The sequence below is a fragment of the Ursus maritimus genome, unplaced genomic scaffold (genome assembly GCF_017311325.1).
Source record: "Ursus maritimus isolate PB19 unplaced genomic scaffold, ASM1731132v1 scaffold_4, whole genome shotgun sequence".
Lineage (NCBI taxonomy): Eukaryota > Metazoa > Chordata > Mammalia > Carnivora > Ursidae > Ursus > Ursus maritimus.
The window spans coordinates 89,448,273-89,516,060 of NW_024426552.1; the positions used below are offsets into that span (position 1 = coordinate 89,448,273).

Genomic DNA, 67,788 nt, shown 5'->3' on the forward strand with positions numbered 1-67,788 from the left:
TCCATACCAAAAAAAAAAAAAAAAAAAAAAAAAAAAAAAAAGAAAGAAAGAAAGAAAGAAAGAAAGAAAGAAAGAAAGAAAGAAAGAAAGGAAAAGTTTTTTTAATTCCAGGTAGATTAAAAGCATATTTAGGTTAAGACCTAAATAAATGGAATTTTACACCATGTTTATGACTTGGGATAGGAAAGGATTTCCTAAACAAGATAGAAAAAGCACAAACCATAAAGGAATAGATTAATTAGTGCAACTATATTAAAGTTAAAAATATCTGCTTATCAAGACACATCATTAAGAGAATGCAAAGAAAATCCACAAAAATACCAGAAGATATTGGCAATGCATGTAAACGACAAAGGACATGCATCCAGGATACGTGGAGATTTTCCATGAATTCATAAGAATAAAACAATCCAAGAGAAAAAGAAGGTTATAAAAAATGTGAGCAGTTCCTGGACAGAAGGTGGAACCCTCAACGAACAATAACATATCAAGAGATACTCAATCTCACCGTTGGAAAATACAAATTAAAGCCACATGACTCCCATGATACCCCGACCAGACAACCCCAAACTCCTACAATACTAAAGTGTTACTGAGTGTGCAGTGCAGTAAGCGTTCTGTTCCTGCAGGTGGGATTACAAATTGGTCTAGCCCTGGGAAGCTTTCCCTAGTCAAGTGACATGACCTTAACCCACAAGCCACGTAAGTGGGCATACGCTTCAGGGGCCATGTATGAATGTGCTCATGGCCGCACTAACTATCCAAAAAATGAGAAACTACCCAAAAGTCTTCTTAGTGGCTAACAGGTAGAATATTTATACAATTAAATACTTAAAAGCAATGAAAACCTCAATAAATTACAGCTTCATACATTAACATGAACAAAATGTAAAAAATAAAAAGATTGAGTGAAAGCAGCAAGTCACAAAAGAATATTTACTGTATGATTCCTTGTACATAGAATTCAGGTGGTAAAACTATTTTTTAAAGGGGAAGAAACTAAGACAAAAGTCCAGAGAGCTGGGGCGCCTGGGTGGCACAGCGGTTAAGCGTCTGCCTTCGGCTCAGGGCGTGATCCCGGCGTTATGGGATCGAGCCCCACATCAGGCTCCTCCGCTATGAGCCTGCTTCTTCCTCTCCCACTCCCCCTGCTTGGGTTCCCTCTCTCGCTGGCTGTCTCTCTCTCTGTCGAATAAATAAATAAAATCTTAAAAAAAAAAAAGTCAAAAGAGCTGTTTTCTCTGGGAACAAAGGGAGCACACAGGGAACATCCAATTTTCAATTCCTGTTAAACAAGAGTTTGTTTAATACCTTCCTGGACAAGGTAACGGATCTTGTTCTAGATCAAGGTCTTATATCAGGTAAGATTCTATGTGTGACTTCAGTTGTAGTTTTATGACCCTATGATTATGGTTTATATTATATATATAATATATATATGTATGTTTTATAGTGTGTATATATATATGTTTTATAGTATCTTCTACATGAATGATATTTTTTAAAGTTTATTTATTTATTTCTTAAGCAATCTCTACACCCAGTGTGGGGCTTGAACTCACAACCCCAAGACCAAGAGTCACATGCTCTTCTAACTGAGCCAGCCAGGCGCCCCTTGTATGATATATTTCACATCACAGAAATAATTTTAAAAGGAAAAAAAAAGGCAATCAAATCAACACAGAAGAAAGGGTACTAGACGTGGGGCCTGGAGCTACTACTGTAAATTCAAATGTTAAAAAAAAAACGTTTCTGTAAACTTTTAGTCACTCAACTGTTCAGTAGTGGAAAGAGTATTTGGAGCAAGGGGAAGTAGAGTAGAGGATAATCTTTGTAAATTCTTTGGATAACATCATTGACTGTTTTTGAAGTCTGGAACCGCCCAAGCCCGTTCCATTGCTAGGCATCAAGCACTCTCTGAGCCCCAGACTCTTCACAGCATTGTTTTGCGCTGTCACAACAAATCTAGAAAGATTGTGCTATTATATCTGTTTTACAGACAAGTACTCTGAGGTTCAGAGAAGTTAAATGGCTTGCCCAAATTAATCTAGTCAAAAAGGAGACAGTACACAAGAGCTTCTTAAACTTTATTGTGCAGATGAGTCCTCTGAGATCTTATTAAAATGCAGATTCTGACTCCGGAGGCCTGGGGACCTGAGCATCTGCATTTATAACTGGCCCCCAGACCCACTCTGAATAGCATGGGCTCTGGAGCCACACTGCCTGGAACTCCACGGCCACCACCTTGTAGTTTTCTGTCAGGGGACAGCTACATTCCTTTTTCCCATCGGTAACATGGGAGTGCTAAGACTTCGTCCGTCAGGCTCGTTGTGATGTCTGAAGTGATAATACTTGTGCAGGGTTTCAAACAGTGCCTGGCACTTGGAAAGCATTTGAAAATATTAGTTATTTGTAGTCAGTAACATATAACTATGCTTCTAATGAATATTTGTTACTAAAGGAGCTAATAAATTATACCAGAGAGCCCTCAGCACAAACATTAGCAAAAATTGCCAAGACAATCCCAGCAAGAAACTCTGCCATTCCGACTCCTTATATTCTCCTCGTATGTCTTGTCCAATCTTGTTATTTCATGTAACTTTATAGAAAACTACTTAATACCCAGAAGACTTACTCATGTTGAGAATAATCTACATCTGTCTACAAACGAGCTGTGTTACGTGGGAGGAGGCAGATTTTCTGGGAAAACAGCTAAGGCTGGGAATCCATCCAGTTGTTTAAAACTGCTGATCAAAGCCAGACTGAAAAACACTTTTAATAGAAACCATTTTGAAGTTAAAATGTTACATTAAATGGAATCATTGACTAAAGGTATTTGGGGGAGAAATGCAATGGACAAACAATATTAGTACCAAACTCCTCTCCTCCCCAGCATCCTGATGCGACTAATCACCAAGGTTAAAGCTGTGGTGTGGTCTTTGTTCATTTCTTTCCTTTATCTTCTTCCTTTTTTCATTTAGTCAGCCTGTAAGATTATAATCAGTACATTTAGAAAGGATCTTAACACCACCAATAACCCTTGTTGGCCAGCGGAGAAACAAGGTAGTTTACTTGGTTGTAAACACACTTTCCAAAGAAGACAAATATGTGTTCCCATCACTTGTTTAACAGGAATTGAAAACTAAGAAACCTACTGGGAAGTAACAGATTGGTTACTCTAACCTCCTACCCCCCCACAAAAGGATGCGATCCAATTCAGTCAAGGGACAAGCAAAACTGCTTAGCCCGAGTCTCCACAGCTGCCGCGGTCAGAATCATTAACCTTAGTCACTATCAGACAGAGCGACCCCGTTAGTTACATAAGGAAGGTGCAAACAGATGGTGCACCTTTATCTCCTGGCCAATTACACAGCCCTACTTTCCTCTGTGCTCCATCGAAGTGACCTAAAAGCTTTTGAGGCACCAATCTAGATACAACCACCCTTCAAAAATTATTTTGTTCTCACAGTTCTGCGTGGGAGGAAAACATCCTGAAGCCAAAGGGCATTGTTTTGTAGACCGGCAGAGACTTAGCTGCCCTCTGGAATAGAAGAGAAAAGCAAATCTGCCTATTGGACATTTGAAGCTGGATTTCCTCTTTCAGACAATTAATTTGGTCCATTGTCTGAAAAGGAGGCTGAACTCATTTTGGGTGGGATTCTGTTCACAATGGATTCTGTAATTAAGTTTCCATAGTTTTGTGAGTTTGAAAGTCAAACCAAACTTGTGATTTGGCTACTTGTTTGGTTAAAATATTATTTTTTTAGCTAAAATTCTACCCGTGACTCTACCCCGAAGACAAGAGAGAACTGTGGCAGGGCGGTTCCCCACGCGAAGCCCAGAGTGTTCTTTCCTGAAGACAGAGGAAAGGCTGTAAACCCACAGAAACAGGAGGAGCAGACGCGAATTTGACAAATTTTACAAACATTGACGAAGCACCAGTTTAATACTGAGGCAAATGTAAAGGGCGTCTGCTCTCAGCATCTCACACCCTGTCTGGCAGGCACTCCAGGCTTGGCTCCGCTCTTCTCAGGGCAGTCCAGGACAGGGGCAGTGACTAACTTACTGAGAAGCCAGACTAGCCTCCAGGCCTCCTTTCTCCCCACACTGACATGCTATATCACCAGATTAAAACAAACTTCTTGGCCAGACATCTATACCCAGACTCGCCTAGAACACTGCCTGGTTGTATCCAGGACCTGGTGTGGGCTGAATTGCCCCTCGGGATGTTATGGAAAGTCCTCACGTTCTCCAGCACCACTCCCATTTCCTAGCTGAAACATTTCAGGCCTGCCCTCCAGTAGTGGGGTCCGGGCAATGAGGCACGGCCCTCTCCACTCCTCCCCTGAGCATACACTCGTGCCCCCTCCCTTCCCGTACTGCCCTGCATGGGGCTTCTGCCAGCCCCCTACTCCCTCTCTCATTCTCTCCATCCCTTCCTTCCCAAACACTTTATGGTGCACCAGGAGCTCACAGCACTAAAAATCGAGGACTAGATAGTATGGGCCTCTGCCTATTCAGGGGCAGTCCTGTGGGAAAGCCCAACATGTAATAAAATTTAAATGAAATAAAAAAACCACAGGTTCCTTGAAAACAAAGGGACAAGGTGCAAAAGGGGTAGAAAGCAGGATGGGATATTTTCTATAGGGGTGGTAAAAATAATAGAAAAGTATTTCCCTATGAGGTTACACTTGAATTGTTTTCTCCCCCCTCCCATCAAGCAGACTTCCTGGTCCTTGTTTATCAGTGGCTCAGGGTTAAATCCGCTGAGCCAAGCAGTCTTCTGCAATACACTGCTAATGGCAGGCGGCCTGGAGGAAGTGGCTCTGACCTCACTCCCATCCTCTGCCTGCTGCGACAGCCATGCAGCTGTTAGCAGCCCAACTTTACAGAAGAGACACTCTGATCAGAGAAGTTAATTGGCCTGCCCAAGAGCACACGGCTCGTACGCTCTCCTTCTGAGAGGCATGACCAAACACTCAAACAGCCGCACGGGCCACTTGATCTTTTCCTGCTCCTGGAGTCTAGGGCTCTTCTGCTCTAACACAGAAGACCAACTCTTAAAGGGCTGCAGCCAGTGGGGAGGGGGCATGGCCAGTAGCCTTCCGACAGGCGTGACCTCATGGGGTCTAGCACTGGGGCCTGCCCACTGCTGGGGTGGGCAGGGTCAAGCACCGAGCGCCCTCCTCAGAAGGCTTCTGCTTGTATATCTTTAATGGTATATTACTGTTTGTTTAACAAGCTTGTTTAACAAGCTTCATGTTTCTTTGAAATCAGTACCAAGGTGCCACTTCTGGAAGCTGTCCTCAGGAAGTCATAGCGCTTCCTGCTCCTTAACGCCCCTCCTTCCTGAGCTCGTGTTAACTTTGCTCTTCGCACAGGAGGTTGAAGTCCTCCCCTGCCAGCACAGCTAAAAAGGGCTCCCTGAGAACTGACACCCAAACCCGCTATTTGCAGTAGCCCCAAGACCTTGCCCCCATCTCCATCACACCCCACCGGAGCCATCACAAAACAGCAACTCTTACTGGGAACGGGTCTGATATGCACCTGCAGCTACCAGGTGCGGGCTCCAGCTGTCTCCCTTTCTGCGGTTCTCATCGAAGACCACACAAGCCACTTTACAGAAAGTCTGAAGCCACCCCCGTGCCACAGCTTAATCACCTTTGAGAAGGCCTTTCCTCCTGCCTAAAATACCAGCTGATGGTACTTTCAGGTATTTTTTTTAAAGATTTTATATATTGATTTTATTTTAGAGAGAGAGTGCACAAGTGGGGGGAGGGGCAGAGGGAGAGGGAGACAGAATCTCAATCAGACTCTGCACTGAGCACAGAGCCCAACATGGGGCTCGATCCCAGGACCCTGAGATCACAACCTGAGCCAAAACCAAGAGTCAGACACAACCAACTAAGCCACCCAGGTGCCCCACTTCAGGTTATTTTCAGCTATCATTTCCATTTAAATACTACTCCCCTCATTCATCCACCCACCTACATACCCAAGATTCATTGGTAGGCTAACTGCACTTCTCAGTTTGCCAGCCTGGTGCTGGTTTATGCCTTTTATCCTGGCAGAGGTATTAATGGCATCCTCTTTACTACCAAAAGCAATCCAGTGTGGGGAATAAGTTATGCGGTCACCCTGTGCTGATACACGCTGCAGGCCAGCCCTGCGGTCACCCTGTGTGCTGATATGTGCTGCGGGCAGCCCTGCGGTACCCCTGTGCTGATATACGCTGCAGGCCAGCCCTGCGGTCACCCTGTGTGCTGATATATGCTGCGGGCCAGCCCTGCGGTCACCCTGTGTGCTGATATGTGCTGTGGGCAGCCCTGCGGTCACCCTGTGTGCTGATACACGCTGCAGGCCAGCCCTGCAGTCACCCTGTGTGCTGATACATGCTGCGGGCCAGCCCTGCAGTCACCCTGTGCTGATGCGTGCTGCAGGCCAGCCCTGCGGTCACCCTGTGTGCTGATACACGCTACAGGCCAGCCCTGCAGTCACTCTGTGTGCTGATGCACGCTGCAGGTCAGCCCTGAGGTCACCCTGTGCTGATACATGCTGCAGGCTAGCCCTGAGGTCACCCTGTGTGCTGATGGGTGTGCGGACCAGCCCTGCAGTCACCCTGTGCTGATACATGCTGCGGGCCAGCCCTGCAGTCACCCTGTGTGCTGATACGTGCTGCGGGCCAGCCCTGAGGTCACCCTGTGCTGATATGTGCTGCGGACCAGCCCTGCGGTCACCCTGTGCTGATGCGTGCTGCAGGCCAGCCCTGCGGTCACCCTGTGTGCTGATACATGCTGCAGGCCAGCCCTGCGGTCACCCTGTGTGCTGATACATGCTGCGGGCCAGCCCTGCAGTCACCCTGTGTGCTGATACATGCTGCAGGCCAGCCCTGCGGTCACCCTGTGTGCTGATACACGCTGCGGGCCAGCCCTGCTGTCACCCTGTGTGCTGATACATGCTGCAGGCCAGCCCTGCGGTCACCCTGTGCTGATGCGTGCTGCGGACCAGCCCTGCAGTCACCCTGTGTGCTGATACACGCTGCGGGCCAGCCCTGCGGTCACCCTGTGCTGATGCGTGCTGCGGGCCAGCCCTGCGGTCACCCTGTGCTGATACACGCTGCGGGCCAGCCCTGCGGTCACCCTGTGCTGATACACGCTGCGGGCCAGCGCTGTGATGGATCCTAAGGATGCAATGATGCATTAAGTAAGCTTCCTCCCATAGGAGCTCACAAACTCAGAACCTTATCTCTACATTGTACAAGGACCTCTGAGCAGGTATTAGCTTTGATGGTTCACTCCAACCTTTCTTTCCCTTCTTGGTGCCCTCAGCCCTAGTTAATCGGTGTGGCAGTGGCCTTCTCTCACCCCCTTGGCTGCCAAGCCGTTTTCCTTCAGGGTCCCACAAGAACCCCTGTGCCCCTTCAGAGCCCCTTGATACATGTTACCTTTCAGTGGCTCATGGGGACATTTCTGTGTAGATTTTCCAGGTCCTGTAGACCTGTGTGCCCCTCTCTTACCCATATGGATGTCCGTAGGTGCTCCATGAACATCCCCTACGAGCCCTTTCATGTGCCTCTTCAGTGTCTGATGGACGAGCGCTTTCCCTCTGTCTCCTGTGGCTGTTACTTCGTACCCGTCCATTTTAGGGTTGCACGTGGACCTCTGTACCCCTTCGATAATGCAGGCTCCGCCTGTAGTCCTCCACGGGAAGGCTGCAGGCCCGGAACTTACAGAGTAGCAAGGAGCCCTTGCCTGCAAATGCGCACGGAGCAAATCTCCTGAATGGTTGAAAAAGCTCCTCTTACTTAAAGAGACTCTACCTCAGAGCCACTCGGTAAATTTGTGTAAAAAGCAGATTCCTAGGCTTCATTCTAGACCTACTGAATCTGAATGACTAGGACTGAATCCAGGAGTCTTAACTTTATGGTGCCATGGTCTGAATGTTTTCTCTCTCCCGAATTCGTATGTTGAAGCCTAAGGCTCAATGTGACGGTATTAGGAGGTGGGCCTCTGGGAAGTGATTAGGTCATGAAGGCGGAGCCCTCATGAATGGGAATAGTGCCCTTATAAAAGAGGTTCAAGAGAGCTCTCCCCAAGGGGGAGCAATGCAGAGAGCCCCCTGTTAGGGCAATGGGTCACTGGGGTGGGGCCACCCCTACAGACCCAAACAGGCAGAGCCACCAACGCTGCAGCAGGAGCTGCAGGCACACGACACAGCACGGAGCCTCTGCAGGGATAGCACCACCCAGTGCCGAGCGGACAGGGCCACCCAGAGCCTTGGAGACCCAACCTCTAACCCCCAACACATCCAGCAGATACAGGATTTAATTAATGTTTGAAAAGGATGGTTTGGATGTGCCGCTCTGGTTGAGAACCAGTGGTTTGGCCCTCCTTTCTTTTATTCTGTCTCCTTTCTGTGAAATATACTTTTTCTTCCTAACCAAATTCTGGTTTTGTTCACGTATCTGTATGTACCCTCCATGCTCCACGCAGTTCCTGGCCTCAGAGGAAGCAAACTCCACTCTTGGCTGCAGGAGCAATTTTTCATTGTTAATTAATGCTCGTTGTTCAAGAACAGCCTCAAGATCTTTAGGAAAAAATGGGGGACCCAATTCTAGCCAATGAACCATTAGGAGAACTTGCCAGATATGTCTGGAAAAATTCTTCCTCATTCTTAAGAGTAAGTCAGTATTGGACTTCTAACTTAATAGCAGTGTGGCTTGCATTGAAACTACTTTTCTGCTGGTAACTGTTATAAGTTTTGAACAAAATATAAGAAAACAATAACGATTGTTTCAAGGCACTGGAAAGCAATCAAAAGCAGGCAAGAACTGAAAGGGACACAGTCTTGAAAAAAGGGAAGCACACTGGGTAAGATATCACATTTCACCGGCACTTCCTTTGAGAGAATTTCCTCATCTGCACAATGAGCAGTGAACAGAGCTAAGGCAGAAAACCGCAATCTCACAGACTCAGAGGATAGTTTTTAGGGTATTAGATTCGAAATTGAAGAGAAAATTTCAGAAAGGAGGGGGCCGCAGAGAAGTGAGTCCCAAAATCTGAATACAACCCTCCCTCAAATGCTTGGCTGATGCCTGAACTATGGACGTATGTGCCAAGACTCCAGGAAGCGCAGCCAGAAAACAACTCTGGAAACCTGAAAGAGATGGGCAAGAATTTTAGCAATTACTTGGTATTACAAAACCTGAGTTTGGAGTTCAAATTGTGCTAAATTGAAAGGTTTAGTAAATACCTTGGTCTTTCCACTGAAATCCCAAGGGCCAGGTCTTGAGAGTAAGAACGAAAATCCAGGACTAACAGTTACGCCCTAGAATTAACAGAAAACATAAGGACCTGCTGTAAAAAGCCTAAAGCTAGCCTCTGTAGGATCAAGGTGTTCCATCTGTGATCTAACTCTCTGCTGGGAAACTCAACACACCCTAGAGGGAGATCAGAAGATTAAAGAACCCACAGTTTCTACAACGTATCATTGACAATGCCTGGTATATAATCAAAAATTACTAGAAGTGTGAAGAAACAGGAACATGTGATCATATTAAATTTTTTTTTTTTAAGTTGATGAAGAGCTCTGGATCACCTAGATGTTCAAGTTAGTAGACAAGATCTTTAAAACTATTAAAACTGTATTTTTAAAAATCAATAGAAAACATTGATACAATCAGTGAAGGTATAGGAAATTTCGAGAGAGACATGAAATTCTGAAAAAGAATCAGATGTAAATCCTAGAAGTTGAAGAAAAATGTTGAAATCAGGGGCACCTGGGTGGCTCGGTTGGTTAAGCATCTGCCTTCAGCTCAAGTCATGACCCCAGGGTCCTGGGATTGAGCCCCACATTGGGCTCTCTGCTCAGCAGGAACCTGCTTTTCCCTCTGCCTTTGCCTGTCGTTCTGCCTGCTTGTTCTCTCTCTCTCTCTCTGTCAAATAAATAAATAAATCTTTTAAAAATTGTTGAAATCAAACATTTATCAAATGGGAAATATAGAAAGATATGGCAGAAGAAACTTGATAAAGTTTGATGACAAAGTTGATGACAAGTCAATAAAAAAATTATGCAAACTGAACCACAGAGGGAAGGAAAATTGAAGAAGGAGGAGGGGAGAAAAGAACCTCAATGGTTGAGGGACAGTATCAAGTGATTTAAAGTCGTTATACTTAAAGTCCCAGAATAAGAAGAGACACAATGGAGGAGAAAATATATTTAAAGATTGGGGGCACTTGGGTGGCTCAGTCAGTTGAGTGTCTGACTCTTGGTTTTGGCTGAGGTCATGATCTCAGGGTCATGAGACTGAGTCCCATGTCAGGCCCTGTGCTCAGCTGGGAGTCTATTGGAGATTCTGTTTCTCCTTTTCCCTCTCCCTCTGCCCCTCCCCACCCCCCGAGAGGGTGTGCACACTTGCACTTGCTCGCTCTCTCTCTCCAAAATAAATAAATAAATAAAATCTTTAAAAAAATGAAGATAGATTGGTTGAAATTTTACTTTGCTTTAAAATAACATTCCAGAGATCTAAGAAACTAAAAAAAACTCCCAAAAGAATAGATGCAAAGAAAAACTATACCAAGGCACATCATAATAAAACTTCTGAAAATGGAAGAGAACATTTTTTGGGGAATGATGATAAGTATGACTGCCAACTTCTTACCAGAAATAATAGAGGTCTCAGAATAATGAAAAGATGCAGTTCAAGTGATGAAAGTAAAGACAATGTCCAATTTAGAATTCCATATACTGCAAAGCTATCCTTCAAAAGTGAACACAAAATTAAGAAACTTTTGGAAAAACTAAAGTCTAGAGAACTCGTCACCAGCAGAATCCCACTACAAGAATTGCTAAAGAGGGGCGCCTGGGTGGCTCAGTCGTTAAGCCTTTGGCTCAGGTCATGATCCCAGGGTCCTGCTCAGTGGGAAACCTGCTCCCTCCACTTGTGTGCTTGTGTTTGCTTCCCCTGCTTGTGTTCCCTCCCTCCCTGCTCAGCTGGAAGTCTGCTTCTCACTTTCCCCACTCCCCCTGCTTGTGTTCCCTCTCTTGCTGTCTCTCTCTCTCTGTCAAATAAATAAATAAAATCTTTAAAAGAAAAAAACGAATTACTAAAGGAAATTCTTCAGGCTGTAAGGAAAGGCACCTGATGGAATTCAGATCCATAGGAAATAATGTAGAGGGCCAGAAATAGTAAATATGTGGGTAAATGCAAGCAATATTCTCCCTTTTTTTTCTTAGATTTTTATAAAGACAGTAGGCTTATTAAAACCAAATAATAATAATGTATTATGGGGTATATAACAAGTAGAAGTAAAACATATGTCAACAATGGTACCAAAAAACAGGAAAAAGGAAAAATAGTATACTGCTACAAATTCTTATGTTATTTATGACATAATATAATTTTAATTCAGTAATTCATAAAGAATATATAACATTTAATAAGAGATTCAGAATACAAGAAAAATACTAACAGAAATCAAATGAAAAAAGAGGTAAAGCTGCAATTATAACTGAGATTTTAATGCACTTCTCGCAGCGATTAATTGAAGTAGTTATGGAAACCTTGAGCTACACCAATAGTTTTAGTTGTTTTAGCTGATATTATAGAACTCCTCACTGATTACTGACTTCTTCACAAAAGCACATGGAATTTCCAAGACAGATTATGTTGATTCATAAAACAAATCTTAATTCATTTCAAAGGATTAAAATCATATGAAGTACATTCTCTGCCCACAATAGAATGAAATTAGAAAGCCAGTAGCAATGACATGTTTAGAAAATTCCACAAATATTTAGAAAGTCACTGCATCCTCTAGATGGGGCTCAATGAAGAAATTGCAGAGAAAATCAGGGGACATTACCAAATTTGAAAAACCCATGATTCTCCCTCTTTGCAGGGAAAAACCCAGATCCTCCCTAGTGGGTGTCTTCCTTTGTTCTACACAGAACACTCACAACACTTCACTTCTGACACTTCTGGTCACCCAGTGTGGGGGGAACCATCCCAAGCAATTCTCCATGACATCGGCTGAACGCCCTGCAATTCAAGTCAATTCTAAGGCTATCTACCCGGGGATAGCATCAGATCCCATGGTTAAAGATTGCTCCCACCCCACTTTAGGTGCCAATCACAAGGGGCGCCTGGGTGGCGCAGTCGTTAAGCATCTGCCTTCGGCTCAGGGGGTGACCTCAGCGTTATGGGATCAAGCCCTGCATCAGGCTTCTCTGCTGGGAGCCTGCTTCTTCCTCTCCCACTCCCCCTGCTTGTGTTCTCTCTCTCTCTGGCTGTCTCTCTCTGTCAAAATAAATAAATAAAATCTTAAAAAAAAAAAAAGATGCCAATCACAAGTAGTAGGTTCCCAGGTTACCCACAACTTCTGTGGATTTAGCTACAAATCAGAGGTTCCTAAGACCCCCTCCTCAGTTTTGATTAATTTGCTAGAACAGCTCACGGAACTCTGGGAAACAATTACTTACATTTGCCAGTTTATTAAGGGATGTGATAAAGGATACAAGTGAACAGCTAGATGAAGATACACATAGGGTCAAGTCTGGGAGGGTCCCGAGCTTAGGAGTTCCTGTCCCCATGGAGCTGGAACACCAGTGTGAATGTGTTCAACGGCTTGGAGCGTCACTGAACCCTGTTTTATTGGGATCAAAATAGAACATAGACATCAAATATTAATTCCATGTCCAGCCCCCTCCCTTTTCTAGAGGATGGGGGGTGGGGTTGAAATTCCTAAGCTTCTGATCATGGTTTGGTCTTTTGGTGGCCAGCCCTGTTGCATGAGCCGTCCAGGAGCCTACCTCGAGTTACCGCAATAGAACAAAAAGTACTCCTAGTGCTTTTATCATTTAGAAAATTACAAGAGTTGGAGCATCTGGGTGGCTCAGTGGGTTAAGCGTCTGCCTTTGGCTCAGGTCATGATCCCAGGGTCCCGGGATCCAGCTGGGTGTGGTTGGGCTCCCTGCACAGCGGGGGGCCTGCTTCTCTCTCTCCCTCTGCCCCTCCCCCTGTTTGTGCACTCTCTCTCTCTCCTCCTCCCTCTCTCTCTCAAATAAATGAATAAAATCTTTGAAAAAAGAAAGAAAGAAAGAGAAAGAAAGAAAGAAAGAAAGAAAGGAAAAGAAAGAAGAAAGAAAGAAAGAAAGAAAGAAAGAAAGAAAGAAAGAAAGAAAGAAAGAAAGAAAAAAGAAAATTGTAAGAGTTTTAGGAGCTCTGTTCCAGGAACCAAGGGCAGAGACATACATGTCACATACATGTGCTAGAATCAAGCACAAGGGAAGCCTGCCCTGTCTAGACATACTGATATGTGAGCTGATCAGTTCCCTGATTGTTAGGAATGGCCATTTATCTTTCACTTTGGCTGGCCAGCATGCAACTTCTCCTATATGTTGAGTTCCCCACTTTATGGACAACCCACTTCTCACCACAGAAGCTAAAAATGTCAGACACTCACCTCATCCTTCCTTGAGGTTAAGGTGTAGTATGAGTAAGCCTCCACCAAACAGATGCATAAACCCACACTCCAATCGGAATCTAATGGTAATTCATGAAGTTTCATGAAGCAGAAGCAGAGGCTGAACATTTCTGTGCAGTTTCCAGAAACAGTAGTGTCACTGGTTCCGTAGAATCTGACGATTGTGTAGTCGGCACGTGTGGTGGCAGTGGTTACGCTGCTACCAGAATGTGTGAATAGATTTTGATGTTCCTGAATTTGAAAGCTCCAAGTCTAAGTTTCCAGGAACCTCCACCACAATTTTAACTACCCAAAATCCTTTTAATAAATTGCTTTTTCTTATCCAATTTGTCTGAATTTGCTTCAGTTTCTTGACACTGAAGACCCAATTGAAATTTTCTTGAAGCTCTCATAAGTAGTGTTCTTTGTTAATTACAGCGACAAGTACCCTAAATCATCCCAGTCCTGGGCTCTATCACTTATCTATTACCACATAATGCTCTGCAGCCATGATGCGGTGGATTAAAACAACAATTATTTAGTCTTGTCCACTTGTCTGTGGGTTGCCTGTAGGCTGAGTTTAGCTGACTTTGGCTCCAAATTGTGGACAGGGTCTAGCCCTGCACCATGCATCTCTCATTCTCCTTGGACCTCCCAGGGCTTGTCTTCTTATGGAAATGACAGTAATCAAGAGGACAAGACCCATTGTGCAATTATAATTCAAGCTCTCGCATGTTAGGTATACTAGTATTCCAATGGCCAAGTCCCACAGCTAAGCCCAACATCTGTGATGTAGGAAATATATCCTCTAGTGACATGAACTGCACAGCACGTGGCCAAAAGCATTTATAGAGCAAGGAATAAAGAATTGGAACAATAATGAAATCTCCTACATCAACCTACAGCCCATTCCTATCCCTGCCAAAACCAAAGTGTTAGGTGACACCTGGCGATGGTGTCGCAGTTTCTCTTTTATGGGTGTTGAAGACTTGTCAGAAAAGGTCCTGGACACACTGCCCTCAGAGGAAGAAATGAACCTCTATCATCTTTGTATGATCCGGTGATGATAGAATCATAAATGATGGGGTTACTGAAGATCTTAAAGACCCCTTAGTAAATCCCATTGCTTGATTGACAAGGAAAGTAAAACACCAGAATGTGAATGACTTGGTCATGGTGTACAGCTAGAAAATGGCGAAAGGATGACTGGAGCGCATGCTGAATGTGATGCGTGTAATGTTCTGGAAAAACATCGATGTGCTTTTCTCCGTTGCCTGAGCATGTTAATGCTCCCTACTTCTCTGGCCTGACCCAAGTGTGTGTGTGTGTGTGTGTGTGTGTGTGTGTGTGTGTGTGTACATGAGGTAATGGTGAAGAGGGCTGGGGGGGGGATAAGTGTGGGGGAGGGTGAAGATAAGGAGGGAGAGTATAATTGGTTTCAGACGGGTTGCAAAGAGAACAAAAGAATTTATATTCAGATTCTGACATTCAAAATAGATTATATAGCAAGACCATAGCTATGAGAGAGTACTTCCACTTTCCTTTATCTGTTCCAACCTCACTCCTTTCTGGCCCCTCACAATAGCATAAGAAAAATCAAGTAAAGGGGTGTCTGCCTGGCTAAGTCCATTAAGTGTCTGCCTTCAGCTCCGGTAGTGATCTCAGGGTCCTGGGATGGAGCCCTGCATCGGGCTCCCTGCTCAATGGGGGGCCTGCTTCTCCTTCTCCCTCTCCCTCTGCCTTTCCCCCTGCTTGTGCTCTCTCTCTCTCTCTCTCACTTGCTCTGTCAAATAGATAGATCGATGATAGAAAGAAGGGAAGGAAGGAAGAGGAAAGAAAGAAAGAAAGAAAGAAAGAAAGAAAGAAAGAAAGAAAGAAAGAAAGAAGAAAGAAAGAAAGAAAGAAAGAGATCAAGTATGAAAATTTCGAGTCACATAAATTCTCTTACAGTTTAGAGAACAGCCCTTCTGCCTATGGCAGGCTGGGAGGTCTATGGGACAATGGGGATATGTTAGGATGAATTAAAGAAAATCCAACCCCCCTTTAGTTTGAGGGGATTGTAGAAAGGAGAGCAAGAAAGAGAGCAAGTGGGGCAGAGGTGAGGATCAAAGAGGGGTGCCCGGACTCCAAGGGCAGAAGAAGGTCGTGCATTGCATCCCCTTGCTTTCCTTCACACAGCCTTATTCAAGCTCTGCTTGGGCTGGGGGATGGGGGGGGCGGGGGGGGCGGGGGGCGGGCAGGGGAGAACAGCTGCAGACTCAATTAACCTGAGCTGGGACCCAGAAGGCCAGGCTTTCAACAGGCTTCCTGGTGATTTTAATATGTATTGGGTTGAAAACCACTGAGGTTAAAGTGAGACGGGAATGAACGGGCAGATTCCCCCACTCTGCTTCTCAGTAGGAAGCGCTCATGCAAATAAAGAGGTTAATTATGGACAAAATAAAGAAGTTAATATTTCTCAGGACTTTTGGGGAGTGGGTTCATTTGTCGCACATAACACATGAATGACAATACTCTATAAATTGTAGAGACCTCTTCTCTGGAAATTTGCATTGTTGTAACCAAGTTGCAGCACCGAGTAGAAAAGTAATTCTCTGGTTAGCACTCCAGGAACCTGGGGAGTGAGAATAGATCCAGGTTTTAGCTAAAATGCCCCCAGTACAGCTGAATGGTCTTCCTCGAATCAAATTAAGTCATTTCTTTTCCTGAAGTCAAAGTGAGATGAACCAAACAAAAGTACTTTGTTAAGTAGTTGATCGCTAGTTGCAAATTCCGGAGGGCTTTGCTCCTGGAGTTGGAGGTGGCGGGTGGAAGGGTCGTGGTTAAGGCCAAGGCCCTGAAGTCAGAATGAGTGAGGTTAGAATCCTGGATCTGCCCCTACTAACTGTGTAACTTTGGAAAATTTGCATAACTCCTCGCAGCTTGTGTTCTCATGAGCAAAATGGGCACGATTACACGGTCTCCGCCATAGGTTGGTGTGAGGGAAGACAATCCGAAGTACATGCTCATGCTTCTGCGGGGCTATTATGAGTCCCTTTATCTAAGAATTCTGTTGAAATTTTTTTTAAGATTTTATTTATTTATTTGAGAGAGAGAGTGAGAGAGAGTGCACAAGTGGGGGAGAGGGAGAAGCAGGCTGCCGCCTAGCAGAGGGCCCGATGCAGACTCGATCCCAGCACCCTGGGATCATGACCTCAGCCAAAGGCAGACGCTTCACCAACTGAGCCACCCAGGTGCCCCTCTGTGGAAATTCTTAAGAGAGACCTAGGTCCTCTGGTAGACGTACTGACTAGGAAAGCCCAGAGGTAGACTTGAAACAGTCACACGGGATGTCCGTGTGCACACAGAAGGGTTATTCGAGAGCAGTCGTTCTCAGATTTTAGCATGTGTCAGCATCACTGGAGGGACTTGCTGGGCCTAGCCCCAGCCAATTCCGGGGGCCCGGGGGGGGGAGGGCCTGAGGATGGGCACTTCTAACAAGCTCCCAGGGATTGCTGATCCTGATGGTGACCACGCTTCGAGAACTGCCCCAGGTTGGTGGCCAGCCAGCTAGGCGGTCAACACAAATCTGGCCCACGTCTTGTTTCGGTGAACTCAGTTTTATTAGAGTACAGCCACACTGTGTGTAGTGTCTACGGCTGCTTTCGCACTACAGTGGCAAAGTCGAGTCATTGTAACTGAGATCTCGAAGATTATCTACTATCTAGTCTTTTCCAGAAAATATTTACCGACCCTTGTTCCAGAGTAAAAGAGGTCAGGTACTTCGGGCTGACATCTTCGCCTTGGAACACAACCCTCATTAGGTTATATTATGCGGGGCTTGAGAAAGGGTGGGGCTCAATCAGGAACGTGTATTTCCAGTACTGAAGTGTTGTGTTTCTTCCAATCTTGCTCTTGCTCTAAGAAACTTACACATTCTTAGAGTGAGTAGTTAACGAGCTGGCACTGAGAATAAAAAATTCTATTGGAGGTAAATACTGATGATACTATCTACTTGATTTTGCTAGTCTTCATTGTCACGGCAAACACATTAGCTTAACCAAACTGTATGATGCCAATAATTTACTTCAAAGGGCTCCATCACAAAATCGGGAGTCTCAATGCTTGCACATAAGAGTCACCTGAGGAAACTTTAAAAACATACCGATGTCTGGGTCCTACCTCCAGAACTTCTGATTTAAAAGTTATGGGGTGGGACTCAGTCTTTGATGTTCTTAAAAGCTTCCAGATGATTCCAATATGCAGCCAGCATTGAGAACCACGAACACAGTGTGATTTTTTAAATGTACTAGTTAAGGGGTGCCTGGGTGGCTCAGTAGCTTGAGCGTCAGACTCATGATTTCAGCTCAGGTCGTGATCTCACAGGTGGAGGGATGGAGCCCTGCACCCCCACCCCTCACCGAGCTCTGTGCTAGGCAGGGAGTCTGCTCGGGAGTCTCTGCCTCTGCCCCTCCCCTCACTTGCACACACGCCCTCTCTCTGTCTCTCTCCCTAAAATGAATAAACACATCTTTAAGAAAAAAAAATAAATAAAACGTACAGTCTAAATTATCCCCTAGGTCCCAAACTCTATGAATTGACAGCCGCAGGTGGTCTCTGTCATTCTCATTACAGAGCTGGCCCTCCAAGCTACCATACTTCCTATTGTTCATGCCACACCCACACCGTAAGCTCTGTTATTGGCATAATGAAAGTCAGAAACTGGTTTTCATTAAAGTAGTTACTTGTTAATAATGAATATCAGACATGGTGTCTGTTGAAATAATTGATATTTAAGGTTTCCTAACCTGTTCTATGTCCAGCTGTGAATTAAGAGGATTCTGATTACCTGGTATTAACTAAGAGAAGAGTTAATAAAATACAGTCACTCCTGGGGCGCCTGGGTGGCACAGTGGTTAAGCATCTGCCTTCAGCTCAGGGCGTGATCCCGGCGTTATGGGATCGAGCCCCACATCAGGCTCCTCCGCTATGAGCCTGTTTCTTCCTCTCCCACTCCCCCTGCTTGTGTTCCCTCTCTTGCTGGCTGTCTCTCTCTCTGTCGAATTAAAAAAAAAAAAAATACAGTCACTCCTGCCTTCAATGAACTTTTTGTGTGACGTGATAGTCTCATCATCTAAAAATTTTTTAAAGGTCAGTTGTTCTCTGGGTGCACATTGGAATCATCTGGGGAGATTAAAAACCCTCTCATGCCCAGGGTACACCCCAGACTACTTACCTCAGAATCTCTGGGATGGGACCCAGGAATCAGTATTTTCTAAATCTCCTCAGGTGATTTCAATGGGCAGAAAAGACTGAGAACTGCTCATCTCAAGACAACAAACAACTGGGACGTCAGAAAGTTGCAAGGCAACTGGTCGTTTCAGTTTGTTAATAATCGCTTAGTGATAGCTCCATGTGTGGGAGAAATTAGTCTGAGCCTTACTTTCCTCATAACGTGATGTGAGGTTTCTAGGAGAGTAGCTAACACGCACGCAACCCATGTTGCTGGAAACCATCAACGAAATGAAAAGGCAACATATGGAATGAGAGAAAACATTTGCACATCATATACCTGATAAGGGGTTACTCTCCAAAATATATAAAGAACTCATAGAACTCAATAGAAAAAAAACCAGTCTGATCAAAAACTGGGCAGAGGCTCTGGATGGACATTTTTCAAAAGAAGACAAATAGATGACCAACAGGTACACGAAATCACTCGTCATCAGGGAAATGCAAGTGAGAAGTTCAGTGAGATGTCACCTCCCACCTCTCCGAATGGCTAGTATCAAAAAGACAAGAGACAACGAGTGTCGGCCACGCTGAGAAGAGGGAACATCTGTGCGCTGCTGGTGGGAATGTAAACTGGTGCAGCCACTGTGTGTGGAGGGTCCTCAAAAAATTAAAAATAGAACTACTCTATGATCCATCAATCTCACTTCTAGGCATTTATCCAAGGAAACAAAATCACTATCCTGAAAGAAACACACCCCATGTTCACTGCAGCCTTATTTACATTAGCCAAGAGACTGAAAAACCCAAGTGTCCATCAATGGATAAATGGATAAAGAAAGGTGGTATATATACACAATGGAATATTATTCACCGTTAAAAAAGAAAGGAAACCTGCCATTTGTGACAACACAGATGGACCTGGAAGGTATTATGCTAAGCAAAATAAGTCAGACAGAGAAAGATAAATACTATAGGGTCTCACTCATATGTGCAATCTAAAAAACAAAGCAAAACAAACAACCAAAGAACAAGAAAAACCTGAACTCATAGACGCGGGTTACAGATTGGTGGTTGTGGTTGCCAGAGGGAGGGGTGGGTAAAATGGGTGAAGGTGGTCAAAAGATACAAACTTTCAGTTAGAAGATAAATAAATCCTGGGGATGTAATGTACAGCATGGTGACTATAGTTAGTAATACTGTGTTATATCTTTGAAAGTTGCTAAGAGTCACTCATAAATGTTCTCATCATACAAAAAAAATTTGTACCTATGTGTGGTGATGAACTGTAACTAGACTTCTTGTGGTGATTATTTTACAATATACACAACTAATAGGGGCACCTGGGTGGCTCAGCCGTTAAGCGTCTGCCTTCAGCTCAGGGCATGATCCTAGGATCCTGGGATCGAGCCCCACATCGGGCTCCTCCTTTGGCAGCCTGCTTCTTCTTCTCCCATTCCCCCTGCTTGTGTTCCCTCTTTCACTGGCTCTCTCTCTCTCTGTCAAATAAATAAATAAAATCTTTAAAAAAAACAATATATACAAATAATAATATCAATATATGCAAATATATCAAATTATGTTGTACACCTGAAACTAACACAAAGTTACATGTCAGTTATATCTCAATTAAAAAAAAAAGTCTGATATTGTAGATGAAGAAACAGGTGCATAGAAAAGGTTACACAGTACCGAGAGAGGAGATGGAAACCTAGTCTGTCTCAAGGGACCACAGGCTTTTACCCACTAGTGTCTGCCACATCCATGTGGTCTCTCAAGAATTTCTGAGATTCCTGCCCACACCCCTGCCCCACCTCCTTATTTTCTGAATGTACTGGGAGAGCCCCTAGGAACAAATCTGTTTCAACAATCTTCATTTTATAAGAGGAGAAGCACATCCAGAGAAGTAACGTGCCTTCCTAAAATCACCTGGAGAGTCAATATTAGAGACAGCCACAGGATTCAATGAAGTGTCTCAAAACTGAGTCAGGCAAAGGAGGATGAAAACAATTTTTATTTATGTACTTATGTATTTATTTATTTATTTTTAATTAAAAATATTTTTTTGCATTTTATTTATTTATTTGAGAGATAGGGCACAAGCAGGGGGAGCAACAGAGGGAGAGGGAGAAACAGACTCCCAGTTGAGCAAGGAGCCCTATGTGGGACTTGATTCCAGGCCCCTGCGATCATAACCTGAGCCGAAAGCAGACGCTTGACCGACTGAGACACCTAGGTGCCCCTGAAGAAAGTTTTTAAAGCAAAGTAACCATTCTATAACTTGATCTTGGTGGTGGTTACACCTTGTATACAATTACCAAAGCACACCGTACCTTGGAAATTGATGAATTTTAATGTATGTAAATAATAAGCTAGATAAAGGTGGAAAAGCAAATGTATACACATAATTGGGGTTGGGGTGCCAGAGACCATGACGAATGCCTTGCATTTCTTACCTCATTAATTCTTGGGCAAGAATATAGCCTGTCTAAACCACTCAGGTTTTTTGGTCTTTCTGGGTGACATTTTCTGGAATTCCATATCTCACTGTCAATAAAATCTCACTTAGCACTAAATGGGACTGAATTTTTAAGTAGGTGAGCAGGCCCTGCTCCATGCTCTTGTCCACCGCACTCCCCATGTCTGTAACTAGAAAGGTTACAGGCTATACGTGCCAAGCAGCTCCAGGAAGCCAGGCATGAGCAATTCATTTCATCCACCACAGCACTTTGGGGTAGGTGCTACTATCGCCCCCACTTCATGGATGCTGAAGCCTAAGGACGAAGCCCTTAAAAACCCAGGTAGGGTTTCACATCAGGAAGCAGCAGGGCCAACATCTGCCTCCAGGCAGTCTGAGCCCTCGAGGTTTGCTAACCCCCACACCGCACGGCCTCCCGACCAAAGACACGAGCCGGCTGCTGAAGAGCTGCGTGGGGCGACGGCGTGACCTTGGAGAGATGGCAGAGGAAGCTTCTCCCGAAGCAGCCTGCATCCCAGACTAGAGTGGCCCCAGCGGATGGTCAGGTCTGTGGTCGTGCTCCCGGGGACAGGCTGCTGGGATGAGATGCGGCCTGGAGCCCAGGAGTTCGCAGTCACTGGGCAAAGACGCAGCCACAGGACCCGAAAAGCCCTGAGCACCGGGGAAGCCACTATATGACTTAACACACAGCCCTTCCAGTTTTGAAAAAAAAATGTAATGTCTGTTTCCCTCCTAGGTCCTGACATTGCTATAGAATGGAGAGAGCTTCCTGGAATCCTCCTCTTTCTAGCCTGTCGTTTTCAGTTTCGTTTTGATTCTGTTTTTAAATCAACGAAACCTAAGAAGAGCTCCACCCCTGATTCGACAGCAAGAGCCTGCTGCCCGGCTGCCTGTGCAGCAGTGAGACGTGGACGGGACCGTGGCGAGATGCAGGCCCTGGGGGGCCCCAGCCCTGGGCAGACGTGCGTGCTGATCCTCATCTTCACGGTGCTCCTGCAGTCCCTCTGTGTGGCCGTGACCTACATGTACTTCACCAGGGAGCTGAAGCAGGTCAGTACCATGCACACGGTCCCCGACAGAGCCTCTCGGCCCCCCAGCCCCGGCTTAACTGCCTGTGTTTCCTCTTCTGTGAAGACTTTACAGGAGAAAAAGAAAGTTCCTTCTCTCTGCCTATGGACCTTAACTGCTAACGCATAGGATTACTGAGGACCTTGCAAAAGTGTCAGTGGAAAGGATTCTGTGAACAGAGCACAGTTACAGAACTGGCTCTGCCAGCGACTAGCAGCTGCAGGAACGAAACTACAGTGGGTTTTTTTCTCTTCAACAGTATGTGCATTTTATAATACTAGGAATTGAACTAAAATCAGCACCAAGTCTTGGAAGGTCATCAGGTTTATCCTTTTCCTCCAAGAATCGGGGTGGGGGGTAAGTCCGATCTTTGAAGCATGCTTTTGCTTGAGATCTGTGGCATTTCTGTGTTGACAGTAGTGAGGATAGAAAGGACTGGCATTCGTCTATTCCTCAGCTGCAGACGTGTCATGCATAAAGTCCGTAATAAAGTCTGTTACCATATGGACTCCGCATTTTATGTTCATGATAAAATAATTGAAAATAAAACGATTGTTCTATGTCTGTGGTGGTCCAAGTATGAATGCAGGTGCATTTGACAGAGGGGGAAAAATGTAGTGCCATTTTAGTTCCTGCATTTCTCAACGATATAAAACTTTTAGAACTATGAATGCAAGACAGCTGAACATAAACCAAGTCAGCTTTGGGCTTCTAATGTATGGTTTGACTAATCGTGTATTATGTAGGAGAGAACTGTGAGCTGAAAGGAACTTTAGACACCCCCCACTTTATACATGAGGAGACTGGAGACCCCCAGACAAAATGACCTATCTAAGCTCAGACAGGACTTCGGAAGCAGAGCTGAACTCGGGTCTTTGGGCACCTGCATAACGCTCCTTCCTCCACAGCAGGGTGTCCGCAGGGTAACATATTTGCACTCTCTGATGCACACTGCATCTTGCTACCTTATGCTAAAGCAGCACTGCCTCTGCCAGCTGGCTGGGAAATGCCAGTAGAAGAGTCTAGGGAAAATACAAATCATCCAAATGCCGTAGACGGAGCATCTGTTAAGAAAATGAACTTTGTATACTGTGTGGAGTAAACGTTGGTTATCTCAAAGAGTTGCAAATTTTTCCTTTGGATTTGGATGAAGTAGCCTCTTATTTGATTTGCAAGTAATCATGAAAATGATGGGCTACCCTCGGATGACCCAGGAAGTCAGCTTTGCTCTAGGGCACATTCAGAAGAGCCTGGATATTTGTAACTAAAACATCAATGTAACTATAAACATGCCTCTGGTTCTAAGTCCACCTGAGGGGCTCGAATAGTGCTGTGTTTGTGAGTTTGGAAGTAGCATGTCCTAACCTTTGTTAACTTGGCAGGATTAAGCAGAATGAGTCTCTGTATTACGCAAGTCATTGCCTCAGTTTGCTGACATTACAAGTTGGCCTAATTTTAAGGCTGACTTAACTAGTTCTTGACCGGACAGACTCATGCACTTCTCTGTGTATACGATCGAGTGTTTTTTCGAATTCAAGTATAAAAATGGAAATTTTGAATAAAGCTTAACATCTCTCCACATGCATACATTTTTCTTCACTGCATAGTTACATAGGTATACATATATGTATAGACATGTGGAAGAATTCATTAAGAGTGCCAGAAAGGGAGGGGAATTAACAGATATTGAGCCCATACTGTGTTCCAGAAACTTGGCAAAATATTGCTCTATTTGATCCTCATAACAATCTTGTAAATAGAATTACCCCATTTTACAGATAAATAAGGCTCAGGGAGTTAGGTGATTTGCCCAAGATTATAAAGCAGGTTAAAGGGAAAGCCCAATGTTGAGCCCTGGCATTAAATGGGCGCTCAGTAAACTGTAACCATTGTAATTAGTACTGAGAAGTCTGTTGAAGTCATCACCCACTTCATCAGGAATGCTTGCAAGGAAAAATGAATCTGAGTCTCTTTGGTTTTTTTGTGTAGAATTTGGAAAAGCATCTTTAACATAAGAATTAATTTCCTAAAGCAGATCGCAGATTCCACTTTGGCTGATGAAAGTTTCCAGAAGATAAACTGAGCAAGGATTATGGGGAGTGTGGCCTAAGGAGGGCTGAGTAACATCTGATGGGCCTGCACAGAGAAGCACAAAGAAGCCTGTAGACTAGCAAGCCCAGACACTAAACATGGCCTTAGCCTCTAAAGTTTATGTCTCTCTGAGAACATTTTATGGCAAGGGGACTGCCTATCACTGCGGCACCGCAGATGGGAAGGACAAAGGAGAAGGGGACCCTTAGCCACCAATCCCCATAAATGGTTCTTTATGCTACTTGTGGCTTGCAGAAAATGATCCTCAGAAACTCATGTCAGGGCAGCAGAGACAGTCAGTGCCACCAGCTCGAAGTCTCCGAGCCAGCTGGCAAAGGAGTCAAGCCGGCAGACCACAAGCCCTGCCGACAGGTTGGCCCTGGCCTAGACAACCACCATGTTTCTGATGGCACGAACAGCAGTCACGGTGGAAATCCACCTGTCAGGGCCTGGAGCAGAAGAGCAGGCCCTCGGTGCAAAAACTCTTTGAGTGGCGTACACACGAAAATAGCACACATGCCCCCCCACCCCCAACCCCCAGATGTGGTTAATGAGAGAATAGCTCTAGTCTGAAGTATGCTTCAAGAAATTTATGCTTTGAAGTGGGAAGGATGTGGAGAAACAGGACAGAGAGGGACCCATCACATTAATCATCATGAATCATGCTTAAAACTACAACGGCTCCCCCTCGCTCATGCATCTAGTCCCCAGCACTGGCCAAAGTCTGTAGAAAAAACCACCAAGTATGATAATGCAAGAAACATGTGGGGGTGGGGAGGAGGGTGGGGCTTTCCCTCTGCGTTCCTGTTGTTCGGAAATCAGCATTTATGCATAAAATGTCTAGAAGGTGAAATACCAAAATGTCGATCATTGTGACCTCCAAATGGCATGATTATGGATATCTTTTTTCCTTTTTATTTTTCTATATTTTATAAATTTTCTACAGTGAATGCCATAAAAAATATCTATGCTATCTACATATGATTTTTATGTAGACTTAAAGAATGTGACATTTTTATACAGTCTTAAGAGAAAACAACCATACACACAATTGCCCACATACAACCCTGCAAACAAGGGAGGTCATCTAGAGGTTAAGAAGTACAGTTAGGGTGATTTTAGTGGGGGGTTTTTGTTTGTTTATTTTTCATTTAGAAAAGCGTTCTTTACTTTTCTGTATTTTGCAGGTTGCCTGTATACCATCAATGTTTCTAGGCTTCATTAAATTTGGGGTAACAATGGAGTCACATTAACTGTCAGCCTCCCTCCCATGTAGACCTAGGATCTTATTCAATTTTCAGGGTTCTCCCTCCCACCTCCTAGAGGTGTTTCTGGAAAATCCCCAGAGGGCATCCCGAGCCACTAGCCTCAGCTGGTTCTGGCCTGGGCTGGGCCCTGCTGCATTTCCACCCTCTCAGCCTCCTCTTCAGTTCCCAGAAAGCTGCCGGCCACCATTACTGCGTGGTCCCCAGGCAGCTCTCGTCAGCGCTGCTTCTCCTGCCCCTGGCCCTAGCTTCTCCTGTTCTTCATCCTTTCATGCTGAGGCAGCTTCCAACTGCTGTGAAGTAAGAAAATAAGTCACCCTCCTCTCTATGTCACGCACACCTTTTCATCTCAACAAGTTATAGAAGTTTGTGAGCCTGTTTATTCAGTTTCATCAAACCATTGTCTGGCCCAGAACACGCAAACTGTTGTGCTGGGACAGCATCCAATGTAGCTAACTTGCTCTTCCTGGAACCTCTCTCTGGCCTTGTACTGAATCCAGCTCCTCCTCTCTGGCCCTCCCCATCCCCTGGATGTGTTCTCATATTTGCTGGATATGGTCTCGTATTTCTAAAGCATACCTAATTGAATTCCTTCCTAGGAAATGCTTTTTAGCTCCCATATATATTGGAGATGCATATAGACGTCTGCAGGAGAAGAGCATGGGGAGGGGAAGGGGCAAAGCAATGTTGTCTAACTCCGCTGCTGGTCATATCTCCATTCAGGTGGCCCCAGCTATCACCGCCATTACATCTACTAGGTTGAATGTTTTACTCTTGTAATTAAAAACAGGAAGAATGAAAGTAAACATTTATTTAAAAGTAAATGAATGTTCTATGCCAGAGTACGTGGAAAGGAATTCATCAACTCGGGTTTGTCCTTTTGCACTTGACGGAGCTTGATCAAATGTCCGAGGGGTACATGGCTGGGCACAGAACAATGTGACTCTGCCTGGGACCTCTCATAAACAACTTATTTTGATTTGGAATGAGATTGTCTTTTTATAGGAAGGAGCATCATTAAGTTTGATCTTTCCTTCAAGTTTTGGAGTCCCTTAAGTTCAAACAAGAGATAAAAATGGCCATTTCCCCATTTATTTCTCCAGAGGAAGGCAATTCAGATTTGAACAGGGAAATAACATCTCTTCAATCCCAGTTCTTAAAAATAAAAACAGGAAAAAAGAAAAAACCTAATGTCCGCCCTTGAATGGACTTCCCATTTTCCTTTATAAAATTAACCAGTTATCAGCCTGGAATGTGCTGGATGGTTTGGGACGTATGCAGGCATGCATTTGTGCTTGCTCGTGAGTGCGTGTGCATGTGTGTGTGTGTGTGTATATATACATGTGTGTATGTGTGTTTAATATCAAGCTAGGACTCTGTTGACAATTACCTGGCCATTGTAAATGTTTGCTCTCAATCAGAAGGAGGGGGCAAACCTTCCAATTGTGTTTCACGTGTCAGCAGGTAAATCCCTAACTAGTGTGGACATTTAGTAAAACAACGTTAAGATTTCCAGTGGCAGCATTCTAGATTCTGTTCTAGATTCTGCCATCCAGAGGAGTAGAAATCACACAGTAACTAGAATTTACTTAATACCAAAAGCTCAGATCGAGAAACAGAACATTACCTCACCCCAAAGGCCCCAAAGGATTTGTTTATTTTTTATTTAGGATCCTGGAATTTAAATGGACTCTATTGCCTACCTTTTTTATTTTTTTTTCAGAGAGAGAGAGAGAGAAAGAGAGAGCTTAAGCGGGGAGGGGCAGAGGGAGAGGGAGAGAGACTCTTAAGCAGGCTCCATGCTGAGCCCAGAGCCCAATGCAGGGCTTGATCTCACAACCCTGAGATCACGAAATCTGAGCTGAAATCAAGAGTTGGAGGCTTAACAGACTGAGCCACCCTGGCACCCCTCTATTGCCCACTTCGTACCTAGGTGGTTTCCCACCTTTAGAATGGGTTCCTCACCATCCCAGAGCTGGAAAGGACCTCAAAGATCACCACAATGAACCAGCTCAAAAATCAAATGACAAACAGACGCAGAAGAGAAGAAGCAATTTGCTGAAGGACACACCGGGGCAGTGAAGGGCATTGTGACCCAGGATGTCTGGCCCACACCTATAACGTTTCCACCATATCCAGCTGCTTACTTGTATTCACAAGACAAAGCACAACATGCTTACTTTTATTTCAAGCCATGAGCTTATCTAAGGTGCCAAGACATCTTTGAATCTGTCGTCCATCAATTCTTGCTTTAACTTGTAAATAAACACAAATAAAAAACACTTGTGCATAATATTGTGTTATATCCCATCTTAACCCAGATGCAGGACAAGTACTCCCAAAGCGGCATCGCTTGTTTCTTAAAGGAAGATGATATCCCTTGGGACCCGAATGATGAAGAGAGTATGAACAATCCTTGCTGGCAGGTGAAGTGGCAACTCCGTCAGTTTGTTAGAAAGGTAGGTGGACCACCGGCTCACCCCGCCAGCAGGCATGGCAGGTCGCAGAAGAGGGAACGCTTAAGATCATCAAGTGTGGATGCCTCATTTTGCAAAGGAGGAAACTAAGGCCCAGAGTGTTTAAGTGATTTTCCCCAAATGCATAGAATTAGGAGAAAGTGGAACAGCACCAAACAGCGGGTCCTGGCTGACTCCTGGTGTAGAGTCACTCCTCTACTCCAGAGAGCCTCCCCATCTGGTCTAACCCTTTTATCTCCCATTGTGGAAATTGAGGCACAGACAGGGTAATGTGTTCAAGGTCACACGACAATACAAGATGTGTGTGATTTTGTTGTTGTTGTTGTTCAGAAAACAGAAGAAGCCAAATACTGGTGTTCTATTCTCTTCCAACCTTATTGCTCTCTGGAATTAAACATATGTTTATTTTTTGTATGCATGTAGAGATGAAGAAAGAGGAAAGGAAGAGGGAAGAAAGAGATACTTTGAGAAATTGAAGGTGATGACATCTCAATTTATAGTTAATAAATAACCAATTACAAAATATCTGTTTGTGGAAGTTGCTAAAACAGGATCTCTAGCAGAAACACTATGTCAGCAAATAGTTTATGTTACTAAATTACATAGTTTTACTTTAATAGTTTTATCTTCTGCTTGTCCGGAAAGGTCAGATGAGAACATGGGTATGAAAATACTCTGTAAACAATGATACAACATCATTGTTTAAAAAAAAAAAAAATACTGGGGACATTCCCAGGGCAGGAAGGAGGCATGTTTTGAAGATACGATTGTTAAGTCCATTGTTTGGTGCTCAGTCTGTCTTTACATAGAAACAATGTTATGCTTCTGGTTAGGGCTCCAATTTATAACCCAAGCAGTTCTCACAGTAGAGCCCAGATGTCAACTAGGATGCCGTTTCTATAAAAAATGAAATCCGACCTCGACTCGCCTGGAGGCCAGGGCAGGGCGCGCACTGCACCCAAGCTATACTGAAGACTCCATTGCCACAGGTGGTGAGGACCAGGAAGCCCAGGCGGTGGGCGGGGGGGACGGGGCATCCTGAAGAGACTGAGGAATGGGACTCGGCAGTCCCTGGGGTTAGTGGGGGCAAACCCACAGCTGGCAGGGGAGAGAAACTTAGAACTAGGGCAGAAATCTGGAGCCTGAGAAGGGGGCTGGATGCTGGGGCTGGGAGTGGGGGGTTAGAGAAGTAGCGGGGATAGACTTCACATACCTGTTCCTGCTGTTCTCTCTCTCCCTCCCATTCTCACACCCTGCCACTCACTAGAATAGGAATCGAGAGGCTAGGGGAGGACACAGACGGGTGGTGGTGGGGGGGGAGTGATTTCCCATTTTTTTCAGGCACCGTTAATGGAACAGATTATTTTCCAGTAAACGTTCTATCCCCATTCCATATGGTATCTCATTAATCCTTACAGCTCTGTGGAGAAGGAACCAACATTATTATCTTCCTCTCTCTCTCTCTTTTTTAAAGATTTATTTATTTATTTTAGAGAGAGTGAGCCTGAGGGTTGGGGGATAGAATCTCCAGCAGACTCCCTGCTGAGCATGGAGCCCGACTTGGGGCTGGATCCCATGACCCTGACCCTGAGATCAAGAGTCCGACGCTCAACAGACTGGGCCCCCTCGTCCTCTATTTTTTAAAAAAATAAAGTTCGCATCAGTTAAGTAACTTGAGCAAAGTCTCCCAGAGCTAGTGATTGACACATTTGAATCTGGACCTTTTTTTTTTTTTTTTAAAGATTTTATTTATTTATTTGACAGAGAGAGCCAGCCAGTGAGAGAGGGAACACAAGCAGGGGGAGTGGGAGAGGAAGAAGCAGGCTCACAGTGGAGGAGCCTGATGTGGGGCTCGATCCCATAATGCCGGGATCACACCCTGAGCTGAAGGCAGATGCTTAAGGACGGAGCCACCCAGGCGCCCCTGAATCTGGACCTTCTGGCCAGACTGTCATCATTCCTCTATTCGGCTTCCCACACTATGGGAATTACCCTTCTCTCTTTCCTGTTCCTCCTTCTTCCTTCCTTCCTTCTATCCCAGAATAAGAGAGATAGAGAGGCAATTCTGAGGCCACCTCTGGCTGCCTCCACCCCCCGCATGCCCTTTGTTTTAGAGGCAGACCCTCCCTTACCAGGTCAGGGCTTGAGACTGAGGGGAAAGCAGAGAGTGTCTGGTTTGGGGTGGGAGTACAGAGGAGGGGAGTTTCTGGCAGTTTCAAAAGGAACAACAGTGGCAGGAAATGAGGGCAGTGATGGACAAAGGCCCAGATGACAGAACTAAGTGGAGAGGACTTTAGAAGCCACGGATGCACTCAGCATTAGCTCATCTAATAGAAAGGCTAAGGTTTCCCTCTTTCTTACTGATTTTCCCCACAGGTCAGTTCAAAGAAGGTGATACTGGTTGTTTAGTAAAGGTATTGACATTTGGTGAAATATGTTTATATGAAGAATGCCCTGGCCACATGTCCAAAATGAGAGAATGACCCAGTGTTGCCAGGTCCTGGCTTATTGGGCTCTGTATGTCTCTAGGCCTCATGAGAGAGAGGTGGTGTGCCTTACACCTTGAGGCTTGGGTCTGCCCAGCCATTCAAAGCCCATGAACACTATTACACAGTGCACTTACACACACACTGGTCTGCAGACACACGCCCCACAGGGAGAAAGTGAGGTGGCCTGGGCGCCACATCCAGTAGCCTCAAGGAAGTTTGGGGAACATTAGCCTCACCTAATTTGCCAGATGGCACCTTCTTCCTGGGCTGCTCCAGGTGTGGCCTTTTGAAGACTCCATCCAGAAACAGAACTTTCCACAGCTGCCTCTGCCTCAGGATTCACCCCAGCTCCCCCCCAACCCCACGCAAACCCTGTGCTTGAACAACTAAAGCTTCCGAGGTTCCGACCTGATGTAGAAATTACATCTTAGACATCCGCAAGAAGGGCCGTAGACATTCTGTAGTCAGTTGAAATTTTTAGGGAAATTAACAAGCTTTATTCAATACTGTTTGCAGATGATTTTGAAAACCTATGAGGAAACCATTCCTTCAATTCCAGGTAGTATTTTTTGTTTGTTTGTTATTTTAATTTTCTACTGTCGACTTCATGACAGGCTGAATAGCTCTCCAGCCCTTTTTCTCTGCTTCCATCTACACATCTCCCCTCAGACTGCGACTTAGTGTCTCAAGCCACCTGATTCTATTTTCCTATTTGTGTTGGCAGTTAGAAAGCTTACAGCCAAATCTGGGGCCCCAGCTGTGGTCAAAACTTCATTTCATCTGAATCTTGTTTTTCCACCGTGCATTTTCCTTTCACCTCGATTTCTTTAGTTATTTATTTTTTACTTTCAAATGTGTCGTAAATAAGTCATCTAAATCCTTTCTGGAACATGGCTAGAGGTAAGATAAATAAGGGCCCCAACGTAACCCGTCTTCTCTGCTTCCGACCACCACGAGATTCTATGCCTTTCTTTACGCAACAGCCCCTCGCGACCCTCACTTCATCATCTTTCCCAGCAATCCTTTACCCACCCACACTTCTCATCTTGAGATCCCGCAGCCATGCCCACCTTCCTGTAACTGGTCAGCAGCCTGCTTTTGACCCACGTCCCCTTTGAGGGCTGGCTTCTTCCGTTCCTGCCTTCTCATATACCTGGCTCCTTCTCAGTCTCATCCTATCACCTCACTGTTACCTTTTCAGAGAAAATTTCCCTGGCTACCTTTCTGAGTAAGTTCCGCCACACCTACTATTTCTATTGCACTTCTCTTGTTCATTTCCTTTTATTTTTATATATTTTTTATCTGTGTGCCCTCTGATTCCCTGATTAAAGATCCACAAAGACAGAACACGTGTCTGTTTCTCTCCTCTGTCTATACCTAGCACCTAAATTAATGCTCCAAACCTAGTCGATTCTTTTATCCCCCGGCCCTGAGGTCTAATACCTTTTGTGTGCATGTGTGTGTATTATGATTGAGACGAAATTCACATAACACACAAGTAACTTTTTTGAGGTATCATTCTCATTTTATTTTTTCATTGAAGTATAGTTGACATACAATAGGATATTTCAGGTGTATACCATGGTGATTTGACATCTACATACATTACAAAATGCTCACTGCAGGAAGTATGGTTACTATCTGTCACCGTACAGAGTAATTACAATACTATTGACTATCTTCCCTGTACCGTATTTTATATGATGGTGACTTAGTTGTTTTATAACTGTACCTCTGAATCCCCTTCACCTGTTTCACCCATCTCCCCAACCCACTCCCTTCTGGCAACCACCAGTTTGTTCTCTGTATTTATGTGTCTGTTTGTCTTGTTTTGTTTGTTTTTAGATCCCACATATAAGTGAAATCTTACATTGCTTGTCTTTATCTGTCTGACTTATTTCACTTAGCATAATACCCTCTAGGTCCATCCATGTTGTCTCAAATGGCTAGATTTCATTGTCTTTTATGGCTGAGTAATATTCCATTGTGTATATATACCATAGCCTCTTTATCCATTCATCTTATGAATGGACACTTGGGCTGCTTCCATATCTTGGCTACCGTAAATAATGCTGCAATAAACATGAGGGTGCATGTATCTTCTCAAGATAGTGATTTCATTTACATTTTCTTGGGATAAATACCCAGAAGTGGAATTGCTGGATTGTATGGTTTTTCTGTTTTTAATTTTTTCAGGAATTTCCATACTGTTTTCCGGAGTGGCCGCACCAATTTATATTCCTACCAGTAGGGCAGTGGGGTTCCCTTTTCTCCACATCCTTGCCAACACTTGTCTTTGCTTGTCTTTTTGTTGTTAGCCATCCTGACAGGTGTGAGGTGAGATCTCACCGTGGTTTGCATTTGCATTCCCTGATGTTGAGCGAGACTGAGCACCTTTCCATGGCAGGGCAGGAGCAGCTTTGGGGGACACTGGTCTCAGCCGAGCTGCTCTAGAGGAGTTTCTACCAGGACGGGCAGATTGGGGAGGCAGGTCCACGGGGTAATGCCAGGCGGAGGCGAGTAGCGCTGGCAAGGTAGATGGAGAGAGTCAGAACCGGCACCGGTCAGTGCATCAGGCCAGCTAGACAGAAGGAGGGCAAGAGAAAAGGCCATCAGCACTTCTGTACCCAAAGAAAGTTCCTATAGATGCCTGCTCTCCTAGCACGTGCCCTAAAATTAGTCAATACATCTCCTTCACTTATGGCCTAGGCACTTTTGAAGCCCCTGCCTCTGTGCTGGGTCTTGGAATGAGTGAGTTTGTGTGCAAGCCCTTTAAAAGCAGAGTCTCGGTTTCCTATAGCCCTCTGGCTCTCCTGGAGGTGAGCCCCACTGATTTTCAAAGCCGGACACTGTAGAGCTTGTCTTCCCAGTGCAGGCCCGGGGCAGGGGGCCAGTGCCCCATGTGGGGCTTGAATCCCTTGCTCCCCAGGGGGAATTCCATACCTACATATCCCCCCTTCCCTTGTAGATCACCTCACCTTGCAGGTGGGTCCTGACCAGACCTTGTCACTGCCCTTCAACTCTTCTCCATGTGGCTTTTTCTTTCTATCATTCGCTGTGGAAGAGCTGTTCTGCTAGTCTTCAGGTCTTTCTCGGAGAGGGTTGCTCTGTACACGGTTGTAGCCTTGCTGTGTCCATGGGCGGACGGGAGCCCAGGTTCTTCTCGTCCCACCACCTTCGAAAACATTACGATTCACCATTTTGAAGTGCCCAGTTCAGTGGCAGATGGTGCATTCACAGTCTCGCACCACCACAATCTCTCTCCACATAGAAGGTTCTTAATACATATTTTTTAATGAATATGTAAGTCAAAAAACTATTGAATATTTGCTACTTCTTCACATTTGGTTCAGCATAGCCCCATTTTCCCATAGAACACATATAGCAGAGACTGCCATCCTCGGGCACCCCAGCCTGGCAGAGAAGAAACAGTTCTTTATGTAAGTGCTGTAATGATGTCTTTCTACTTTTCAGCTCTCCTTTTTCAATACAGTAAGCTTCCTTATTGCTAACAACTCCCATTTTTCTTTATTAAATAGGCTTTATTAAACATGAAGGATAAGACCTAGTCCCAGGGTCTATACATTCTTTCTGATTATTTCCCCAAAAGTGAAAGTGGTAGTCAGAACATTGACCACTCCCCCTCTTCTGAGGAGGCACAAGAGATCCTTGGTCTACAGTAAATGCATGTACTATTTTCAGGGTTGTAAAAAGAATATTCTTTTCTAGTCATCACAATAAGATGTGGAAATCATGTGCTAATCAGTATACCAAGATTTACTCATGACACCCAAATAGACATATTCACGGGTCCCTTTTCCACAAAGTGCTTGCTGTAGCCAGTAGGAAATCTCCTCTTTGCTATTTATTTATTTATTTGTTTGTTTGTTTGTTTATTTATTTATTTATTTATCAAAATCTCCTCTTTAGAATTTGCTTTTATATTTAGGCTTTCCTGTATCCCTGTATCCTTGCAATCACCTCAAATGTTAGATATTTATAATTGAATTCAGTTACTGAATATTTTAAAACAAAGTGTTAAGGTCTAAGGCAGGCAAAGCATTATGAATTATTTAATAGTGGAAGTTAAAGGTGAATGGATACATCAACCTTGAAAGCTGAGCATTCTGGGAGTATTATGTAATTGATCATGCATCCCCCCATGATATGTTGGGGCTTCAGGACTGTACAAATGCCCACCCATCCTGAATAAGTAACAACTTGTACCAGGTAGATGGAAGACATTCTCATTTCCTATTCATTCGTTTCCTATGAAATTTTACCACCTCCTTTCAGTTTCCCCTCCTACTAGCCTCGATTAAGGCTTCCTATTCTCAGTCCTGATCAATTATAGTCTGGTAACTTGCCAGTCTCCAGCCCTCCCACCTTCTACCAAACCTTACTTTGAGATAGGATAGCCTAAAACACAACACATTATCTCTTTACTTCCCCTACCAAAATCTTACACAGTCTTTCCGAGTCCTGTATGATCTAAGTCTCTTAGCTTAACATTCAAATCCTCTATCATTGGGCTCCTCATTCAAGCCTGAAACTGAACTCCTCCCATGCTGTGACCCAGGAATGCTTTGTGCATCTTGCCTCCGGCCCCTGTCCTCGATCTCTGAGAATGCCCTTCTTCCATGCCTCCCTTCCCAAGTCTGCCCATCCTCATCCTGTTCAGATCACTATCCTTGCCCCTAATATTTGCTTGCATTCATTTGTCTCTAATTCTTTCTCCTTGCTTCTAAAAGAGTGCCTGGCATAGATGTGATGGGTACTTTGTTTTGTTGGAGTAAGCCTTAGCACAAACCCTCCCCTGACCTCAGTCCTCCAATAAATAGGAATCTTCCCTTCTTCTGAACACCCATCACCCTTTATTTATATTTCTCACAGGTGAATTTTTCACGGTCTAGTTCATATCTTTCCTAAAAGACTGTAAGTCCTTTGAGGGCCCAGTCAGTGTAATCGGTGATTCATCCTGGCATCTGCTGTCCAGAATAGTGCAGTGCCTCGTTCCCGGCAGTATCTGCTTGATGAAAGAATATCATTTATCTTAACAACCGGTGTCAGCACACTGGGGAAGTTTGAGCTGATGTTTTTAAAAGGGTAGTTTGCTGAATTTGTATATTTAAAGGCTCCTCCAAAGTACTGCAGAATGTGATCAATAAGTGTTATTTGTTTATTATGATCTATGAATTAGTGATTTTTATGTTTATATACTGATTGTCATGGCCAGTATGCCGATTCATGTTTCTTTCAGGGGGGCGGGGGGATGACTGTTGGATACCAGTTTGCAGCGTCTGTGAACCACTGTTGTCACTGCTACTCCTTTAGAATCAGGATCACTCTGATTGTTTCTATATATAACTCAAAGTAGAAATGCACGTTGGGGAATTGGTTGGTTTGTGCACAAATCACCAAGTTATTTATATATTTGTATTTATAAATAACTTGGTGATTTATGCATTTTAAATGACTCAGCAGAATTATCACATGTCCACAGTTATTTATTTATTTGTTTGTTTGCTTTGGGAAAAGGCCAGAATCTTCATTTTGTTATATTCTGGTTGGGCCTTACCTTTGAGATGCCAATAAATTCTGACCCAAGTTACTGCTTATTCTTCTCATCTAAAATACTTTCGAAATTAGACAGAGGCTGGACTAGATGAATCATCATGTTAAAATGTAGGCTGGTTTTATGAAAGCCCATACAGTCAACTTTGGAAGCCCAGTGTGCTTACAATGTGTGAACGACAGCAGTTCTGAATAGCAATGTATTTGAAAAGTGGTTTGACAAGTGCTGAAGATTCTCTGTCATTTTTCTTTTAGAAAAGCAGCTAAATATTCCTTACGTAGTAAATGAAAGAGGTCTTCAGAGAGTAGCAGCTCACATAACAGGAACCAGTCGGAGAAGAAGCACGTTTCCAGTTCCAAGTAAGAGAAACGACAAATAAATGGCTTAACGGAAGGCAATGGAAAAATTAGTCCCAAATAGTTTATTCTTTTAACTTGTACATGAAATGTTGATATGACTGCCTACAAAATGCTCAGGGGGAATCGGGCTCAGATCGCCTCTTTTCAGAAGCAAGATCACAAGACAAATAGCTCAATAACTGCTCTCAGAAAAATTATGTGGTGGGAGAACTTTCTCTTTGAGTTTCCCATGACCCTATTTGTGCTTTCCTTCTTCTTGTTCAGAGTAATTTCTCTTTCTCACTCCCATCAAATCTTCCTCCTCTTCAAAGGTTCTCAATCAGTTATTTACTTTCACCATGAGTCACTAGGTATTCCTTGTGGCATTTGTATTCTATTCCATTGAATTATGGGAAGTTGCAATATTTGACCATTTTTCACTCACAGATATGCCAATTTCATATAGTTTAACCAAATATGGTAAGCCTATTTCTTACCTAAAGAATCGGTATCCACCTAGTAATGCAACAGTGCAAGAGTCTTATGGTCTAAATACCCATGTTGGAATACCAGCTCCTCTTTAGCTAGATATATGGTTTGAGCAAATTACCTAATCAAATCAAGCTTCAGTTTCTTCATATACAAAGTAGAGATAATCTTTACATCATAAAATACTGAAGATTAGCACAGGCAAAATTCCTGCGTATTGTAAATACTCAATAGATAGTTTGCTTTTATTATTATGAAAGGTTTTATCCCAAGTTAAAGAAATTTAAGATATCAGTTAAAATATGAAAAGATTATGGGATTTTTTTTTTCATTTTGGGGGGTCCAGTTGCCTTCCTGGTATTCCTGAACTCATTCTTTATGAATGATGGACATGTTCTGCCTATAAGTGAGATCATTATTGTAATGTTACATTATTATAATATTACTGTTCATCAAGAAACATAATAATTGTTTTACACTGTTGAAAAACTAAATTTTGCACCAATCACAGAGAAGAGCCCAAAGTTTAAAGGAATGTCGTATTTTGGTACAGCCTTTTTTCACTCAAAGTCTTTGGGAATTAAAGATCCAAGATCTGAAGATCTTTAAAGCTGGGCTCTCTTTGCCAAACCATGCTCCCTGTCTTACTGTGGAGTAGAGATGCTTTCTGCTTGAATGGCGCCTTTGACTCTGGATTGCTGAGAAAGACCAAGAAGGAACCCAAAGAGACCTAAAGAAATAGCAATAAGTTCTGAGCTCCAGGCTTAAAGAAATAGATATGTTTTTTTTGGGGGGGGGGGTTTCCTTTCATGTTACTCATTTGAACTCACCAGCGTAGGAAGGGAGGCAGGGATTTGGGACAGAAGTTCTGCCCCAGAGTAAAGATTGCCATCTGAGTTCATCATCCTCCACGCTACAGTTTAGAGTGGAGTGTGGCAGGCGTGGCCTAAGTGGTGGATGAAGTACAGAAAAGTAAGGGACTTCCAACAGATCACAATGATAGAGTAGCCTCTAGATTCCTATAAGACTGAAATTTATGTAAGATTGAAGGAGCAAGAAGTTTTATATTAGATTGAAATTCTTTGAAATCCCAACCAAAAAATTGGCTAGCCACAGCTACTGAGATAATTCTTACCTTTGCTACAGACTTCTTTTAATTTTCTTTCTCTCTAAACTTCATCCAGGCTCCAAGAATGAAAAAGCTTTGGGCCAGAAAATAAACTCCTGGGAGTCATCAAGAAAAGGACATTCATTCTTGAGTAATTTGCACTTGAGGAATGGAGAGCTGGTTATCCATCAAAGTGGGTTTTATTACATCTATTCCCAAACATACTTTCGATTTCAGGAACCTGAGGAAACTTCGGGAACAATTTCAAGGGAACAAAACAGAAAGAAAAACAAACAAATGGTACAATATATTTACAAATACACAAGTTATCCTGACCCTATACTGCTGATGAAAAGTGCTAGAAATAGTTGTTGGTCTAAAGATTCTGAATATGGACTCTATTCCATCTATCAAGGTGGGATATTTGAGCTTAAGGAAAATGATAGAATTTTTGTCTCTGTAAATAATGAGCAATTGATTGACATGGACCAAGAAGCCAGTTTTTTCGGGGCCTTTTTAATTGGCTAAATAATCTGCAAAGAAAAAAGTGACCATTCACAGCAAAGCAAGAAGTCTGAGCAAATCCACTTCTACCAAAAGACCGGAAAAGCAACACACGCTTCTCTAATATTTCTGAAAATGACCAAGTCATTCTAAGATAGCGAAATTGCCTAAAGACCTTTCAGGGCTCTACCAGATACCAGTTTGCTAGCAGAAATCTAGAAGATTCTGTTTCCAAACACTTGTGTAGCAATAAACAGCTGTCTTCATTATCTACTCTTGTGAAGATGCCAGAAGAAAGATTAATGATCCATATATTGTTTTTTGGAGGCTTCACAGCCAGTGTGGAGCCCAACATGGGGCTTGAACTCACAACCCTGAGATCAAGAGTTGGCCACTTAACCAACTGAGCCACCCAGATGCCCAATGATCCATCTCGTAAGTAGTATATCACCTTGGTTGCTTCCAGGTTACCATAAGGGACAACACTGCCAAAGTTGACAGAAAGGGGAACCACTAAAACGTTACAATCTTGGGAGGTAGCCTCTGTCAATATATGCGATGTGCAAAGGGTGTTTGCATTGTGCATGACCTCACAGGAGGTATCTCATACATCTGGATTTGATGGAAATAAGAACATTCTACTCAAAATAATATCACTTTGTATAAAAAAAAACTAAATTTATGCTCAGTGAACAAGGAACTATTTGTGAATGGCTTGTGCTTTTCACTACCAAAAATCAAGCTGGCCGAAAGCACTGATAATATTTTTGATAAAGGACTCTATGATGAGTAAACAGCAATGAGAAATCAGGGAATTTGGTCTCATGGGAGCAGGAGGAGACATGGGAAAGTGGAAATGCCAAACACAGGTAAATTAGCAGAAAAGAGCCTAAGAAAGATCTGGTCCCCACCCCTCACCCTCCTACCCCATTCTCCACTGCCCAATGTCATTGTCTAGCATACCTGCTTAAGCTCATTTCAGTGATTTGCCTCTGTGAGAAGAACAGCAGTTGCTTTTTTCTGCCAAAATTATGACACAAAACATTTTATTTCACATTTAATTTAACCAGTTGGAGAAAAAAAATGAGTTGGACTGTTTGTCTAATCTCTTCTAATTATTGTCCTCAACACAACATAATTTATACTTTGGGGTTGCATGCTCAAACGTCCATTTAAACGTGTCTGATCCAATAGGTCTTTTTCAAAAAGGCTCATTTAGATTTAAATTTACAACATGCTACAGATACCTGGCACGTCTGGCCCTTCTTACTCTATTTTCTATAACACTAGTTAAGTTTTTACATACTGACAAATTGACTTATTTGTTATTCTGTCTTTTGAAACCTGCCTCCTCTCACCAGAGTATAAGCGTTGTGATAGCAGGGAACGTTGGGTCCTGCTCGCATCTGTGACCTCAGTACCTGGACAGACCCTTACCATAGTACCCACACAAAATATAGTTGTGAATAAATGAGTGACTGAGTGAACAAATACCTAATCAGATGGGGAAAAATTTTTTTTAAATATCCACTGCCTCATCCCTCATACTGAAAAAAACTGGGAGGAATTTCAAAAGTAATCTCAAAGTGAGGAAGACCTTTTATTTTTTTATTTTTTTCAAGATCTAATTTTTTTAATTTTAATGTTTTTTTATTATATTATGTTAGTCACCATACAGTACATCCCCGGTTTCCGATGTAAAGTTCGATGATTCATTAGTTGCGTATAACACCCAGTGCACCATGCAATACGTGCCCTCCTTACTACCCATCACCAGTCTATCCCATTCCCCACCCCCCTCCCCTCTGAGGCCCTCAGTTTGTTTCTCATAGTCCATAGTCTCTCATGCTTCATTCCCCCTTCTGATTACCCCCCTTTCTTTATCCCTTTCTTCCCCTACCGATCTTCCTAGTTCTTATGTTCCATAGATGAGAGAAACCATATGATAATTGTCTTTCTCTGCTTGACTTATCAAGATCTAATTTTTGACCAAGCGTGTAGATCAAGCACCCACGCTCACCCACTGAGCCAGCAGAAGCCCCGAAGAAGACCTTTTAAACAAGGATTTAAAACTCAAAGAAAAAGACTGTAGCATAAAACCTTGAAACGAAAGAGAAAATTAATTTTTACTCTATATTTTTATACTAAAATTTTAAGATGTTACTTTTTCAATAAAAATGACATGTTAAAATGTGTAGTTTTTGTTTAATACTTGCATTTGTTTTACAGTACCAAGATGATTAAAAATGGGAAAAAGGACTTCTAATCTCTTTTTCATGATATCTTTTATCTGACATATCTTACAGAAGAAAGGAAGTAATTGCTCACTTTTTATTTAATGTGTTAAAATATGCCAGTCTTTTCTTTTAAGTTAATGCTTTTGTTATGGGTTGAATTGTGTCCCCAAAAAAGATATGTTGAAGTCCCACTCCCCAGTACCTCAGAATGTGACCTTATTTGGAAATAGGGCTGTTGCAGATATAATTAGTTAAGATGAAGTCAGAGTGGAAAGAGTGGGTCTTTATAATAATAAGACTGGTGTTCTTTTTTTTTTTTTGAGATTTTATTTATTTATTTGAGAGAGAGAGAGTGGGGGGATGAGCAGAGGGAGAGACAAGCAGACTCCGGACAGAGCACAGAGCCTGATGCAGGGCTCTATCTCATGACCCTGAGATCATGACCTGAGCCTAAATCAAGAGTGCACACTCAACTGACTGAGCCACCCATGTACCCCAAGACTGGTATTCTTATTTAAAAAGGAAATTTAGAAACAGGCACACAGGGAGAACTCTGTGACAACAGAGGTAGAGATTGGAATGATGGCCGTCACCGGAAGCTAGGGAGAGACAAGGAAATATTCTACCCAGTCTCAGAGGAAAGATCTGAGACCCAGAGTCTCAGAACTCTGCTGACACCCCGATTTTGAACTCCTGGCTTCCAGAGCTGTGAGAGAATAAATTTCTGTTGTTGAAAGCCACTCAGTTTATGGCACTTTGCTCCAACAGCCCTAGAAAGCAAATACAGATTTTCATACTATGTCCAAGAAATCTTTTTTACTGATACTAGGCAGACATTGCCATATATTTTTTTCAAAAAGCTTTAGTCTGGCCTTTCGTGGTTTGATAGCAGCATTCAACTCTAATTTATGTGGGATGTGAGATAGAGATGTAATTTTATCTTTTACCACAGTAGGAGCCAGTTGTCCAACACTGTTCATTGGAGAATCCATTCTCGTCCCTACTGATTTTAATGGTTCTTCTCATATAGCAAGCTCTCATGGGTCTCTTTCTGTGCTCACTTTTTTTTCTATTGATCTAGTTGTCTATCTTTATATCCATACCATTTGGGTTTTTAAAATTGTGGTAAAATATATATAAAATTCATCATTTTAGTCATTTTCAACTGTACAGTTCAGTGATATTAAGTACATTCACACTGTTGTGCAACCATCGGCACTATACATCTCCAGAATGTTTTTATCATCCCAAACTAAAACTTTGTACCCATTAAACATTCTCCCTTCCCTCAGCCCTTAGTAACTGCCATACTGCTTTCTTTCTCTATGACTTTGACTATTTTATGTACCTCATGTAAATAGAATTATACAATATTCATCCTTTTATGTCTGGCTTGTTTCACTTAGCGTAATGTCTTCAAGATTCATCCATGTTGAAGTATGTGTCAGAATTTTATTCCTTTTTAAAGCTGAATAATATTCCATTATATGTATATACCACATTTTGTTTATTCATTCACCTATCATATCATCTGGCTTTAATGGTTACTTTGCTTTACTACAAATTTGCTTTACCTTAAAACTAGATATCCAGTATGTATGTTCACCTTCTTTAGTCCTCTATTTCAAAATAACATAATCTATTCTTAGCCCTTACTTTTCTCTGTGAATTTAGAAACTGCTTGGAAGTCGTATGAGTAGACACACACATACATGCATACGTACACACAATCTTTTAGATATTTTGGTAGTGTAGGGGAGGAAAGTTTTCTCTTTACCCTCTTAGGGTCTTCAGCTAAGCTCGAACATTAAACTGACATAAGGTAGATTAACAAGAAAAAAAGATATAAGTTTTCATTATTATTATTTTGGGCGGAGAAACGACTAGAAAGGTAAGGGTTGGTTTAACAAGGTTCTGTCTATGAACCAGGCGATGGGGCTCTCACCAGACATGAAATCTACTAGCACCTTAATCTTGGACTTCCCAGCCCTCAGAACTGTGAGAAATGAATTTCTGTTGTTTGTAAGCTACGGCAGTTTGTTACGGCAGCACAAACAGACTTAGACAAGGGGTGAAGAGATTATATGAAGAAATAACGGCCATAAACTTCCCAAATTTGAGGAAAGATGTGAATCTATAAATCTGAGAGGCTCAATGAACTCCAATCAGATAAAGTAAAGAGGTCCATACCAAGGCGCATTTATAATTGAACTGTCAAAGACAAAGAGAGAATCTTGAAAATAGTAAGAGAAAAATGACTTATCACACAGAAGGTGCTCAAGAAGATAACAAGTCAATTTCCCAGCAGAAACAGTAGAGGCCAGAAGATGGCGGGATGATGTATTAAAATGCTGAAAGCAAAATAATGTCAACTGAGAATTCTATAGCCAGTAAAACTGTCCTTCAAAAATGAGGGGGAAATTAAGATATTCCTAGATAAACAAAAGCTGAGCAAGCTCATTACCACTATACCTGCCCTCCAGAAGTGCTAAAGGGAATGCTTCAGGTTGAAATAAAAGGACACTATACAATAATTTGAAGCCATATGAACATATAAATATCTCTAGTAAAGGAAAACATGACAAAATATCAAAACCATTACTGTTATACTTTTAGTTTGTAAAATTCATTTTTATTTTCTATAGTATTTAAAGTCGAATGCATAAGATAATCATAAATCTATGTTAATGGTTGCAAAATATATAAAGCTGTAATTTATGACATCAATAAATGCAGTGGTAGGGTGACAGAGTTGTAAAGGAATAATTTTTGTATGTAGTTGAAATTAAGTTGGTATCAAATCAAATTAGATTGTTACAATTTTGAGATGTAAATGTAATCCCCATGGTAACCCCAAAGAAAATGTCTACAGAATATATACAAAAGAAAATGAGAAGGAAATCAAAACATGCCACTGTAAACATTTAACTAAACGTAAAGGAAGGCAGTAATGGAGGAAGTGAGGAACCAAATGCTGTAAGACGCACAGAAAACAAATAAATGGCATCTTTTAAATATACTGGATTAAACTACCCAATCAATAGGCATAGATTGAACATCTGAATAGAAACAACAGTCACCCCAGAAGTAAAACAGCCAATTTGACTGAAGGGGAAAGAGATAAGAAGGAATGAAGGAAAGTTGTGAGATTTCTTAGATTTTATAGGATGGGACCATAGAGCTCTTGAGCTGTGAATACACAGTGTTCTCCAAGTAAAGAGAAGAAGAAACCCTGAAATGATTCAGTGATCATTAAGTCTGCGCCCTTAGTATTAAGATGTGGAAATCTATTGCTTGAGTTTCAGCAGACCAGACAACCCATGCTCATAGCTGTAGGAGCGGTGCCACCAAAGCTGTGGAGTCAGGACCACCCAGAGCCATAGAGGGCAGGCCTTTGCCCAGCAGAGTGATGAGGTGTGGCTGCCTCCACCTAGATTTCAAAGAATGGACCCACCCAGAACTCTGGGCGTCCAAACTAGATGGAAGATCACAGAGAGGATGAGGTCAGTGCAGAGAGCTCCCTGCTGGCAAAATGTCTAGTGGAGTCATGCTCCCAGAACCCCCGACCAACAGAGACACCAGTGTGTGATTTCAGACAGGGAAAGCTGCAGGTATGCAAACCCAACCCATGAGAGCTGCCATCTGGGCTGCCCCAGAAGAGCCATGGGGGCAAGGATACCCCAATATTCCCAGAAGATGCTACCCTCACCCCACTGGGCCTGGCAGGCAGAGCATCTAATTAAAGATTATTTAAGCTTTAAAATTTGATGTTTGCCCTGTTGGGTTTGGACTTGCTGGGCCGCCTCTTTCTTTCCTATTTCTCCTTTTTGGAATGCGGAGTTTACCCTACACCTGTCCCACCATTGTGTTTTGGAAGCACATGACTTGCTGTATTTCACAGATTCACAGCTGGAGAGCAATTTGCCTCAGAATGAACTGTACCTTAAGTCTAATCCATATCTGATTTAGATGATATTTGTATGAGACTTTGAACTTTAGAATTTTGAGTTGATGCTGGAACAAGTTAAGGCTTTTAGGATTATTGAGATGGAGGGAATGAATTTTGCATGCAAGAAGGGCATGAATTTGGGAGGCCAGGTCATGAGAGCTCCACTTTCATGGATGAAGTTAATGTGCTCATGGAAAAAAAAAAAAAGGCCTAAGAGAGATTCCTTGCCGCTTCTGTCATGTGAGGACACAACAAGAAGCCTTAGACCCAGAAGAGGGCCCTCACCTGACCACACTGGCAAGACCATCATCTTGACTTACAGCCTCCAGAACTGTGATAAATAAATTTCTGTTGTTTATAAGGCGCTTAGTGTGTGGCATTTTGTTAGAACAGCCCAGGTGAACTAAGACACTCTCCAATCAAAAGGCACAGAGGAGATGAAAAGAATTAAGAAATAAGATCCAGTGATATGCTGTCTACAAGAGACTAACTTTAGAGTGACGTACCTGACATATACAGAACGACTTCTGTTGGCTGGAACGTTCTGTATAGGTCAGGTAGGTCAATCTGGCATATTGTGTTTTTCAGATCAATTGTTTCCATATTGATATTCTGTCTAAGTGTTCTACTCATTATTGTAAATGGGATATTGAAGTCCCTACTATTATGATATCGCTGTCAATTTCTCCCTTCAGATCTGCCAGTGTTTATGTATAGGGGTTCTGATGTTGAATATATATATATATACATAATTGTTCTACCTTCCTGTTGAATGGAACTTTTATCATTACATAGTGACCTTCTTTGTCTCTAGACACAGTTTTTGACTTAAAGTCTATTTTGCCTTATACAAGTATAGCCACTCCTGGTTTTTTTGGGGGTTACTGTTTGCATGGAATATCTTCTTCTATCCCTCCATTTTCAGTTTATGTGTGTCTTTCAATCTAAAGTTAGTCCTTATAGACACCATAATCAATGGGAACAAACTGAAAGCTTTCCCTCTTAAGATCCAGCACCAGGAGAAAAGGCCCATTCTCACCACTTCTATTCAACAGAGTACAGAAAGTCTGGGGACAGAAAATGGGTTCAGTAAAAGTTGCAGGATACAAAATGAACATACAAAATTAAGTCACATTTCTACACACAAACAACAAACTATCCAAAGAGGAAATTAAGAAAACATTTACATTTACAGTTGTAACAAAAAGAATAAGATCCTTGGGAATAAACTTAACCAAAAAGATGAAAGATTTCTATACCGAAAATTATAAAGCATGAAGATGAAGGAAATCGAAGAAGACACAGATAAATAGAAAGACATTCTGTGTTCATGGACTGGAAGAATTAATATTGTTTAAATGTTTCTATTATGCTTTGTTAAAAGGTTTCTATTTTGCTAAGTGATCTATAGACTCAATGTAATCTCTATCAAAATCTTGATGGCATTCTTTACAAAAATATTTTAAAAATCTAGGATTTCCTATAGAACCATAGAAGACCCTGAATAGCTGAAGTAAGTTTGAGCAAGAACAAAGCTAGAGGCATCACATTTCCAAATTGCAAAAATATATTACAAAGCTACAGTAATCGAAAACAGTGTGGCACTGGCATATGGGTAGACTAATAGAACAGTGGAGTAAAATTGAGAGTCTAGTGATAAACCCATACATCTTTGTTCAACTGATTTCTTTTTAAGGATTTTATTTATTTATTTGACAGAGGGAGACAGCGCACTCACACAAGCAAGGGGAACAGCAGGCAGAGGGAGAGGAAGAAGCAGGTTCCCCACTAGGCAGAGAGCCTGACATGGGGCTCGAACCCACACCCCGGGATCATGACCTGAGCTTCAGGCAGACACTCAACTGACTGAGCCACCCAGGGGCCCCAGTCCAATTGATTTTTGACAAGCTTGCCAATGCCCTTCGATGGGAGAAAGTATAGTCTCTCAGTAAATGTGCTGGAACAACTAGATATCCACATGCAAAAGGATGAAGTTGGACTTGTACCTCATGACATGTACAAAATTAACTCAAATGGATCATAGACCTATACATAAAAACAAAAAAAAGTATATAAGTCTTAGAAAAAAAAACACATAAGAGTAAATCTCCATGACCTTATATTTGGCAATAGATTTTAGTTATGACACCAATGGTATGAGCAAAAGAAGAAAAAACAGAGAAAGTGGACTTAAAATTAAAAACTCTTGTACCTCAAAGAATTTTGTCAAGAAAGTGGCAAGACATCAGGAAAGTGAAAAGCCAGTGTACGGAATGTGAGAAGATATTGGCAAGTCGTGTATCTGATAAGCGACTTATATCCAGAATATGTAAAGAGCTCTTACAACTTAACAACAAAAGACAAACAACACAATCAAAACCTGGACAAAGGCCAAAACCACAATGAGATATCACGTTCTACTCTTTAGGATGACTACTATATAAAAACCACCACCACAACAGACAGTAACAGCTCTGGTGAGAATGTGGAGAAATTGGCACCATCGTTCATTGCTGGCAGTAGGAATGTAAAATGGTGCAGCTGCTGTGGAAACCAATTTGGTGGTTCCTCAAAAAGTTAAACATAGAATTTACCACATGACCCAGCACTTCCCCTTCCTAAGCGTTACCCTAGGAGAAATGAAAACAGATACTCAAGCAAATACTTGTACATACAAGTTCATAGAAGCTCCACTCACAAAGGAAGAAAGAACCCACATATCCATTTTTATCCAGATAAATGAATAAACAAAATGTGACATATACTCACAACAGACTATTACTCAGCCAGGTATATATCGTTTAGGATACATGTCTATGAATCTGTAAGGAAAATCACCGGTATGAAAAAGGAAAAATTCCAGGGCAAAAGGAGGGGATGGGAATATTGAGGAAGCATCAAAGGGAATGACAATGCTCTGTTTCTGAATCTAGGTTCACAGTGTGGTTCTCTTTTGTATCGTGTTTTACATCTTGAACATATATTACTAATATTTTATAAATTAAATTTTATCTGAATGGTATTGATAATCATGCCAGAGCAGAGATTTTGGAAGACAATACAGTATTCTTTAGTCCACCAACATGCTTTAAAAGAAAACTTCATTTGGTCTTTTAAATTGCAAAAGAAATTCCTGCTTATGGATTTATGATGAGTGTTTATGATGAGTGAAATGTAGAAATGTATGAAGAAAAAGTTAAAAGTCAATGATCCCCCACTCTTCACCTACCATGAAGAATCTAATGTTAAAATAATGTGACCTTTATGGGGCACCTGGGTGACTCAGTTGGTTAAGCTTCTGACTCTTGGATTCGGTTTAGGTCCTGATCTCATGGTCGTCGGATTAAGCCCCACATTGGGCTCTGTACTCGATGGGGAGTCTCCTTGAGATTCTCTCCCTATGCCCCTCCCACGCTCAAATTTGCACCCACACACATGCTCTCTCTGAAATAAATAAATAAATCTTTTTAAAAATGATGTGTCCTTTCACATCTTTCTTCCTGTCCTTTCACATCTTTCTTCCTGCTCACACAAGCATATATAACTAATATTCCAGCTTTATTAATATGTTTCTTTTATAATTAGGAGCTCTCTCTCTCTCTGTCAAATAAATAAATAAAATCTTTAATTAAAAAAACCTCAATAACTCTTTGATTTAATAGTATTTAGACCCCTTTCCAACATTCAGGTCTAATTGATTTTTTAAAAAACTACTGCCTAATACCTCACTGAATGACTATTAGCTGGTTCCCAGTTTGTCACTACAAATGGTCACTACAAGACATTTTTTTGGCCTTGATCCTTGTGTTCTGAGTCTTAAATTGGAATTGCCAGGCCAATTAAACATTTTAGGTGTTAAAAATAATGTCTGATTACTTTCTTAAACTTTGGCCACAACTCACACTCTTAGTAGCAGGGCATGAGAATACCCTATTCCCCACAGCATCATTAGAAGGGGGTAGTTTAACAACTTTTCTGGTTTGCCAACCTGAGGAGTGAAAACAGTATCTAACTGGTGTGTTTTCCACTAATATTCTTCTTTTTTTTTTAATGATTTTTTATTATGTTAGTCACCATACAGTACATCCCCGGTTTCCGATGTTAGGCTCGATGATTCATTAGTTGTGTATAACACCCAGTGCACCATGCAATACGCGCCCTCCTTACTACCCATCACCGGTCTATCCCATTCCCCCACCCCCCTCCCCCCTGAGGCCCTCAGTTTGTTTCTCATAGTCCATAGTCTCTCATGTTTCATCCCCCCTTCTGATTACCCCCCCTTTCTTTATCCCTTTCTTCCCCTACCGATCGTCCTAGTTCTTATGTTCCATAGATGAGAGAAATCATATGATAGTTGTCTTTCTCTGCTTGACTTATTTCACTTAGCATTATCTCCTCCAGTGCCGTCCATGTTGTAGCAAATGTTGAGAACTCGTTCTTTCTGATAGCTGAGTAATATTCCATTGTATATATGGACCACAACTTCTTAATCCAGTCATCTGTTGAAGGGCATCTCGGCTCCTTCCACGATTTAGCTTTTGTGGACATTGCTGCTATGAACATTGGGGTGCATATGGCCCTTCTCTTCACTACGTCTGTATCTTTGGGGTAAACACCCAGTTCCACTAATATTCTTTATTATGGTCAGCAAAGGTGGTGTAGGGACTAGGGTTCCCTGAGCTCCCGGTTCTTCGGTAACTCCTGGGGGGCATCTCAAAACACAGGTGCCTGGGCTTCACCACAGACCTCCTGAATCAGAATCTTTGGAGAAAGGCCCAGGGATCTTTTTGTATTTGTGTTTTAATTTTCCCAAGTGATTCTGATACAGCTAGCAGGGCACACACCTGACAAGCGATTGAAAATCATGAACAGAACCTATCTAGGGCTGAGAAACCCAAATTTCAAAAGCTGTGCTGTATGAATCAAGTATGTAAGAAAACAATGTGCCCACAGAATCACTATGGTTAGAAATTCAAATATGCAACTTCCATGTGACATTTTAATTCCATGACTCGTTTAAAATAAGGGATACCTGTGTGTTCCTTTCTCTGCTGTAGAGATAAAGCCCAAGATACAGGAGGCAAATACAAAGTCGATATTTTAGCATAAGAATTTTCTGGCCAACTGTGAATCCCTTTCCAGAAAGCATGAGCACCGAATAGTTGATCTTTTTGAAAATGAAATAAGATGTGGGAGGTGGGGGGGGGGGTTCTGGCCCATTGTTGTGGGACTCCGTCCCATGAAACCTCTTCCCATGAACAGAGAAAAAACCTGCTATTTCAGCTTTCCTTAGGATGGGTCTGGGCAGGATTGTTTAAAGACAAGGACCCTTCCGGAGAGGACAGGTCAGCTGTTTGAGAAGTGCCTTGACAGGTTTGAGTAGCAAGGGCCTTCTCACTTTTTACCTCCTTGAGAGCAGAAGGAGGTCACCTTATTGTCACATACCACAAGCAGCCACCAGATGGCGAGGTTCCCTTATTTTCCTCAGAGCCCAACGGGCTTTCAAAGTGGGAGAGAGTCAAGGACTTCAGTTTCCCTATTTGGATAAAACAAAAGTGAAGGGGACAAGGATGCGCGGCTTCAGTAGTTCTGTAGTAGCCTCCCTGTGTCCCAGACAATATCACCCACCTTGCAGGGAAGTGGTGAGGAAATGCTTACTATGTGTGCAGTGCTGAGACCCTGCCTGGCAAGTTCCAAGCACTCGATAAGGCTCTTTTTTGAAAAATGGAAAGTTAAAGTTAAGAAAGCCTCTGGTATGACCGCCTCATTTTGATTGCTTTTATGTTGAGTTCCATCAGATTTCTGCTTCTTCTTTTGTTTTAAATTGAAGTGTACGACAGAGTGATTCGACAAATCCACACATTACGCTCTGCTCACAAGTGTAGCTGCCATCTGTCACCATACAACGCTATTACCACAGCATTGACTATATTCTGTACGTTGTACCTTTGATCCCCGGGGCTTGTTCATTCTCTAACTGGAAGCCTGCACCTCCCACTCCCCTTCCCCATTTGGCCTGTCCCCTCACTCCCCTCAGGCAACCATCAGTCTGTTCTTCAGGTTCCTATTTGTCCTTAAAATCCCCTACAAAATCGTATCTCCGTCAAAATTGAAAATGACCTAGTTTGGGGATGGGTAGCTCAGTTGGTTAGGTATCTGACTCTTGATTTTGGCTCAGGTCATGATCTCAGGGTTGTGGGATGGAGCCCCGCTTTGGGCTGAGTGCTGGGCGTGGAGCCTGCTTGAGATTCTCCCTCCTCTCCCTCTGCCCCTCCCCCATCCCCCACTCTCTCTCTCAAAAAAAAAAAAGAAAGAAAGAAAGAAAAAAATGACCTAGTTTAAAATAGTAGAAAACAGTTCAAGTCCAAATACTTACTGTGTTGACAAAAATCAATGTACATATCCCCCAAGTTTTTAAAGCAGTTAAATCCAAGAGATTGCAAGAGTGTTGATTTTAAAAAGAGATTCATCAAAGACTTCCTTAAAAAGTAAGTCGCCTTTCTGCCTTAAGAATTTGATTCAACTTAAAAAAAAAAGAATTTGATTCCACTTATTTTTTTTCTAAGATTTTATTTATTTATTTGTTTATTTATTTATTTGAGGGGGGGTGCATGCAGGAAAGTCCGCTTGAGCAGGACCTTGGACAGAGAGGGAGGGGCAGAGGAGGAGGGGCAGGGGAGGGAGGACTCCACACTGAGCCTTGAGCTCAAGGCAAGGCTCAATCTCACTGCCCTGAGATCAGGAGCCTGAGCCTGAGCCTGAACCAAAAGATGGTTGCTTACCCAACTGGGCCACCCAGGCGCTCCTGGTTCAATTTATTAAATTCCGTTTGCTTCTAATTGCTCTGTGAACTGAGATGAAGGATTCCTCAGGATGAGCTGTGAAGCAGATAATTTGGCTTTTGCATCCTTTGCTTCCTTTTTTTAAATAAAATTTCCCCTTTCCTATAAAGCTCCCCAGGCTATCTGCGTGCAGTCCGCCCTCCTTTGTCTTCCAATCCCCTCCAGGAGGGGTACAGACAATGGATGAAGATTGGGAGGTAATAAAATCCCAAGCCCCCCTCCCCTCCCCCTGCCCCAGGAAGCTCCTCGCAGGACTAGGAAGTGACAGGTGACCTGAACGTGGTGCTTTGGCACTTGGGCAACCTTCTCGTTGGAGACACCTTTCACTCTGGCGGGATGATAATGTGGAAGAGCAGGAGAAAGCATTTCTCGAACACTTTCACTACTGTGGGTACGCTTGTTTGCAGGTTCACTTAATCCCTGCAAAGGCCTTGAAATGGAAGGTCGGGGATAATCAGCCATTTACATATGAAGAAGCCCGGGACAGAGCTCGCAGTGCGTGAAAGATCCAGGTCTTGACCTTAGGGTTTGTCTGATTCCACAGCTAAATCCTTCTCCTCATTATTATGCTGATCCCTTCTAGAAAAAGTTTTCCTTAAAGCTGAGAATATGGAGCAAGAGAGATGGTACATTTGTATCATCTTGGTCATAATGAATTATTCTATTTAGCGTTAAAAATATATGGTTACTTTTGTTTTGTTCTCCAGAATGTTTCACTGAAGAATTAAACAAAATAATAAGCACTTACTCTTTCATCTTCCATGAACTACCACTAAAGGAAATGTAGACAGTTTGTCATTCCTTGGGGTATTCTAGAGAATGATGATTTTCCATATTCTTTATACTAATGAGATGATAATTATTTTTGTTTTTCTTTGTGACAATGCAATATAAAGTCATAATCACCACATTTTGGGAACTCTAAGATGTGTTCAAAGAAAAAAGAATGAAACAAGAATTTCACAGATACAGCATTAGAGAAGAGGTTTTTAAACAAATAAAATATTTTCTGCTGGTAAAGATGGGGCAATAAGAGCAAAACTGCTTTACCTAAAGCTGGGTCTCCTATTTTGCTTTGATAGTTAAAGAATGCTAAGTAACAGAACAAGTTACCTGAAAAATCTGAGTGAAACAATGACAAAAGCTCAAATCATCTCATGGTATCTTTTGAAAAAAAGATTTTGTTTATTTATTTTGAGAGAGAGAGACAGTGCAAGCGGGGCAGAGCCCAAGTGGGGCTCAATCTCAATCTCATGACCCCGAGATCATGGCCTGAGCCGAAATCAAGAGTGGGACTTAACCAAGTGAGCCACCCAATTGCCCCTCATAGTAACTTTTCTAAATTTGTTAGGAGACCTGCTTATCTTACTATAATTCCTGATGCACATTTTAAAGTGATTGATTTAATAGCTTATCATCTAAATTATATACAAATTTGAATTTGTCCTAGAAGTGTAAAACATCCTGACTTATTCATTAGGCTTCCCTACTATTTTAAAATAATTCTGTAGCCACATTGTCTTCTTAGTTTCCAAAAAATCATTTACCGATGCATAGTATACATGTTATCTCAGAGAGAGATCAAGGCAGTAGAAGCATCTTGCTGCTTCTTCGTAACCTGTCTAGACAAGTGCAGGAATCCAGACGCAATCTGCCCAAGGCAGCTTATTAATTAGTGAGTGTTCCAGTTGGTGTGGTTTCAGCAGCATCTGACAGGTCAATTCAATTGGCACCAATAGCATAAAAATCCCGAGGTAGGGTGATTCCAGTCTTGGTTAAGTCAGTGGCTCATTGCCTTCCCCGAGGATCCAGGTTCTCTTCATTCTTCTGCTGCCCTTTGCTCATCAGGTTGGCTTTTGACCACAGGCTTGCAGAAGGGCTGCCACAGATTCAAGTCAGACAACCCTTGAAAAACACAAGTTTGAACTGCACAGGTCCACTTATACCTGGATTTTTTTTTTTAATATATAAATACAGTACAGTACTGTAAATGAATTTATGATTTTCTTAATAGCATTTTCTTTTCTCCAGCTTTCCTATTGTAAGAATACAGTGTAGAATATATAACATACGAAATATGTGTTAATCGACTATTTATGTTCTCTATAAGGCTTCTGGTCAATAGTAGGCTATTAGTGGTTAAGTTTGGGGGAAGTCAAGTTATACATGTATTTTTCAACTGCCCAGAGTGTTGGTACCCCTAGCTCCTCTCCCCCAGCCCCATTGTTCAAGAGTCTACCGTACTTCACAATGCAACTGTACTTTACAACTTCAAAAGGCTCCCTTGTACTCCTTTTTAAGACTGAGAAAAACTCTTCCACACTCACTATTCATAATTATAGACATGCCCATTCCTAAGTCACTCACTGGCAAGGAAAATGGAATTTCCATGATTGGATTAGATTAATTATGATCCTTTATAGGGCTGGGGAAAGGTCCACCCTTTTCTGAACTCTGCGGTCTCCTGATAGCTGAACAAAATCAAAGTTGTGATCAAAGGGAGGATGAGTGGATGGAATGGCTGCAAAGTGGGTGGTCGGTGTCTGCTATGCTGGGTCAGAGGAAGAGCTTAAAAGGAATCTGCTTCAAAAGCAAGGCTGGTGCTTTCAGGCTATTTGCTTTGTGGGAGGAGAATAAAAGTGAAAGAATAACTGGGCAATACTATTGCTTTTTTCTTTCTGATTTGATATGGCAGTCTCAACCCCTGATGATTTTTTAGGGAAAGATAAAACACTGTGTGACTATGTCTCTCAAAAGGGACAAGAAATTCCCTACACGGAGGAGTCAGTGGTTCCATATTCAATTTGTAACTAAAAGAAATTTGGGGGGGAAGCATAATCGAATCAACTAAAATACTTTCAGTTCAAAGTATCGAAACCCCATTTGTGACAGGCTTACAGAATAGGAAAATCCATCTTTCATCGCAGGAAATCCAGAGGCAGGGCAGGCTCCCATGTTGTTTGATTTGGCTCTTTCTTCTTCTTCTTCTTCTTCTTTTTTTTTTTTTAGATTTTTAAAATTTATTTATTCAGGAGAGACAGAGAGAGAGGCAGAGGCAGAGGCAGAAGCAGGGAAGCAGGCTCCCCACAGAGCAGGGAGCCTGATGCGGGACTCAACCCCAGGACCCTGAGATCATGACCTGAGCCAAAGGCAGACGCTTAACTGACTGAGCCACTCAGGCACCCTTGGTTTGGCTCTTTCTATCTCTTGGTTCTGTGTTCTTCAGCGCTGGCTTCAACCTCAGGCTGATGGCTGCAGTGATTCCAGGTGTCACAGCTAGTCAAGGCAAGGTTTCAAAAGGGGCCAAACAGCAGCTGCCCATTAGGAATGGCAAGGCTTTTCCCAGATGCCCCTCATCATAGTGCCTCTGCTGTTTCACCAGCCAGAGAGGTCCTGTGTCCGCTCCTGACTCCATTACTGCCTGGGGGATGGGCTTAGTAAACATCCAGGGTGTGAGAATTCTGATTTCGAGTTTGTCATCATTGTGATCAGGATCATCAATATCTCCTTATCTCTATAACTCTAGTTAATCGAGATCAGTGGTCAGCAACCTAATCTGGCCCACCACATGTTTTTGTCAATAAAGTTTTATTGAACACAGCCCCACTCATTTCTTTATGTATCGTTGATCTCTGCTTTCATGTTACAGTGATAGAGTTGAGTTTTTGTAGCAGAGACCATATGGCCTGCAAAGCCTAAAATATTTTTTATCTGATTTTTTATAAAAGAAAGAGTTTGCCAACTCTGATCTAGAGTTAACTGCAGTACTTCTTTTTATTTGCTTTAAACTATCTTCTGAAAGTGGCAAGTTTTAAGTAACATAGATTGCCCTCCCCATTGTTGGTGGGCATCTTCCAATCCATTGAGGAGCCGGATAGAACAAAAGGCAGAGAAGGAAGAATTCTCATTTTCTTTCCTGCTTCACTTTTGAGTTAGGACATCCCATCTCTTCAGCTCCTTCCCTTGGACTGGGGTTTATACTGTCAGCTCCCTTGGTTCTTGGGTCTTCAGATTCTGACTGAATTATACCATTGACTTTCTAGGTTTCCAGGTTGCAAATTGCAGATGGCAGGCTGGGACTTAGCCTCCAAATTACATGAGCCAATTTCTCATAGTATCTCTCTCTCTCTTTCTCTCTACACACACACACAAACACACACACACACACGCACACACACACATTCATATGTACATAGGTATATATGTATGTGTGTGTGTGCGTGTGTGTGTGTGTGCGCACACATAGGTTCTGTTTTTCTGAAGAACCCTGACAACTACAGAGTGAAACCTAAGTTTATCTCATCTATAGTTACGTGATTAGATATATTTTACCAATTTCCCATGTGATAGAAAAAACCTAATCTACATAACATACCCACATAAAATCAAATCACTGACCTTCCCAACAGTCATGCTGCTTCTGTAGTGGTGTGCTACATTCAGTTTTTACTGATTTTTAAGTGTTGATTGCTAGCATTACTTTCAAAATTTGTTCATTGATCTTGGTAATATAAAATTGAGCATGGTGGGAATACAAGCATGGAAAACCAGCCAACCCTGAGAGGAACTGAAAGACAATCACTGTATCTGGATTGCGGAGAGTAAGAGAGAGACTACCAATCTGAAATCTGTATTTTAGGGAAATCTGTTTTCCAAGAGAGCCGGGAAAAACATGTCAGCCTAAGAATAATGGGGACACATGTGAAGGGTTTTAAACAAGGGAGTATCAGGATTAGATTTGCATTTTCAAAAGACCACTGGCTGCAGATGACAATGAATAGTGCAATGGGAAGAATAAACAGAAGGAGATAAGTCTTTTGGCTTTTACAGTCATTCTGGTGGGAGATTATGGAAGCTCAAACCAGAACATTAGCAGAGGAAATAGTGAGAAGTATCTGGAACCACATCTGAACTCACTGGGGTTCCCAGGAAACACTTCAAGGAGCTTATAATGTAACTGATGAGGTGACTCACAGGTATGAAATCACAGAAACAGTGTATAATTAGGAAGTAAACTGAGAAGTTCAAACTTTGAGGGACACAGGAACTGATAGTGAAAAATGGGTCAGCGTTCCAATAGTTAGGATTTAGAGAGACAAGCCAGAGGCAAAAGGCAGCAGGAGGCAGGACAATGAGGGGAGAGGTCTGTAGAGACATAGCACATTGGGGGAAGAACAAATCTTCTTGGATATGTGGGGTGAGGCCAAATTAGGAGAACTTGAAAAGGCCAGAGTTTGAAAGACTTGGTGTGAGATTGAAGAATGAGCCATTACAAATGGTTTATGTAGGAAGAGTACAAGATGAAAGCAACATTTTAAAAAGGTTAGTTTAACCAAACTCTTGTGGTTAATTAGACTGAGAAAAACTTGCTCTTTGCATGGTTGTTGAATGGTGGACTGGACTTAGGTGGTAGCAATTAGGTATGGAGTTGAGGGATGGATATTAGGAACGTCCAACAGGTTGGAGATGATGAATTTGCTTTAGACACATGATGAGCTTGAAATGATGACGAGAGGGGGTGCCTAGGTGGCTCAGTCAGTTAATTGACTACTTTTGGCTCAGGTCATGATCCCAGGGTCCTGGGATCAAGCCCCTGCATGGGGCTCCCTGCTCAGCAGGGAGTCTACTTATCCCTCTCCCTCTCCCCCTTCCCGTCTCCCCCTCCCCCTCTGCTTAGGCTCTCTCTCTCAAATAAATAAATAAAATCTTTAAAAAAAATTATGATGAGTGTTCGAGTAACAAATGTCCAAAGGGCAATGTAGACTGGATGATTTTCTTTGCATTCTTCCGCACTGTTTACAATCCCATGTCTTCTTTCCTCATTAGTGTTCCCCAAAGGAATGCTCCATTATTTGCTCAAAAGAAATTTCTGCCTTCTAAAGCACTTGACAAGACTTTACAGAATGAAATCTTTTAATATATCATTTTAATTTCATATTAAATAATATTTGGACATAACAAAATTGAATTACCCAAACTGTCATAGACTTGCTTGTATTCTTTACCAGTTTTAATAAGTAATTACTGATTTTTAGAAAATTTGAACTATAAATAGAATCCTGTTTTAGTGAGCTTGGGGAGATAGAAAATAACCTATAGTATTTAACTTCCATTAAAATTAATGTATATTGCAATCTATAGCAAAACAGCTTCAGGATGTATTGTTGATTTTTATAGAGAAACTCATACAATCATATCTTACTTACTAACCTTCTCTACTTTAGTAATACCCCACTTCCATTGTGCCTTTTTGTCAGAGATGAAAGTAATCTTTATCCCTCTGTCCTCCTGTCCCTCAATTCTCCTGAAATGAACTACCACCAATATACTAATAGAATATTTTGTGGAAAGTTTCAGATTTCAAAGATCCAAACACTACAAATTAGAAACTCCAAAAGAACAATGTCTTTCCTACAGAAATTAGCTCCAGAGTGGATAACAACTGTTGAAGGCATCTGCTAAGTGGGATTTTTAATTTAATGGAATTTGTTATAACTCCATCAGTAAAGTACAATTGCTGGGCACCATCTGTTGTGGCTTTGAAATTGCCTTGCTTCCATAGAACCGGATGTAAGAATCATTGCCATTAAAATGGAATACTGCTTTTTACTAACTTTTCATCTTTCCCTTTATTTTCCAATTCTATTAGAATCATTAAAAAATAAATTAGTAAGAAAAAACACAATCTCAAGAGTCGAAGGGCCAACTCAACAATAAAAGAACAACCAACCTGATTAAAAAATGGACTAAGGACTTGACTAGAAATTTTTCCAAAGACATGCAAATGACCAATAAGCACATGAAAAGATGCTCAGCCTCACTAATCATTAGGGGAATGCAAATCAAAACCACAAGGATACACCACTTCACACCCATTAGGGTGGCTACTACAAAATAGCGAAACAAACAAGCCAGAAAAACAGAGACTTAGCGTTGGCAGAGCCATGGAGATGTTGGAACCCTATGCACTGCTGGTGGGAAAGTAAAATGGTGGGCTGCTACGGAAAACCATATGGCATTTTCTCAAACAAATAAAAACAGCCTTATGATCCAGCAATTCCACTTCTGGGTATATACCTAAAAGAATTAAAAGCAAGGACTCAGGGGCGCCTGGGTGGCGCAGTCATTAAGCGTCTGCCTTTGGCTCAGGGCGTGATCCCAGCGTTATGGGATCGAGCCCCACATCAGGCTCCTCCGCTATGAGCCTGCTTCTTCCTCTCCCACTCCCCCTGCCTGTGTTCCCTCTCTCGCTGGCTGTCTCTCTCTGTGTCAAATAAATAAATAAAATCTTAAAAAAAAAAAAAAGCAAGGACTCAAAGAGATATTTGTACACCAGCACTCATAACAGCATTATTTACAATAGTCTAAAGGTGGAAGCAACTCAAATGTCCATTGACAGATGATCAAATAAGCAAAATGTGGTATTTACATACAATAGAATATTGGCCTTGAAAAAGAAGGAAATTCTGGCATATGCTACAACATAAACGAACTCAAGGACATTAAATGAAACAACCTAATGAAATAACCCAAATCATAAAAGAACACATATTGTTCGATTACAATGATATGAGTTACTAGGGAGTCAAATTCATAGAGACAGAATGTAAATGGTGGCTGTCAGGTGCTGGGGAGAAGGGAGAATGAGGAGTATAGAGTTTCAGTTTAGGAAGATGAAAAAAGTTCTGGAGATGAATGGTGGTAATGGTAACACAACAATGTCAATGTACTTAATGCCACTGAACTGGACACTCAAAAATGGTTAGAGAAATACACACACAAATTTAGTATATTTTAGCACAATAAGAGACAAAGGGACCTAGAGGAGTATTCTAATGACTGGAAGAATCTAATAAATGGCTTAAAATTGAGTCGAATCAGTTGAATAAATGCATCACTCTGCACATGCACTTCATCAGAGACTGGGCCTCCAGCGTTCATCACACTGCAGTGTCAGTACTGATGGACCTCATGGCGCACAAGGCTGGAAGCAAGGAAGAAAGAGGGATCATTCCGGGGAGCCTTGAGGAATAGGGCTATAGGAATGTCTTCCCAAGAATGATCCCTCATTTTTCTCCCAGACAGGGCCAAAAAAGTCATCTGGAAAGGCAGCTAAGGGAGGCTTCAGAAGGGAGACTACACTGTGGTAAACTCCATCATCCCAATTTTATCCTTAGAACACACATTTCATGGTTAAACTTTTTCCTCTTTAAGAAAATAGACAAAGGAATTTAAGTACGTGTCACATATGCTATTGCTATAAATGTAATACTTTTCCACTGTAGAAATTTGAAAATTCAGAAGAGTAAAACAAAGGAAAATTAACCTGTAATCCTACTACACAGAGGTTGTTGTGGGAGTTAGGGGCTTTCCTTCATGCTTTTGATACATTGTTGGGGATTTTGAAGCTCAAAGATTAAATAAATTATAATTGTAGAGTACTATGTCATATCATTAACATGAAGCAAATTTAAAATATTAATTAGAATCTCACTCTTCCACATCATCATGATATATATATAGTATTATATGTAGATTTGTCATTATTCCCTACTGTCTAAAATAATGGGCATTATAGTCAATTATCTAAAAGAATAAAATATTACTTCTAAAAACTCACAAATACACTTAGAGTCCAAGAGATCTTGTTGTCTCATATAATCCACTTCTCCCAGGGCTCCCTTCCTCCACTGGTTCTCTCAATATTTCTTTGTATGGTTGAACCATAGTTTATTTAATACCTCCCCTATTGTTATTTGATTTGGGGTTTTTGTTTTGTTTCATTTTGTATTAAAAGATATATATGCAAAAGTAGATGGAAGAGATGAAACAAAATTGGCAAAATTTGAAAGTGGAGGATGGGTGCATAGGGTTTTATTATATTGGAATACAAGAACTTTGAAAAAACAAAGCACAGGAGCAAAAGAAAACTTCCAAAATGATAATTAGTATTTCCAGGGCACTATAAGATGATATTACATTCATATAATAAGAATGAGAAAGAAAAAGAACAAAAGATTCTTTCGGAGGTCCAATATATGAATAACAGGAGTCTTAAAAAGGAGACTAGAGAAAGTGGAGGGGGAGGTAAATAACAAAAAAATAATTCAATAATATTTTCTGGAACTGAAGGACATAAACTGAAAAGCCAAAAGATCATGAAACATAATGATTGGAGAAAGATCCACACTAAGGCACATCTTGGGAAATTTTGATAGCCTGGAAACAAAGAGACAATTCGCTGACCTAATCATCTTTTCTCAGTTCCTTACTCTCCTCCTGTACTTTTTTCTTTCCTTCAGCTTAAACTCAATGGTTAATAATTCTAATCAATTCCTTGGATAGAACCTCCACGTCTTTGTCCTTCTTATGCTTTCTCATCTGTCCTGAACAAAATCATAACTGTGGTTAAATGAAAATTTCCTTCCATTCCATTTCTGCCCCAGCGCAACTGAACATAAAGATGGGAAAACAAAGTCATGTTGATGGGTGCCATTTTAAATTCATCATCATTAACCTCAAGTGGGCCCTTCCTGCTGCCCAGCAATCAGATGATATTACCCTCATGTGTTCACTTTCCCACTTTCCTAGACCACTATTTCATACTTGCATCTCTTTCCCCCATCCTCCACTACCTCCTTCCCCACCCACTGTCTGCTGTTGCCCTTGCTTTCTATATTGCTGAGGAAACGGAAGCTGTCAGAGAATTCCCATAAGCCTCACCTTGCATACCTACCTACCCTCCTACATCTGTGCTTACATATTCTGCATTCTCTCCTGTCCCTGGGAGTGAACTAGCCACACTCCCACTAAAGCCATCCCTTTTGCTTGAGTACTAGGTCCAATGCCTCTTAGAAACACCTCTCCAGCCATTCTTCATTTTTTCCCCTTCATTTTTTATCTCGCTTTCAAGTTTCCCCTTTGGAGCATATTATTCCCAATAGCACACAAACTACTGTTATTTATCACTGCTTTTATTTATTTATTTTTAAAGATTTTATTTATTTATTTGACAGAGACAGAGACAGCCAGCGAGAGAGGGAACACAAGCAGGGGGAGTGGGAGAGGAAGAAGCAGGCTTATAGCGGAGGAGCCTGATGTGGGACTCGATCCCATAACGCCAGGATCACGCCCTGAGCGGAAGGCAGACGCTTAACCGCTGTGCCACCCAGGCGTCCCATTTATCACTGCTTTTAAAAGAAATTCCCTGGACCCACACCCTCCTTTACCTACCACTCCATTGGTTTCCTTCCCTTTATAATAAAGGGATATATATGTATAATAAAGTTCCCTCTTTGGAAACTATACTCACCATCTCCAAAGTATTTTCTCCTATGCTTACTTGAATCAAATATGCTTATATTCAACATGCCACCAGGATCATCAATTAACAATTACCTCCATGTTGCTAAATACAATGATCAAGTCTCATCCTACTTGACCCATAGAAGTAGCAGATGCAATTGATCAATCCTTTTTCCTGAATGTACTTTGCTTGTCTTCTAGAACATCACATCCTCCACATTTGTAATTCTATTCTGACTGTTTATGAGTATGTTTTGCTAGTTCCTTCTCATGATCTCCTATCTCTAAAGGTTGAAGGGCTCCAAATCTCAAGGGCCCTTAAACCTCTTCTCTTTTCAAGCTAATCATTCCCTAGGTTATCTCAGCTGGCATCCTGACTTTAAAAGCTACCGATTGCTGACTATTTCCAGATTTCTATCTCTAGTCCTGAACTCCATACTAGTCTATTCAACGCCCTTCTTAGGTTGTCTTTCTAAATTTCTAAATTTCTAGTAAGCTTCCCTAACTTTGCACATCCAAAACTAAGTTCTTAATCTTCCCTTTGAAACCTGTTCCACTTCCAATCTTGCTTATCTCTATTAACGGCAAATCTATACTTTTCACTTGCACAGGCAAGGAAAATAAAACATGGTTCAAGAAAGGAGAATGTTATCTTATTGGATTTAGTAATATTTATATTTGGATATAGATATAAATATAGATTAAGTAATAAGAAAGATCTAACCCAAAATTACAGTGTGATTGTATTCAGAAGATGAAAAAGTTATGTGTGTGTGTGTGTGTGTGTGTGTGTGTCCCTGAATACAGCTGATGCATGGGTTAACAATGTGAAAGAGTTAAATACTCTTCTTCCATAACAATAGGTCACTAAATAATAACACATAAACCAGTGTTAGCATGGTTTCATAAGCTTTGTATAACTAAGTTATAATTAAATTTATAAAATAAATTTTAAAATAATTTATAATTAAAATTATAAACCAATGTATAACTTTAATAAATTTAATAGACAAATTTTGGTATTGTGTTTGAAATGACCATGGTGAAAGTCTTAATGCTTAATAGCAGATGTTGTGTTCTATGAGTATCAATAGAAAATATGATAAGTCCCACTGGAATATCTATGGGGAAAATTTGGATAGAAATGAATATCTGGGGTTTTTTAAACCTGTTTGAGTTATTAAGCAATACATGTTACTTCTATAATCAGAATAGCACAAATATTTATAAATAAATTTCTAAAATGCATAATTATTTAATTATTCATAGTGATCATTCATGATAATGTATCTCATTTACTAGCTAGAAAATGCTTTTTAGGTGCCTAAATGCTAAGATTAAATTTTTTGTAAAAAAATAAATTTTCTCTTCGATCGATGTACTTGATATTAAATCTGGATTCCTACAGCTTGCCCATATGAAAAGAGTGTATTTCTTAGTTTGAAATACGTGCATGATATTCTTTAAATGAGGCTACATGATGTGATAGAAAAAGTAAAAATGATGAAGCCAAGTATATTAGTACAGTACATACAAAGCCTGAATGAAATGTGCAAAAAATTATGTATTTTCTTAAAGGTACAATGTAACACTTAAATTTCCTTATGAGCCTTCTGATGTATCTATGTTTATATATATGATTTCAAATGAAATATAAATTTAATCAAATCCGTAAATGTTTATTTTAAATGATCTTCTATCTGTAAGTCACTATATACTAAGTTTAATGGGTCATTTAAGGAAAGAAATATTTTTGTTCTCAAATTACCATCTGGCTGAAAAATATGGCAAAGATTGCATGCAAATTGTTTAGCCAGATCTAGAACCTTGGGAGTGATAACGTGTCCTACTAAAAACGTACATTTCCCAGGCTACCCTGAAGAGGATTTGGCCAATGTGATGTAAGGGGGAGTTTTTGAGTTGGGCTTCTAAGAAAGCCCTCTTCCTCTCCTCTTCCACTTCTTATTGCCTAGAACTCATTTGAATGACTATAGTTACAGCAGCAATCTTGGACCATGAAGCAATCTTGATATTGAAAGCCACTCACAAAGCATGACAGAGCAGAAAGGCAGAAGGGGGGCGCCTGGGTGGCACAGCGGTTGGGCGTCTGCCTTCGGCTCAGGGCGTGATCCCGGCGTTACGGGATCGAGCCCCACATCAGGCTCCTCCGCTAGGAGCCTGCTTCTTCCTCTCCCACTCCCCCTGCTTGTGTTCCCTCTCTCACTGGCTGTCTCTATCTCTGTTGAATAAATAAATAAATAAAATCTTTAAAAAAAAAAAAAAAGAAAGGCAGAAGGAACACTATTCCTGATCACTTCCTACCAGCCCTGCACATCCTATATTCTGATTTCTTTTAGGAAAAAAAATAAATCCATGAACTTGAATCATGTTTCAATCTCTCTCTTTTTAATTTCCCAATGTATCCAATTCTAGTTCTAATTAATATAGGAAATAAGATATAATCAAGCAAAATATTCAAGAATAATATAGAATTGCAGTTTGCTAAAAGAAGAAATGGCACATGTTTATTGTTTATTGAAAAGCACAGATAAAGCACGGAGAGGCAGTATACAATGTCCAAGTGTTGAGTCTGAATCCTGAAAACACGGAGGGAGGTTTTGTATGAGATAAAGGAGCCACTCAAATTATTAGGGAAAAGTGGAATTTTTAATAAACGATGTCAAAACAACTGCATAATCATTTGGAAATGATAAAATTAGATCCATATATCTCTTCATGTACCAGGATAAATTGCAAGAGGATCAGAAATATAAGTGTTAAAAAAAAGCACAAAAAAATAGAATGAAACGTGGATGAATTCCTTCACAACTTGGCAATGAGTAAAGCTTTTATAAATATAATTCAAAATCCAGAAGGAATAACAAAAAAGACTGACAAACTTGATGACACCAAAATTTTAAACTTTTGAATGTCAAAATAAAAACCCCATAAGCAATATTAAAAAGACAAATGAATGACTGGAGAAAATATTTTCAATTTTTGTTATTTCAAAGAGATGTCTCCCTAACACAAAAAGAGCCCCTAAAAATCTATTTTATTTTATTCTATTTTTTTTTTTTAGAGAGGGAGAGTGGTGGGGCAGGGGCAGAGGCAGAGGAATAGAGAGAATCTTGAGCAGCCTTCACAGCCAGCGAGGGGCCCTACAGGAGGCTCAGTCTCACAACCCTGAGATCATGACCTAGCGGAAATCAGGAGTCCCACAGACCCAGCCACCCAGAGGCCCCAAATCAAACAACAACCCAATAGAAAAATGAGCAAAAGTCATAGCCTGGAAGCTCATACAAAAGAAAGGCAAATAGCCCTTAAACGTATTAAAAGATGTTTCATCTCACTCCTAATAAAAGAATACAAATTAAAAACACACTGAAAAACCATTTCTCATCCAAAAAATTGGCAAAAATCTAAGAACTGCTGAAACCGTTGTAGAGGTTGGGAGAAACCAAACTTCTTATCATTGTTAATGGAGATAAAATTTGGTACAACCCCATGGAGAAAAATGTGGCAATATACAGTGTTCCCCCATTATCCACAGTGTCATTTCCTGTGGTTTCACAATTTTTAGAATAGAATATTCCTCATTTTGAATTTGTCTGATGTTCCTTATGATTAGATTGAGGTTGTACATTCCTAGCTAGCACACTATATAAGTGACATTATGCCCTTCCCAGAGCATCACGTGGGTGGTATTAATTTTAATCACCTCATAAGTGTACTTTTGATTCATCTATTGTATCATTATCATCTCAGGATTTTTTTAAAAAACACATGTTTTAGCTCTGTCCATAGACAGGGTCTGGTCCCTAATGCTCCAGGGGCAATAACCACCCCTACTGCCCAAAGGTAGGTCTCTAAGTGCCATTCACCAATAGAAAGTACCAGAAATTCTTGGAGAAATGTCTACCCTCAGGTCTAGAGTAGAGGATTTACAAGGTGAGCTAGGGGTATCTTATTGTACCACAAAACCAGGAGGTTCTCAAAATCTAAATGAGTCATGTCAAAAGACTCTGGAACCAGCTTGAAAGAGATCTTATAGGCCAAACACAGGACAATCGGAGCACCAGAAAGAAAAAAAGAAATAACGATATTTGGTTGGTATGCATTGACTATACAAAAATCCATAAATCCATGATAATTGACCATTCAAAGGATAAGGATGCTGGGCTCATTGCTCCAATGTGCTTTGTGTCCCTGTCTGAACAGTTGAGCATATTTTGCTTAATCAGACAGAATTCAACTTTTTTTAAAAAAGATTGTATTTATTTATTTGAGAGAAAGAGAACACAAGTGGGATGAGGGGCAGAGGGAAAAGCAGGCTGTCCTCTGAGCAGGGAGCCTGATGCAGAGCTTGATCTGGGGACTCCGAGATTATGACCTGAGCTGAAGGCAGGTGCTCAATCAACTGAACAACCCAGTTGTTCAATCAAGATCCAGCTCAGATACCACTTTCTTTGAGAAGCCTCCCCTAAAAAAATCTGTGTAGTTCATTCTTTCTCCATATTTCAACAGAGCTCATTGTATCTGCTTCTTCAAATACACGTACATACTGTACTGGAATTGCTTGTTTAACTGTATTTTTCTCTCTAGACTGTAAGTGAATAAATACAGGACCTGTCTGGGTTTTACTTATGTTGTTGTTCCCACTGCCTACACACACTTATAGACAATTTTATATTATATATTATATTTTATATTATATAACATTACATTTTGTGAATGAAAGGACCAATTTCAATATTATCCTTTGTTTCTTCTTCATCACACAATGCAGATTTGTCTGTATTTTAGAAAATGATCAAATGCAGTTAAATAGCTGGCTATTTTAGTCAATATGCTCAATTTTTATTATCACCATAGATTTCTTAAAAGATTTCTCCATCATCCATTGCTTTAGCTGTACATAGACTAGAAATATGCCCCACAGTCTTTTTCTGATTTTTATTCTTTGACAATCACTTCCTACAGTATTTTTATTTATCCCAGTCTATTTTCCCCCGCCAACGATCTGTCCACGCACATAGATCTCCTAATGATGTAGGGTGGGAAGTATTAAAGTCAACTGTAACTGGTGGCCTGACCTAGTTGCAATCTTTTTGAAGATAGTAGTTGGTAGTTTGAAATAAATTTTTTAAAATGTCTGTTTGGTACAACATCTGTAAACACCAGTAGTAACCTAACTAGTGTGTTCTCTAGTGGGCTGCCCGTGTCAAATCTCCCTCATGCAGTCTCTCGCTATATGTGGAATCTTATATGTATGTGTGGTTACATCCAGCCTTAGGTCTTTCTGGACTTTTAAGCATTAACACTGAGATGCTAGATATGATGTAAAACATTTGTCAAAGTCATGTGCAAACACTAAAATGCTTCTGGAAATCTCCTCTTACACACAGTGAAAGGACTCTCATTTAGGCCAGGGGCGGTGAGCGTCAGTAGATGCGGTCAGCGCGGCCGCTTCATGCCGTTTGTGCTTGGGAGGAATCTCCCCGGCCTCCGCGTGGAGCAGGACTGAGGTGCTGAGGCTCAAGTGGAAAGAGGTGAGGGCGGCTTGGCCGCAGCTCCCAGAGCTGTGGAGAGATGTAAGGAGGGACCGGTCGCTGGCCGCGGTGCTGAACACGCTCTCACGATGTTCCCAAGATGCGCGGCCGGAAGAGGCCCAGGGGATTGGTGAGATCGCTGGCAGCCGCCAGTCTCAGATCTTAGGTTGTCGATTTCCTGGCTCCGGGCAGGGGGGCATACAGGTCGCGTTCAGGGGCATCACCTCGCAAGTGGCCTCGGACACAGTTCCACGGGGCACAACCCCTGCCCCTCAACAGCAACATCAACAACAGTAATGCAGTATATATATATTTCTATTGAGAAATAACAGTAATGCAGTATATA

At 41.8% G+C, this 67,788-nt stretch overlaps 1 protein-coding gene across 3 annotated transcripts; it reads left to right on the plus strand.

Moving 5' to 3' along the window:
- Window positions 1–5,685: 5,685 nt before the first annotated feature.
- TNFSF10 (TNF superfamily member 10) lies at window positions 5,686–38,593 on the plus strand. Of its 3 annotated transcripts, none has more exons than XM_040621594.1 (6): window positions 5,686–5,713; window positions 21,890–22,203; window positions 27,899–28,036; window positions 31,060–31,102; window positions 36,373–36,477; window positions 38,130–38,593. In XM_040621594.1, exons 1-6 carry the CDS (start codon window positions 5,701–5,703, stop codon window positions 38,579–38,581), a joined length of 1,065 nt encoding a protein of 354 aa, XP_040477528.1. In that variant the 5' UTR covers window positions 5,686–5,700; the 3' UTR covers window positions 38,582–38,593. The 3 variants fall into 3 exon arrangements, with proteins under 3 accessions (XP_040477528.1, XP_008703550.1, XP_040477529.1); XM_008705328.2 differs by lacking the exon at window positions 5,686–5,713 and adding an exon at window positions 21,351–21,475; XM_040621595.1 differs by lacking the exon at window positions 5,686–5,713 and adding an exon at window positions 21,503–21,698.
- Window positions 38,594–67,788: the final 29,195 nt, after the last annotated feature.

Bases quoted from the DNA above. Each gene is read 5' to 3' on its own strand.
- TNFSF10 (XM_008705328.2), top strand. From the start codon at position 21,373: ATGAGCAATTCATTTCATCCACCACAGCACTTTGGGGTAGGTGCTACT. The intron at 31,103-36,372 runs GTAGTATTTTTT...TTTTTCTTTTAG, and splicing joins AACCATTCCTTCAATTCCAG to AAAAGCAGCTAAATATTCCT. The intron at 36,478-38,129 runs GTAAGAGAAACG...AACTTCATCCAG, and splicing joins AAGCACGTTTCCAGTTCCAA to GCTCCAAGAATGAAAAAGCT.